Source organism: Anser brachyrhynchus (assembly GCF_964034855.1).
Source record: "Anser brachyrhynchus genome assembly, chromosome: 2".
Taxonomy (NCBI): Eukaryota; Metazoa; Chordata; class Aves; order Anseriformes; family Anatidae; genus Anser; species Anser brachyrhynchus.
The window spans coordinates 7,930,978-8,003,066 of NC_137695.1; the positions used below are offsets into that span (position 1 = coordinate 7,930,978).

Genomic DNA, 72,089 nt, shown 5'->3' on the forward strand with positions numbered 1-72,089 from the left:
CTCACCTCATTTTCTTGACTACTCCCATGCAAGAAGGACATGCCTGCTTTGCGTTCCCTGCCTTCACCTCTCCCAGCTATTTTGGGGTGGGACAGGATGGTGTAAAGGGGTAATAGATGCAACGAGACCGTTACCAGAGCACAGATGGACCAGTGGCACTCAGTGGCTTCAACCAGCAAGCCTTGGCCTGGCTTGTGGAAACCTGGTCTATACATCAGCATTTTATAATAAAGGTAAAAACAACTCCCACACCCGTTCCCCAGCTGTGATAAGCCCCCAGATACCCATAAAAAGCTATTTAATATAATTTTTGTAACACTTTTCTGATGAAAGCTTTCCCACTGGTAACTGGGTACCTCCTCTCTCCCACTCCTTTCGCTCCTTTACCTATTATCTCTTCTCCCACTATCCCACTGCTGTTGGGTCATGATCCCTAGGTAATCCTCTTTCAAATAGCCTAAATTTCCCACATCCTTCACTCCCTGATCTATTTTTGTTCTGCTTCTACCCTTTTCCTTCTTACAAGACAATCTATAGTGTGGAAGGGAGCTGCACTCTGGCACTCTTCTCATGTCTTTGTTGTTCCTCCTTTCCCTTTTCATTTTGTTCTGTTTATCCCCCCCCCCCCCCCCCCCCTTTTTTTCCCTTTATTTTTTTTCTGGAAAGGATGATGAGTTGCATAGAGCTAACGTGCTTTTGCACCTTTTAAATTTTTACCTTCATTTTAATACGCCCTGTTTTCCAGGATGGTGATTTCTGAGTGATTTATTGGCTATTACTGGGAAGTGGGGATAGTTTACTTCTCAAAAGAGTGTTATCACTCCACAGAAATGCCCCTGAAGGTTTACCGCTCATTGAGTTGGTCCTTCAAAGTGCCTAGGTTTGACCGTTCCCCCCGCTCTCTCCTTTTTGCCTCCTGCTCTGAAACCCCTTCCTATGGCTGGTTCGAGCTCCAGTCTGCCCCTGCAGCTCTGTCCTCCAGTTTCAGCAGGTTTCTGGTCAGTGCTTAGATCTCTGTGGGTCATCTGGAGTGACCTTTATATACTCATACCACAGCCATTGGAGCTTTGGTATCTGTTAATTCCACTTGCCTCATTATCTGGAAAAAGAAATCCTGCAATTGGAGACTGCTGCTGTAATGCCCCATATTGGGGATGCTACGAGAGGAGAAGTTCCAGATGTGAGGACCTAGTATAGGAGCCAAAACCTATTAAAAAATGTCCCTTTGTGTAATTTCTTTCTGTTATTGTAATCCATCTCAGAGGTGAGGATGTCTGGGCAATTACTGTTTCTACAATGTACGAATTCCAAACTCATTAATCAGGTTTCCTCGAGAAGGCCTGATTCCCATTTCGGCTCATTTCTTTGTTAAACATTGGGCTTTGTAATTGACCCCAGCAGCTCCATTCTTGTATACCTGAAGACCAGAGCTCACAGTGAGAAGTGGCCACGTGGATGTCTGTGCACCACAGGTGCTGTGTTGTAGATTTCATGTGACACCCCCCCCCCATGGCAGATCTTTTGCTGTGCACATGGAGACAGAGGCCAACGTCCTACAGACTAGCCCCTTGTGAGGAAAAGTCTCCAATAAAGACTTTGAGATTCTCTCTCCTGCAGTGTGATCCACTGGTCCTGGGGTTAGGGTGGTTTGTGAAGTCACAGAATCACAGCCTGGTGAGGCTGGCAGCACCTCTGGGTCCCTCCGGCCCAACCCCTGCCCCAGCAGGGCCACCCAGAGCAGGGTGCCCAGGCGGCTTTTGAAGCTTTCCAAGTAGGAAAACTTTACAGCTTCTCTGGGCAGATGCAAATTCCCCAGTGTCATCTCAGAAATGTCCATGAGGATTTCCCTGAGTTATTTTCTTACATGTGGCTTGCTCCAGAGGCAATGAGCAGAGTTGCTGCTCAGTCTCATGCTCACAAAGGAGTGAAACACGGCATGCCAGGTTCCTTCTCTGATTTTTCTTTTAAAAGTGAAAGTGCTTTTTAGTATTTGTGCTTTTTGGCATGACTGCACTCCTTTGTCTCTTTCATGTTCTTCCCTAAGAGTAAGCTCCTATCTCAATCCCCCTTGTTAACCACAGAAGTCCTTTCTTCCTTGTTGTCTTCACTCTGCCGTGCTATTAGAGATATGCATGAGAATAAAACAAAGAAAGCATAAGTTTGGAAAATACATATCTGTTCTGATTACCTGGTTGCTTTTGTGCATTCCTTGTAAATAGTTTTTCTGTGTAGGGGATACTTTTTTTTTTTTTTTTTAAATCAAAGGAGAACTTTCTGCTTTCACTGCTTATTGAGGTGTTTTGTGGTATACACAGGTACAAAAATATGACACCAGAGCTTCAGGTGTGCTCAGATTCCCATTTATTCTGAAGCTTTGCATGAAATCTAATTATTGTGAGGTCATCGAAAGAGTGTCTTTCTAAGGCTCCCAGAGCAGGCAGTCTGACCCCAATCCCTTCCCAGGGTGCAATGAAATGAGACCTTCAGCCCTATTGCAATATTTATCCCAAGACAAACAAGGGGAATGATGGGGCTTCATAATGTACTGTATTACAGTAGCATTTTTTATCATGTCCAACTTATTCCTCAGCTTTGCTTTAATTTAATTTACATACCTTTAAAATCAGTGTATTTATGCTTCAAATGTGTACTATAGCTATATCTGCCTGAAGAAAAACAGATAATGTGTGCTTACATCTTCTCGTAAATGTGTATAAAAACACATTATGAAGGTCAGAATTTCAGCAGATACTAACCCACCTTGATTCATTAATGTATTTGTAATATTGTCCAGCTTCCACTGCTTAGAGTTTTATATGGTCATTTCCCCATTTATGCAACGCATGGGTGTCGAAGCTACAGTTACCTAAAAAACAGCGAAGAACTGGAGTGTCTGCACCTATTGCAGAATGAAAACGGGACTTAAAAATGAGGGTTGCCCAAATCAACATATAAATTGTTGGGTGTTAAGTGTGTGGGCTTGGTAGCTTGGTGTTTGGGAGAAAGGATTTGGAATTTTGCTGCCTGTTTCTTTATGCACTTGTAAGTGAAGCAGGATGACATAGCGACAGCAGTACTGGGTGATTGACCTAAGGTTTTGTGTGATTCTGGGCATATCCTTAACCCAGACACAGCATCTGTTGTGCTAAATAAGGACACTGCTCCTCTCCTCTGCACTGTGTGCTGAGGACTGTAAAGTAATACAGCTTTTATTTTTTAACACAAAGTCCTTGTTGAGAAAGACAGGTTGTACCTGTACTGATACATTGCCTGTGAAGGTAAACACCACAGCTCTTGTGTTTTGAAGACAAATCGTAAGCACCCTGCCAATTTTTGGGTTCCCTGCAGGAATAGGAAGAAGCAAATCTCTCTGACTTCCATGAATACTAAGGTTTTGTGAAACCTGCTCTTCTTCCAGACCAGCGAACGGAGGCTCTGCCTTGCTGTCATGAAAGACAATTTTGCATGTAATGCACTTTCACCCCCCGCACTCCTCCTGGCAATTTTCTTCCAAAGCAATCTCAGAGAAGTCATTTGAGAAGCCATGCTTTAATTTTCCAACTCCTCCACTGACAGACCTCCTTCAGAGTCCAGGCCATTCCCTTAATGGTGATTCACCTTCTGCCACCCTGAACATTAGGTTTACTACCCATAAATTTAAAGGAGGCTCAAAATGACATCTGTTCTCTTCTGCTGGGAGAGCTGCAGACTGAAATGGGGTGGAAAAACCCAGCCCATCTCCTCTCATTTAGGAGTTCTGACATCCATTGGAAAAGGTGGAGGGGAGCTTCTTACTTTCTGGGATATCTTCTGCATTTTGGGTATCTATCATCCCTTCAACCACTGCTGCACTTTGTGCCCTGTTTTCTGTTAGGGTGGGCTGTGGTGGATTTACCCTGCTGGGCAGATGAACTCCACCACAGCTACTCTCTCACTCCCCCTCCTCAACGGAAAAGGGGGAGAAAATATGTTGAAAAGTGCTCAAGGGTCGAGATACAGATAGGAAGATCACTCACCATTTATTGTCATGGGCAAAACAGACTCAGCATAGGGAGATTACTATGCTTCTCCCTCCTCCCCGAGTGGCACAGGGGAACAGGGACTGGGGACTGTGGTCAGTCCCTGAGGCTTCCTCCCAGCTGCTCCTTCATGGTCCCTCTCTGCCCCTGCTCCACGCAGGGTCCCTCCCACGGGATGCGGGTCTGCCCACAGGCAGCAGCTCTTCAAGACCTGCTCTCACAGGGCTCCGTACCACGGGGTCCGTCCCCCAGGAGCAAACTGCTCCAGCACGGGTCCCCCACGGGCGGCAGCTCCCCCCAGACCCCTGCTCCTGCGGGGGCTCCTCTCCACGGGCTGCAGCTCCGGCCCGGGGCCTGCTCCTGCGGGGGCTCTCCGTGGGCCGCAGCCTCCTCCAGGCCACATCCACCTGCTCCACCGGGGGCTCCTCCACGGGCTGCAGCGTGGAGATCTGCTCCGTGTGGGACCCGTGGGCTGCAGGGGGACAGCCTGCTCCACCAGGGGCCTCTCCACAGGCCGCAGGGGAATTGTGCTGCGTGCCTGGAGCACCTCCTGCCCTCCTGCTGCACTCACCTTGGGGCTGCAGGGCTGGGTCTCACTCCTCTCTCTCCCAGCTGCTGTTATGCAGCAGGTTTTTCTTTTTCTCCCCTTTCCTAAATCTGCTCTCCCAGAGGCCCAACCAGCGTTGCTCATGGCTCAGCTCTGGCCGGCAGCAGGTCCCTTTGGAGCCGGCTGGAGCTGGCTCTGATCTGCCATGGGGCAGCTGCTGGGCTCTGCTCACAGAGGCCACCCCTGCAGCCCCCTGCTACCGAACCCTTGCCACGTAAACCCAGTACATGGGTACATGGGAGAAGAGTGCAGGGGCAGAAAACATGCTGTGAATGGGGTTGCACCACTGGGCTTTAGCTGGGAGCATTAACTACAAATTCTGGACAACAGTTCACAGGGATAGGGACTGTAAGCAGGGTGAGAAAAATAGCTTTCTTACTTGAATGGCAGACCTTAAAGAAACTATGAAAGCCACAGATGAGTTAGAGTGAAACAATTCATTCCATTTTTGGTATCTCTATAAACTGTGATTGACTTTGTCTTAGGATCTGTGGGAGATGGAAGGACCTGAGAACCAAGACTCCATTACTCAGGGTTTCCTGTGGCTGAAAGACAGCTTCATCCAAGAAGGCAAAGCCTGGGATATTCTTGAGTCTCTCTCTGAGTTTCAGCTTTTAGTTGATAGGACTTTGGGTGTCTTTACTCCAGCGGGGGACAGCTGAGTTCCCAGTGCCTACTCTGATCTTCTGTCCTGGTTCCTACTTGCAGGGGCCTTAATACAAAGGGGTCCCTAATTCAGTTTAGGGCCTGTCTGTGCTTTTCCAGTATTACTGGCAGTAATGATTGAACAAACATAAAGGCTAATCGGCAATAAATGAGGATTGCTAAAGAATAATTCACTAATTTCCCAGGTTCATATCTTGCTGAGACATTCCTCGTCCTCAGGGAAAATAAGTCTTAAGTTACTGATGCTAGAACCGGATACAGGGCACAGTCTCTAGACCGTCATCTTCCTGAGGGTTTTGTTCCAGGACCACTGGTAATTTCTCCAAGGCTGATGATGTTGAAAATTAATAATTCCCCACTTGAATTAATTAATGTATTTCAATTGTCTTAGTATTAGGAATGTAATGAAGAAAAAGTGGATGTGGGGGAGGTGAGCCCAATTAAAATGTAATTGTTTCATGCAATTCATTGTCTTACATTAGTGAATCTCTGAAATGGGATATTTGTAGTTAAAAACAAAAGTAGGGTTGATGTTGACAACAGCCACACTGGGAATCCACCTACATTAATATATATGTGCTGATCTTTAAAACTTGTTGTTTTAAATAAAAGAAATTAAGATATCTGTGTATGGAAAAAGCATCTGTTATATACCCCTCGTTTCTGACTTGTTAGGAGTTTGTTAATCATTAACATGTAAATAGAAAAAGCCAGTCAAAAGAGAAAAATATTTCATGTTAGGTAGATCTTTTACCACCATTTCTAGTGCTGGAAAGATAGAATGCATCGAGGTAGGGACCCTCCCTCAGCACAGTAATGTTTTATATGCTTTATAAAACAACTACCTGCTAACTAAATTCCATCTGTCCAAAAGTCTCCAGGAAGCACAGTATTGCCCTAGATTTTGGCAAACCGTTATACGAGGTTTAGCCCCATATTAGCATTTTAATTGCTGGCTGATTGCTTTTATGTTGCAAAACTCAGTTCACAACGGTATGTAAGTTGCAATTAGTTTTTACTGTGTGATTCATTAGTTCCTATAAAGCATGTTGTGCTGCAACATTTGGAAGGTAATACGCTGGAAACATTACAGCTCGCATTAAAAAGCGTTGAATGGCATTGAAAATGTACTAGTCCTGACAAACACAAAGACCACACGTGATGGCAGGACATATTCTCTCAGATGAGGTTTGGCTGACAGCTGCAGATAAAGTTGTTTCATATTGACAGGTTTTCCACATAAACAGAATCTCAAACACACAGTCTGTTCCATACAGGTTCACATCTGCGTGGGGTTTGGGGTTTTGTGGGGTTGGTGGAGTGGACACAGGTGTGGGAGTTTCCTTTATGAGGGTTTGACTGCAGAGCTCAGCCAGGTTTGTGATGTTCCTTCAGAGGATATCCGACGTCTTTTTCGTGCCTGGAGAATCACGTTTCTTTTGGAGATGCTGTCTTGTTCTCAGTGCTTGTGATGGTGAGGTGTGTGTGTAAGTAACATTAATCAATCCTGCCTTGAGGAAGGGGGATAAACTACTTGCATCTTTAAAGCTTTCCTACCCCTATTGTCCTGTATTCCTTAGGCAAAACAGCAGCAGCTTTGGCTGGATTAAAAACCAGCCAAGACTTATTGGCCCCATTCTGATAAGAACTGAGGTTCTTTTTGCTTTGCTCTGCCTCTTTTGGAAATTGTTGGCAGAAAATTTCAACAAATTGTGCATGAGGACATGATCGAGGAGTTTTCTACTGCTAAACCCGTGGCATGACAGACTTCTGAGTGTCCCTGTCAGTCACATGGGTATTTTGATCTTCCCTGACTGGGTGAAATGACCCTGGAAAGGTTGCTCTGCGTGTGGGTGCTGGCAGTCCCAATTGCCACTCCAAGCTGTGTACGGTGGTGCAGTGTCTGCTGTGCCATGCCATGCAGTGTACATCAGCACTTGCTGTTCATACCTCACTGGAGGGGTAAAGCTCAAAACTTAGCCTATGCTTTCATTAGAGTGTTTGAGTTTTTCGAGACTGATGAATAAAGAAAGGATGCAAAGAAGAACGGTTGAAAGTTTTCCCTACTGGGCAGTTTCCTGGGGGATTTTCTGTGTTTTCTTTCTTCTGTTTTCACAAAAACCCTGCAGATTTGAAGTCAAACTTTTGTTCATGTTGGTTGTCAGAAATCTTACACTGGAAGCAGTCATCCAGTGAAGGGAAATACTACTTATTCCTCCAGAAATATGCTTATGCCAACACAGACTGATACATTTATAATCTCACAACAAACGAGGTAAAATACAAACTTTCAGGACTTCAACACAGATTATATCAGGTCACTCAATTTTCTGACATAGACTTTACAGCTGTGGGGGTCAAAAGCACCTGCAGCTGGTCAGTCTGCCCCATTGATTTGGAATAAGTGTCAGCTGCCTCCTAACCCTTATTTTGACCTCTGTGGTTAAGTGTCTTGCTGCTTGCAGCAAGCTGTAATACAAAGTGTGGTCTGTGCCTGAATTTTAGATGCATACTCTTGTTAGGTAGTGACAACTCTGCTTTTGGAATAAAAGTGTCTTCATTTCTTTTAACTGAAGCTGTGCAGGCCAATCTACCTTGTGCGAAGAAAGAATGACTCCTGAAAGCGTGGACACAGCAGTCAGATATGCTGATGCAGCGGGTTGAGAGACAAGTGAGATGACTCCAAAGGTTCTGTGTTAGGTGAGGGAGTCAGAAACTCAGAATTTATGGCTGCTTTTGTGTTTCTGCTGCCTGGAAAATGAAAACCATACAAGCTGTGTTGACAGCAGCAGAGGTAACAATGAAGTGGGAAGGATGGCAATTTTTCACCTGATGCCTTTTCTTGTTTTCATAGTTTATGGCGCATGGAGTCTCTCCAGCCAGACCCTCCTCTGAGGTGTTGTTTGGTGGTTGCTGTCAATCTGCTGCACCAGCTGTGCTCATGAAGCATTTCTGTTTGAACTCTTGTGGGGTGAGAACAGGTGGAGTTTCCTGAACGTGGGTTTGCCTTGCATGGTTTAGAGGACCAAGCCCAGCTTGAGTGGTGTAAACCAGTCCCACTCATCGCAGTGAAATACCAGTGACTCTTTCCAAAAACAATGATGCTGTAAAGCAAATAGGTAAGGAAAACAAAACCAAAAAACATTCTTGCTTTAGAGTCAATCCAGTGGTATGCTCCAAGGTGCCCAGGTAGTACCTGGTGATGGCAGCTCAGCTCATGGTAAGACAAAATGAAAGTTGTCAGTGACTCTTAACCCAGCAAACTAGCTGATCTCAGTGCCATGACAGATCAATTTGTGACTAATTTATTTATCCATATATTTCTCTGGCATGCTCTGTCTCCATTTTGAGAAGAGCAAGACATTTGTGTTTGCAGCATGTAGGAGTTGATGTGTCAGTGGCACCACTCAGGGTGTTAGTTAAACACAAAATAACTTCGTGTTTTACTCAATGTAATTCATCAGAAGCTGTGCAGATTAACTGGGTAGAGCTACATTGAACACAATGGCATCTGCAGATAAAAAATGACAAACGATATTACTCCTGCTCTGTGATTCATTGGGAAGAACTCAGAAGCAAAGCATTTTTTTTTTCAAACAAATTATTCAGTGAAGTCCTAACAGCAACTATAAAACAACAAAACCACCACCAAAGGTTTTAAATATTGTTGTACATAAAATCTAATTTATATGGTATTAAAGGTTTTTTTTTTTTTGGACTACAAGTCATCTTTGGAAAATACTATTGTCTAAATGGTTCATCAGACACATCTCAAACACTTTTATGATTATTAGTAAATGGAATTAGAGCACCTTGTAGTAGTTTTATTATATTTTGCACAACCATAATGGATTACAGGGAGGCTTACATCCTATAGCTCAGACTGAATAGCAGCTTCTAACTCAACATGTGCTTTTCATAGGTTTTGTTTTTTTTTTTCAAATTATTATTTTTAAATTTTATTTTTATTTTTTATTTTGGATAGGGGAGAGTTGGAAGGGACAGGATGGGGATGATTCACTGCTCTTAAATGATTCATGCTTGATCTCAGTTGAAAGTAGGAGCAGTGGAACTTGGCTACCTAGGTTCACTAATAAATTCCATTAGGTGTGTAAATGCCTGGGCTTTACCACCTGTTTTTGTTCCTTGTTTTATCTGGTAATTAGAAGGGGATCTGCTGCACCCAACCAAGCCATCAACAAGTTATAAGATGGGGAGGCATTTGCCTTAAATAATATTGGGTATCTGCTGCGTAGGGTTCATGGGTGATCTTGCTCTGTAAGCTTCCATGATTCACGGTGGTGTTCAAGGAGTGATTTCAGCCCTGCTTCCTGCGGGGATGGCAGTGTGGTGCCAATTCCCTCTACTTAGGGAATTCTCTACCTCTCTATCTGCACCTAGGGCTAGTCAATGTAGACCATACTGGAGAGAAATAAATATGTTTAGGGCATGAGTTAGTTTAGATGTCTGCTTTGGGGCATATTAGACTACAGTGTGAGTGTCTTCATTAGGTGTATATAGACAGACAGGTAGCTTGGATAGACGTATCTGCCTTTGGTCCGGTGAAACCAATGTGTTTAATCTAAAGTAAATGTGTGGACTCTTCCAACAGCAACAACGAATGTCCTTTCTTGGACACCTTCAGGTGGGATGAATTGGTATCTGGTTCTCCACTGACTGCAGAGAAATCCTGGATGACTTGTTTAAGACAGGATAGCTAACCTATAGCCAGTTCAAGTCAAATGAGATGAATCCCAGCTGTACAGAGCTAAAGAAAGATCTGTGCTGCCTAAAATTTGAAGGTTTTCTTCAACAGCATATCACACAGTAGCAGCTATTTCATACTGAACTTGGCTTTTTTTTTTTGTCCTCAAATCGTCATAGCTACAGCATCGTGACTCAGTCACTTTAAAAACCGATCCCAACTTCTGATTTATGTAGATACTTTTGAAAATATAAGCAGTTACCCAAGTAGGATAGTATCTTCTCCTAGTCGGGGCTGGCCCAAGAGCATTGATAGGACAGGTTTTACAGCCCCCATGCTTTTCCCGATTCACAAGAGGAATTATGTGCATGCTTGCTGTGTGTTGAAGTTAAGCACATGCATAAGTGCTTTGCTGAACAGGGATTGATTAAAATACATGCTTTGGGGCCTTAGTTAATTATTTGTCATGGAATGCATAATTGCCTCTATACTGGAGATGACTAATAACTTTCTTCCGATAAGCCTGAACATACACAGTGGTCCTGACCTGTAATTTAGCATGATAACACCAGCTTCCTCAAAGCCCGTGGAAAAAGTGGAAAGACATTTGGATGTCTGGTTCCTTGCGAGCTTACAGAGTTTGTGACCACAGCCTCTGATCCGATAAAAAGCAGCTTCAGTGTATTTTTCCATTGAAATAGGTTCTTACTTGAGTGGATCCAAGGAGTCCCTGTACAGCTGGCAGATGCTGAGCTTCCCCAGGTAATAAAATAAAATCTCAGCCACTGGCCTGGCTCATGCTGACAAATTCACTGCATAGCTTGCACAGATTATAATGCCCTAAATAAATTTTAAATAGTTGTCTGGTACACGATGTGCAGGACACTCACTATTGCTTGGATATAGTAAAAGACATTAAACTACGTCTGAGCCCTCTGCTCTGTGTCTTCACACGCTGCTGTGCTAACAATATCTGTACAGCCTCACTAAATGGGCATATTTAGTAAACGTGTTTCTTTGGGACCAGTTTTCTGTCTTTTCCCTCTCTTGTAATATAGAGTAGAAAAAGACAAGCTCCTGTGCTATTGGAGTACAAACGTGCGCTGTGTCTACATTGAATGCAAGCCAAAAGAGGCAGGAGAGAGACCTTTGAGGAAGGTGGGGGCTGCATGGGTCAGCTCTCCAAATACAAGACCTGGATGCAACTGCTGATTTGTCATTCCTAGCCATGGACGGGGCTTACAACTTCTGTCCCCTGCTGCTGTCTGCCTTCTCTCAGTTGTTCTGTAGTGCAGAACAACTCAGAACTTTTTTTTTTTTCGTATTTTCTCTACACACAAGTGTGCTCCTTGCTGAAGAAAGCCCAAACAAAGATTTGTAAGACATGCTGGGAAGAAGTGTACTTTTCTCTGCAACTGGAAAGGCATTAATGAGTGTGTTTGAGTTTTCCTATGTGGTTCTGGAGCTCAGCTTGTGCTGTATGGTGTAGTATAGGTAAGGAAGCCTGTGCAACATTCACACTCCTGTGGCAAGTCCTGCAGGACGGTGGTTTTCAGCCAGGGAGGCCATGGTGGGTTCAAGATCTTCTATACTTCTAAGTCTGGTTTAAATTTACCAGCCAAGAAACTCTTGTGTAGGCTGCCATAAAGCCAAAGTCCTTGAATGTTCAAAAGTAGATCCCAAAGTTAGAAAGAAGGATGAAGAACTGTCCAGAGATATTTCTGTATGTGGACTCAGTTGTCCAGCACTAACTGATGTTAGAAAAGCAGCAGGAGGCCTTTGGGGGGGACAGGTAGCATGGCACAGCTCTGGTTTTGGCTTTGTGTGTTAACGGAGGAAGCTTGCTGTGTGAGACAAAACATTTGCCACATTCTCCTATGTTTCCAAGCATCTGAGATATTGAATTCATCATTCTCTTTTGTTTTTCTTTATTGTGGCTTCTTTTTAGATGAAATTAATTACTTTCTGTTAGTTTCTTTAGCACTATTCTTGCAGGGGATTTGTACGTTGGTAGGATCAGATTGCATAAAAGGAGGCTAAATAGCTTTTCTTTTGTTTATGAACCTACAGGTGACTTAAATATTTTAATATCATTAAATAGCTGCTGCTCTTCATGAAAGTAGTAAATATTGTGCAAAACTGAAATAAATGTTATATCAGGAAACTCTAGGGATCAGTAAGAAAAAACGGTCTTTAAAACAGCAGCAGAACAGTAATTTTATGTTTTTACTTAATTCTATTTCCCAAGAAATTATCCAGCTTTATAGTGTAAAAAGTAATCCTGCTGAAAGGGGAGATATATTTTACCAAATGTTATATAAACTTATTAAGTCAGGACTTACTGTCTCTTGAACAAGGTAGAACAGATGTTAGAAAAGTATAAAAGAAAACAAAGCATCCTTGACAGTCCCCTGAAGTTAAGCAAATGGGAAACAATTGCTAAATGGAAGATTGAAAAGGGCAATCCATTTACTAACAGGGTTTCTACAGGGTGTGTGTGAGAGAGAGAGATGGGAAGGGTGAAAGCTACAAGCCAAAGAGCTGTAGTTGCCTTAACGAAAGGCATTTGTTAAGTAAGACAAACAGTGAAACAGGCGCAGATGCAGGCTCTGAACTCATCTAGCCCTAGCTTGTCAGAGCTGTTGTCTTCACCTCTGACTTTAGGCAGCACACAGCCATTTCAGGTAGGGTTTCTTTGCATGAAACTGTGGAATCACCTTGTGATCCCTTTATAGTTGGTAGAAGTTCGGTTCTCAGTAGTAGAGAGTGGATCACCACCATGAAGTAAGTATCTTCATCAAGCTAGAGCAATTGTGCTCCCAAGGTGCTGCCATGGGAAGGAAAGATATTTTGGGCTGATGGCTCAGCTGCAGCAAGTTCCAGCTGGGCCAGCAGCTGCGGCATGGCAGAAAGCTTTAGGGCCATGGAGTTCACCATGTGCCACCTCCTATTCTTTGCTGCTGAGCCTGTGTCCAAGCACAAATATTCTGCTCAAGAGAGCGGAGACTGCATGAAGGGGTGTGGGCAGGACACAGGAACGTCCCCCTGCCCTCCGTACCCCTCCAAGGCCACCCAGACCCTTTGTTCGAAGAAGCTTTGCATCCATTGGTAGGGCTGCGCAAGATGAATGCCAAGCGTCTAAATTTAATAAGGGTGTACTGCAAGCAAAGTAGGAGGAATATTAATTTAATGATGGTTAAGGAGCTAATAGAGAATCCAAAAGCTGCTGGGAATAGGCAGTGATGAGAATTAGAGAGTTGTGAATTATTCACTTTCTGCTGTCAGATAACAGGAGAGGCGTAGTGCAACTGATCCTCTCCATTGCTTGTTCCCTGCTGTGTGCAACTTACAACCACATTAGGTTACAGAATCCGCCATAAAAATTAAATTACATTACTAAGAATATTTCAAAGGCAAAGACAAAACACTGAAGGATGCTTCCACCTCTGGGGATGGTGGTGCCTTGCCAAGGGTGAGAATTCACTGAGCAATTCAGATTTGGACTGCAGGGGTTTCTGCTGCAGGTTGGTGTCAAATCTCATCGTTCCTTCTGTCCCTGTGTCTCCTTTGCAGGGGTGTCCTTTCTGATTCTCTTCTGCAAAGACAAAGTGTAATTGAGAGCAACTCCATCAGAGATGTCCATGTGAGATGCTCCCAGCTCCTTGCCAAGCTTCTGGCTGTGTCTCCATTCATCTCCCATTGAAATTGTCCCTGCATCCCTCCTTCAGTACCTGGATGCTGCTCCCTCCTTGCCAGCCAGATGGGATGCTTTTGGCCAGCTTTGCCCTAAGGTGGGATGTAAGTACTGTCAAACAGACTCAACCCCTCTCTTAGCTGCGTGCATCTAGAGGGAGAGCACTGGGGCTCCTCTCCCCCTGGCATCCCGGTTACCTGTTGTGTTTATCAGAGGGAGAGTTGAAGTGACGAATAACACAAGACCCTTTTATTTTCAGCTGAATGGCTGCTGCCCAGCCTGGCTCTGAATTGCCCAGACGGTGCAAACCGCAGCCAGCTTAGCGAGGCCCCATTTTTAGCTCGCGTGACTCTGACTCTCCGTCGCCTTCTGTGCAGTATCTTCTCCTTCATGCCGCTGTTACCAAACAATGGAATTGGGGGGTTGCAATTGCAGCAGATCCCAGGCTGATAACGGCCAGTTGACAAACGGTGCTAGGTAATACAAAGCTTGTTTATGTTCCGCTTTGCACGGCTCCGCTATCAGCTACCAGTAGGTTCTGGTTTCGGTGTTATCAGGCTGCTACAGAGACCTTAGGACGAGGTACAATGTAAATTAAACACAGAGATATACCCAATAATTCATTGCCTTTCCCACTTCTAATTTGGTGATGGGAGAATATCGCTCCCTAATACAACATTTGGTTCCTGGCCAAATACTAAATTTAGGTGTTCATTGTCCCTTGTTTACCATTCGCACGCAGAGATAAATATTGCTTGTGTTGAGTCACTGTTATTACCTTGGAAATAGTTAAGCTGCCCTAAAAACTCACTCCTTAATTGAAACGGGCAAAAGGTGTGTCAGCTACAGGGGGCAGAACATCCAGCAGAGGTGATGCTATGTCCTTTCCTTGTGCATGGCGTGATTAATTCTTGCTGTTTACTGCTCGGAGGGAGCCATTGCACATCGCTTCGAGGTAACTACAGGGCATGGCTTCTTTTCTAAGATGGGAGACTATGACACTGCATTTGTTATCACGTTCTTTGCTAGCACAGTTTGTTTTTCCTGACAGGCACAAATCCCAGCGTAGTTTATCTCGCAAGGATATTGATAACAGGGGAGCAGTATCTCCAGAATAGGAACTTTTTGTGGGAAGATTAACAAAAGAGCTTCTCCTCACTGCTGTTTAATTCCCTTGCTGACTCGAATAAGCAAATAGCAGGGGTGGGCCACATCTTGTGCACGTGAGCTTGTCATCTGCAAAGCTGGGGGGAAGTGTGGGGGCAATGAGAGCCTTTGGCTAGGAGTGTAACATAACCAGTGTGCACAGGTTTTATAGAAAAGATGGGAGCTTTGTATGGCATACCAGCTGTCCTGTAGCTATGGCTGTGCCATAATTCATCTGAAGGGAGGACAGTCACCTACTCATGGGCTTTGGTGAATTCTCTCCCGTTTCCCGTGTGCGCGTTTTTTTTTTTTTTTCTCCTTGTCTTTTGCACAATTATGATCCTTGTCCTGTGCTTTTGCAGAGCATCCCACATGGATATTTCCCGGCCCTGGGTGCTCCTGCAGGTGGATGAGCAATGTGTGGTTCTCCCTGGTGCCGTTCAGTGTGTCGGAACCATACGCTGGTGCAAATGCCCAGCTCAGGCTGTGGCTGTACCCCTGATGTTTCTCTTCACAGCTGTTCATGGGCAGAAAAAAATGCCATGAAGATGATACAGCATGAAGGTGTGGGTTCGATTTTGCACTGGTTGGTGTTACTAAGGGCTGTTCAGAAACTGGAAATTGAATTTTGTTTGCAAAGCATGTCTGCCTCTCTTGCTTGTTCAGCTGTCAGGCACAGGGAAGACATAGCCCACATGCTTGCTTCCAAGCTCCTGTGTGGGAGCACGGTGGCATCTTTTCTGCCAACATTCAACATGAGTGAGTTAAATTTGACAATAATTGGCTGTCTCTCCATCAGGAAAAACAGCTCGGAGGAGCTGATGCTGAACCCCTCTACCGCTACGTACCACAAAGGATTTTCCTTCAGACCAGTTTAGTCCGGTGATCTGGAGTGTGCAATCACAACTTCCCTTTGGCTTGGGTTCCTGCACATGCATTTGGGACTAAGATTTGGAGTGCATTTAGTGCGCATGTCGAGAAGAGCTTCTGCTGTGGTTTCCTCCAAAGGAAATTTATTTTGCCTGCACCAACACTGCACTGCAGACCAAACCCGTGCATAGGAAGTCAGGACCATTTGGGCATTTTCTTCCAAACCTCTTTGCTGCTTTGAAACAATAACTGCCCTGATGCAGACACAACCAGTATGAACTAGATGTGATTGGAAGTTTTTTCCTACGTGACTTGTCCATACTAACTTGAACAAATCTGACTGCTCTCACCCTTTCCTTGTTGTGGCTTGTTGTGGGAATGGGACTGAGGGTGAGTTGTAAACCCTTTCTCTAACGCTGAGCTGAGTGGGCTGTGGACTGTGGCTGAGGCACAGTGAAGCTGCGTGGGATTCTTTGGCTGCGACCCATGACGGGATAGACAGCCTGGCTTCGGGTCTGCCCAAATATCTGGACAGAAGCAACAGTACTAAAACGCCCACTAGAAACCACTAATTGCACTAGAAGCTGTATTTTGGGGCAGATTTTGCCCTCTGTCCCTTCCACCCCCCCCCTCCCCCCCTTTTAATTCAAGTTGGTTTGAGCTTTTCATTTAAAGTTAGAAATCATGCTAAGAGAACACTTTGAGCACGATTTTCCAGTGTAAGGCTGTTATTAAACATCCTTGATCAGCCCTCTTGATTGTTGAATTTGTAAGGTTTTGTTTTGGCATGGTAATACAGGCTTTAAAAAGGAAACTTCTTATGAAAAGACTCAGTGGTTGGTTATATAAAAAAAAGACAAACAGATGTGGGTAGCAATAAAATCACACCATGATGTCTTTTAATTCCATATTAATATATAATTGAGTAATAAAGTAGTAGTCTAATGTTTTGCATGCTGCAGCTTTACATACCCATAATTTAGTCTGTAAAGTTACCTGGCTTCCTTAATCTCATCACGGTATAAAATTGGAATTTCATTATTTGAGTGAAATTCTATTTCTGCTACGCTTTGTCTGAGTCTGCCAGGCAGTACTGAAAACCTTCAGGACAGTTTCCTAGGAGCTAAAACTGCCATTTATTTTTCAGCATTAAAACCCATATAAGATGAAATGACATCTTCCAGCAATGTGGGTGATAATATACAAAAGCTGAGCTTTATAAAAATTATAGAAAAAAAGGGAAATGGCTTAGTTTTAATCGAGTCAAATAATCACTAAGGCTATAAAACCACTATCCAGAGATGATATTGAGATGTTGATGTCACAGATATTCTGATTTTTAGGAATCTGTAATCTTAAAAGAAAAAAAAAGAACACAAAACAAAATACAAAACAAAATATATAAAGACCTGGAAGCTCTAAGAGAATTACTTAACCAACCCATTCCAAATGCAACTGAAACACCTTTCATGACAGCGATCTTTTGGTGAAGCTTCTCTGCCCATGGATTTACTTCCCTCTGGCTCACCCTTATTTCTAAATATTTCTTATAGAGAAATCTGTCTGGATTTAACGGTACACAAAATAAATTATATAATTGTGCTTATTCCTGTAAGTCATGACCATTGCCACGGGACAGAAACAATACATGTGTGATTTGTTTGACAGTGGTGTTGGCACAGCAAATGCTGCTGCTTCAAGTGCTCTGCACATAAATTGCTTTTGGCTTTGGCAAGAAAATGAAATGAAATCCACAAAATAGAGTACATCAAATAATTTAGGGGCTCTTTCATTATCTGTAAGCTGGGCTTTTTACAGGTTCTTCAGCTGAATGCAGTGATTTCAAAATTGTGAAGATTTTGCCTGTTTTCAACTGTACATTAAGAAAAAAGTCATACAAATGTTACATGGATAGTTAATTTGTGAATCTGGCAAACGCCACATGTTGCATTTAAAAGCAGGAATAGGTTCAATTTTTAACAAGACTGGACATTATCTGAAAAACCCTGCTGAAAAATGAGGTTTATTTTTGAAAATGCATGTTCAGCAAAGCATCGTGTCCAAGGCAAAGCCTTTGGGAAGGGCCTTGGGCTCTTCATATGCTGCAGGAGGATGGAGTCTGGTCTGATTCGTGCTCTGAAATTCATGCCTGCAACCTTCTGGGACAAACTGGCTTTTTGCTACCAGATCACAGCCATTGGGAAGAGGTCAGAGCTGGGACAGAACCATGCAAAAATGAAGGTGGCGGCCTTATTTTGGACAATCTTCCAGAAAGCAGCATTTTGCTTGGTACTTTGCTTGTTTTTAATCTCATATGTATGTTTCTCCTGCCCTTAAATGTACTGTCACTCATTTGGAAGCCTTGAGTTTATTGGTTAAAATGATATATGTTAGCACTTTTCATATATTTTGTGTATTTTCAGTACATTCAGTACATCCATACCTGTTTCACTGTCAATTTTAATAGAAGTTCAGTCTTAGCAGAATCCATATTCAGCAAGCTGTCGAGTCTGTCCAAATCCATTTACAGAGAAAAATATTCTTTCTGTTGCTGTGTAAGATAGGAAAGGGTGTAATAAATTCCACATTTTAAAATAGTTGAGGAGAAGCTACATAGAAGATTCTGGAAGTCTGCATGCATTCATTGGACTGAATCACTGGATACACAATATGTTGAACAAAAAAAAGTTCAGATTCAGTCTCTTATGAAGACTTGACCCATCAGTACTTGGAAGTCTTAAAAGCCTTTTTTTTTTTTTTTTTTTCCTTCCCTTTGGGGAAAATGACTATTTCTAGGTAAGATGATCTTACTTGTTGTGAAGGTTAGGTATACAAGAGCCAATGTATATCACTGAGTGCAATTCTTTTCCATATTTTTTTTTTTTTTTCTGTGGAGACACTTTTATATAAGCTACACTTCTGACTAAAGACTTTCTTTTTGTTATAACTTGTTTTTCAGTGAATCCTTTGTGATAAACTTCAGTGCCTCCCAGAGCAGACTATTCTACTTCTAAGACAGCACCTTGAAATTTTTAATGTCATTTTAACACTTAATTAGTATTGAGTCACCATAAATGTCATTTCACTATCTTCCTCTTTGCCATTATGAAGAAAAGGTAACCCTCACATTGTCTCCAAAAAAATTGATAATTGTTGGAAAATGTTTAAGATCCTTTCAATAGGCATATAATTATCTGCATGGTTGTGCCTCAATATTTTGCTGTGCTGAAGGCTGACAAATGAATTTCCTATAATTTTGAAACTCCTTTGGCAGATGAAAAGTGACTAAAAACTCCCAGATCAAAGGACAACTTTCTGATCATGCTCTTTTCTGTTACACAGTATGAAAGTGAAGTACCTGGCTGGAAGCAAATATTTATTCTTGTTTTCCTTTGAATAGTAGACATTAAAATTAAAATTAGCGCTCCAAATGAGGTTGTGTTTTCAAAGTCCCAGCTTTTTACTTGATTGTATTCTTTTATTTTATTTTATTTATTTTTTTTAATCTGCAAGTATTCTAAATTCAGTTTCACTGCTGCCTGGCAGATAATCAGACAATGGATTATTTCCCTTTGAAGCACAAAGTAACAAACAGTTTTTGGAGATATTTTGGTATCATACTTTCAAGTATTAGAGAAAAAATAATAAGCTATTTTCAACCATTTCATGTATTGTTTCTGCATTTGGAAGAGAATGTGTGTATATATATATATATATAATGCATAAGGTATACAAAGGAAAAGCTGATATATTTTTGGCCATGCACAAAGCTACTGAGATGCATCATGTTATCTTGAAGTTTTATTTTCCATGATTGACCCTTAACTTTGCAGTTACTTTCAGGGTATCCATATGAGTGACTGTGGGTAATGCTACAGTGCACTTCTGCTCCTTTTGTAACCTTGTCACTTTCTTTCTCCTCTCCCTTGGCAAAGCTCTTCAGAAGTTTTGTTCTTAATAGCTATAGAAAACGATTATGATCTGCTCCGTTTGCATGTTGCCTTCTGATAGCCCACTACGAGCAACATAGAAACTGCCTGCATAAACTACAATGAGCCGTATGGCCATTATTGCTTTCTTCAGTGATCCATGGAAAATCGTGTCTCTACTCATTTAAGAAAATGCAAAGCTTTCCCTTCTTTCAGGGCCTATATCTTGCCTTGCTATTGGGATGCTAACATCACCGTCAATGTTGGTCATGAGCCTTCTAAGGCTGTAATGCATCTAACTGTAAATACATAAATAATCCACGGATTGGAATTTAGCTCAAGTTCACTTAGCCTGCTTGATCTCCTTCTGTGCTGGCTCATAGCTTCCCAGACACTGTGTCTGAGTATGATCAGTGCTTACCACAGGTGGTCAGTCCATGGCTGAAGTAATCTTTGGAAGGCAAAACTGCGTGAGCAGATGGCAGTCTTTACGTTGTGATCTTTATGCACTGACCTTTCTGGTCAGGCTGAGGAGATTCTAAGAAAAAATTTCACATTTTTTTTCAGCCCCCCCCTCCCTTTTTTTTTTTGCATGTCAGTAGTGGTGGTAGAAATTGTCAGTTTAAAGTTTTTAGTGAAGCTTCTGAGTCATTGTTCTTAAAGGAGTTTCATGATTGTACAGTTTTCTCTAAGATCAAGTGTATGATATGTGATATAAAGCAATAAAATGTTTTTGGGAAATACTTCAGCCTTCTCTAAAGTCCATCTTTTTATATATGCTAAATTTTCAAGATAAATGTCTTTTTCAAGATAGTCACCTAGACAAAAACTGTTTACTTTATTTTTACATCTGATTTTTAAAATTATTTACCAGGCAGGTATCAGTAAACATGTTGTGCTGACTAAAATGTAATTAGTAATTTTAGTTTACATACATGTGTTATCTCAAGAGGCAGGCTCTGAAGAAAGAACCAGAATTCTCCTTACAGGGCATATTTGCTAATGTCAAAATCATAGAATCAGAGTCATAGTGTGGTTTGGGTTGGAAGAGACCGTAAAGGTCATTTGATTCCAACTCCCCTGCCATGGGCAGGGACCCCTCCCAGCAGCCCAGGCTGCCCCCAGCCCCATCCAGCCTGGCCTTGGGCACTGCCAGGGATGGGGCAGCCACAGCTCCTCTGGGCAGCCTGGGCCAGGGCCTCACCGCCCTCTGAGTGAAGAATTTCTTCCTCATATCTAATGTAAATCTACCCTCTTTTGGTTTAAATCCATTTTCCCTTATCCTACCACCACACCCCCTGACCAAGAGTCCCTCCCCAGCTCTCCTGCAGCCCCCTCTAGGCCCTGGCAGGCCGCTGTGAGGTCTCCCCGGAGCCTTCTCCTCTCCAGGCTGAACAACCCCAACTCCCTCAGCATGTTTTCATAGGAGAGGTGTTCCAGTCCTCCAATCATCGTCGTGGTCCTTCTCTGTCCATATATTTCTCGTGGTAGGGACCTGCATAAGAAAGACCAACTACCAACTTCCAGATTAGCGTCAGCACTGGATGATAACTAATGGGATACTTTTCTGAGCTTCCCAGGTCATTTCCATCTGCAGATGCCATCAGAGCTTTGTTAAAGAGGTAATACCACAGATTTAAAATCCTAAGAATGGTTGAAGTGCTTTGCTGATGAAAACAATACTGAATGTAATCAAAGGACTTGGGCATTAGGATTCTAATAAGACGGAAACTTCAAGGAAATCACTGAGATGGGCTGCAAGTTTATCAACCACATATAGATGGAGTATATCTTCTCTCAGAAATAAAATACGTTCTTGAAAAGACAAAGCACTAATGAAGTGTTGGGTAAATGTAATACATTAGGTGATGATGGACAAGTGGAAAATAATTCAGCCAAGATTATAGGTGAAAAGATTGTTATTGTTGTCCATATAAACACTATAGAAGGTCCCTGTCCCAGTAGTTATTATAACTCTCCATAAAATCAAGAACAAAAATGAGGGTAATATACTGTTAAAATTAATAATATATAAGCAGCAATAGAAAATGTTTCATTCATTAGCCATAAAATTTTGTTAATGGCTTCCTAACTCCAGATCTCATGGAAGGATGAGTTGAAGCTTTACAGGTAAGAGACAATAACAAACTACAAAAGTTGGTCTTTTTCCTCTGAAACCTGTGTCTGTCAATCATACCTTTTCTTCTTGCAAAATTATTATGTGAGACAAACAAAAGTAGTTCATAACCCAAAATAGAGGTACTAAGTTATTTTGGTGATGCCTTATGTAACTGCAGATGGAAAAAAATCTACTGAAAGCACATTTTGCTACGATTTGCTCTGGTCTTTAAGATGGTCATTTTAAATACAATGGTACCATCATTCTCTTAGATTAATAAACTAATTGCACTGCTCTACATGACTTGTCCTTCAGAAATTAGGATTTGTTTCCAAACTAGATCTACATTTGCCACTTCAAACCGGAGCAATGTAGGTAGAGTGGAGTGTTGGGCAAGTGTAGGTGTCTACTTTCCACTGAGTTGTGTAACTCTCTAGATTGACTTTTTTTGACTTGATCACCATTGGCTATAATGGGAACAGACTCATGTAAACACATTCATTTATGTGTCTACTTCTTTAGCGTAATTGCACATGCGGAGATAGTAAGGGCTTGGTTCAGCTTCCCACTCACAGACACCTACAATTGTTTAAGATGTCCTCAGGTATATAGCTGAACTATCAGTACATTACATGATATATGTAGAGGGGGTATTTAATTCTCATTCATTAACCTGTTAGCTTAGATCTATTAGCCTAACTTCAGTCCCTGGAAAAGTTACGGAGAAGATTATCCTGGGTGCTACTGAAAGGCACTCAAAGAACAAAGCTATTATCAGTCATAGTCAACATGGGTTCTTCAAGGGAAAGTACTGCCTTAGCAATTTGATCTCCTTCTGTGATAAGGTCACCTGCTTGTTGGATGAAGTGTAGGTGGTGAATGTAATCTATCTGGATTTCAGGAAGGCCTTTGATACTGTCTCTCACAGCATCCTTTTGGAGAAATTGTCCAGCTGTGAGATAATCAGGTTCATGCTACTCTGGGTTATGAACTGACTCAACAGTAGAGCTTGAAGCATTGTAGTAAATGGAGCTACATCTGGCTGGTGGGCAGTCACCAGCGGTGTTCCCTAGGGCTCAATTCTAGGGCCAGTCCTGTTCAACATTTCTGTCAATGATCTTGATGCAGGACTGTAGTGCATCCTCAGAAAGTTTGCTGATGTCACTAAACTGCAAGGTTCTCGTGACTCCCTGGAGAGGTGAGAGGCCTTGCAGAGGGATTTAGATGGGAGCACTGGGTGATTAGGAGCGGCAGGAAGTTCAACAAAGAAAAATGCTGGGTGCTGCACCTGGGATGGAGTAATGCCAGATGAGTGGCTGGAGAGGAGCTGAGCAGAAAGGGAGCTGGGGGTGCTGGTGACAGCAGGCTCGACATGAGCCAGCAGTGTGCCCTCACAGCCAACAGGACAAACTGCATTTTGGGGTGCATTAAACACAGCACAGCCAGCTGGTCAAAAGAGGTGATTCTCCTGCTCTACTTAGCATTAGTGTGGCCTCACCTTGAATATTGGGTGCAGTTCTGGTCTCCACAATATAAAAGGGATGTTAAGGTTCTTTAAAGGTTCCAGAGCTGTCTGGTGAAAGGGCTGGAAGGCATGTTCAATGGAGAGGGGCTTAGGGCGCTTGGGTTGTCCTGTCTAGAGAAGAGAAGGCTGAGAGGTGACCTCATTGCTCTCTGCAACTTCCTGAGCAGGGAAAATGGAGAGGAGGTGCCAGTGTCTTCTCCCTGCTAACTCATGACAGGACACACACAGGAAGTACATGCAGCTGCACCAGGAAAGGTTCAGACTGGACATTAGGAAAAAATTCTTTACCATGAGGGTGGTCCAACACTGGAAAAAGCTTCCTAGCAAGGTGGTTGATGCCCCATGCCTGTCAGTGGAATTTGGATAATGGCCTCACTAATATGCTTCAACTTTTGTTTAGTCCTGAAGGGGGCAGGCAGTTGGAATAGATGATCTTTAAAGGTTTCTTCCAACTGAACTATTCTATGTTTCTAACCTGCAAGCCAGAAAATAGCTATTAGTGCTGGGAAGAGTAAGCAAACGAAAATCAACATCACCACACCGTATCTGCAAAACAACAATATTAGAGAAATGTTTTTGTGTTTCTACATTACAGGCATAGAAATAGATTGCAAAAACAATCAATCAATCAAACAAACAAACAAAAAAATACCAACAAAACCAAAAACCTGCGTGCTCACATATATCCCCAAACAATCCCTTTCCCTGGTCATGGGTCTGTGTCACTAATAGAGCGAGTCTGGTTGAAACTATAGCTGGTGTTAACAACATTTGCCAAATGGGGTACTTCCAATCATTAGAGCTTTGTGAAGATGCGGCAAGTAATAGAATTAATGTAGTATACAGCACTTACAAGGAGATATCGATTTAGAAAGTTGTGGAACGAAATGGAAGATTCAACATAAACATTTATTTCAAGAACACAGCAGCAGGTTACAAAATCCAGTGTATAGTTCCATCGGCAAGTCAAGTCCTACCACATTCTAATTAGAAAAATGGGTGAAAAAATGCTACAAAGATGTTGTATGCAAGCTGTTTATAGTACTCGTGAGCTGCTCTGATTCCAGTTAACTTACAGCACTGAAAGGAAGAAGGCCTTTACTTGTCTGAGAAGCCATGCTCCAGTGGTTTTCTGCATGCACTGTTTGCATCAAGTAATGGGTACAAAACAGTCTTAATCAGAACTGAAGAATCAGGCAATCTTGGGCTCTCTGCATCGTGCTCAGTAATGGCGTGCTCTGAGAGTTTTAAGAGACTTGGACATGGTTTATTTGCATTAATGATTTAGCATTCTCCCTTGAAGCTGCTGCCTGGAAAACACGGATTTTCCTTCTTGACTTTTCATGGGACATTGTTATAGATTTTTCTGATAAGAGAAGGCAGGAGAGCCTAAAACTCTTGCAAAGCCAGTTATCAGCTAATGCCATTGCCAGCTCCTCTGTGCCAAAAAGAACGAGCGTGACACTAATCACACCGTTCTTGCTTGTGTGATGTGCAGACTATTAATGAGCAATCAGGAGATGCTCCTGACAGCAGGAACATGACGTTAGGCACAACAGCTATGCCATTGATGCCAGTGGAGTTTATATAGGTAGGTCAAGTACCTGGACACAAAGCTGCTTGGGAGACTATGAAATGCAGCTGTTTCCATTTTTGACAAATTGGTGAATGCAGGTGCATTAGCAAGGTATTCAAGCATGCAGTGATACACAAGTGTTACCAATCAAAAAGCTGATGTTGAAGAGCAAAGAGAGTATTAGATCATTTCAGTAAAGATAAGGAGGAGGAAGAGAATTACCATAGTGTTTGAAGTATATGTCAAGCGTCTTACAAGTGCCTTACCGTGTGTCTGATGTTCTTTTATCAGAAGGAAATATTGAGTTATTTATGTTTCTTTTAGAGAGGCATATATAATATATTTTTAGTTCCTTGCATGTATTAAAAATCTCTTTTTGACACATAAGTAGCAAGCTTTAATTGAAAACTAAACTTCTTACAAGAGATTATCACTCTTCAGAATCCTGTACTGCTACTGAGCTATCTTTCAGGGAAGGACATCATACTTAAACCAAGTCTGTGGCCCTAGACATCCCCAGAGAGCATTCTCAGTGATTGCCCTAACTATTAAAGTGTTAGTAACAACTGTCTCTTCTGAAGTTTGTTCACTGACTGCCAAATATATATATTTTTTATTTATATTATTTATATATTTATTTATTTTACTGAACGCAAGAGTATTTGCTGGGAGTAAATGTTGAGAAGTCATAAACAGGAAGATTAAAGATTAAAGGTTGGACCTGGTGCTTAGAGGCATGGTTTAATGGGTGACATTGGTAGTAGGGTGATGGTTGGACCAGATGATCTTGAAGGTCTTTTCCAACCTTAATGGTTCTATGATTCTATAAGCCCTTATTTTTTCATTTAGGTTGAAAATTAAGTGGAATGACAGAACAGAACCAAAAAGAACATTTCCCTCTTCCCATCGCCTTTTTTTTTGGAACATAGGGTGTGTAACCCCCTTTCTACACCATAACCTCTGACATAACTGTACTCATTCTTAGCTTGGGCAGAAAACACTGAGTTATTGTGATGCATGTGGGATATGTGGGCAGCTCTCCCTTGGATCTGATGAGAAACGACATTGCTGTAAGTAAGTGAATAACATCTTAATGAGTTTATTGGACATATGTCAATTGTTTAGTGGCCTCAGGTCTAACCTGACTTCTGTTTTCAAAGGGTCACTGGGACCATTAATGAAAGAGAGATTGTAAATGTGTTTGAAATACCATGAAGGCCTTTATCTGATTTTATTTATTTATTTATTTCTAGCAATGCTGGAGTTAAGGGCAACCTCCCAGACTTTGAAAGTCTATTTCTGTCTCACTAAAGTTAGTGGGTGTTTTGTTATCTATTCCCACAGAAGGAAGGTTGAATCCTACAGCATGTAGCTTTGGTTCTGTGATGCTTTATTTTCACAGTACTGGCAGAAGGACAACATGGATGAGAACTGAGTGGGTGGTTTGAACACACCAATTAAGACATTTTTTTTTGGTTTTAGGTCAAAAAATGACAGTGCCTCAGGTGCCTAATGAGAAATCTTTTTATGAAATCAAGGACTCAGGGCAGAGTTTAACAGGCCATCTTCATTGCGGAAAATACACTGCAACTTGTAAAGTGTATTCCTTGCATAAATCCCATGGAATTCAATATGTTTAAAGCATATAATTGAAGTTTCTGCAGAGTGGCAGCTCTTTGTGGCATTTTTCACCCTGCCCAATATATTTGGTAGCTACTAAAGGATCATTTTTTAGCATGTGAGGTTAGCAAGTACTTTCATCTCCTCGCGCTTATTCTGACAGCAGCTTTTTTCCCCAACACACTTTAGGTGTGTGTGGGGAGTGCCTCTTTAATTTGGCAGGAGTAAATAGCTGCAGCTCTAATTTAATCATTTTGGGATGAGTTGTTATTAGGGCTTTCTTCCAGTCTCCTTGGCATTCTTGTTTGATTTTCATAACATTGGGAGGACATTGGTCCTTTGCCTTTGGATGGAGCACAGAAAGTTTAACTCAGAAGTTAAGGGTATTTTTTTTTAACCTTAAATGATATTGTAGATAATTTCCATGGCACTGATAATAACAATGAAAGACCAGCCATATGCCATAGAATACTATGATGTAATAGATAAAGAATTAAATGCAAACAGCATTTTCTTTTATTTTGATTCAAGTTTAAATCAAATGTGAAATTCAGATCAATGGGATAATTTTTATATTAAATATCACATTATCCGCTTATGGAGCAATAAATACTGACATAGGTCTTTCTTGATGGTAACACTCTTTGGAATACAGTCTGACTGTGGAATACATTAACTTCTAGTTTACAATAGCATTTAATATGTTTTTTGTTTGTTTGTTTACACAATATTTTAAGATGTCTGGCTCCACCCTTACGGTAAAGAAAATGAGAGATGTAGATTACTACATGAGTTTTGTTATCACTCCTACTTCACTTACGTTTTTGTGCAAAATAATACTGAAATCAGTATGCAGCTAGACTTTCTAAATGAACAGCAGAACAAGAGGTAATTTAAGTGAGTCACAATGATGAAAAATAGACAGCATAATTGGAGTATAAAACATGATATATTTACACAGGAGAACAATGCCCCAACATCTGCATACCTCCACCACTCAGTTCTCCTTATGCACAGAAGAACAGGAGGTATTTCTTTTAAAGTGGAAATACTAAATGTGCAAGATTCAAGTATATATTAGATGTCTTGTCTACGCTGGGGTTGACTATGGCCTTAGGAGAAACTGAAGAACAGAGGGAGCTCCTTTAACACTGTCCAGTTTGCTGGGAGATCCCATAGGAAAGGGAACAGCCAGTGACACAGAGCTCTCAAGGAAAGAAAATTTCTAAGGAAAGAGATGACTTTGAGATGACTGTATTCATCTGAAAAACATGGAATAACAAAAGAAGTTGCCCTGCTGAGGACATCTGTGATTTCCAAAGTCTTGAATTGGAGTAATTATATAATTGAATTATAAGAAGGAAGCCGAGGAGAGACAAATGTAGTACAGGTGGGGTAACAGCTGTGAGCTGAGGGACAGGGTGGGTAGAACAGATCTTGAGGAGGGCTTCTGATAAGATAAAGAAAATTCAACATGCCAAATAGTAATAATGGGTTATCTTTTAACTTGTCTCTCTTCCAACCTTACTGAGTCCGATTCTTCAGTGGTGCTAATTATCACATTCCTTTTTCCTTGGAGGAGTGGCTTTTGGAATGTGTCGTATATTTTGCTTCTAAATTCCAGATGACAGCAATCTGTCTTGGGGAGAGCACGGCATGTATCATTAGCCTAATAGACATGAAGTGCTATGGGAGAAGGATTGGCCGTATGGAGGTAAAGCCTTACCTAGGACTCAGTGGAACCAGATACTCTCTACTCAGGAGAAATCTCTCCTGTGAGTTACTTCTGAGTTTTTTTAATGCATAGACTTGTTGGGCACATTTAATTAGTCAAGTATATTCTTTTGAGGCAAACTGTGTGTTGAAGTACGACTGAGAAAGCCATACTTGCTTGTGTCTAATCCTATCAAAAACATTCTGAATGCTACAGTTCTCTGCTGCCTGCAAACTTCAAAGTCAGAGAGGATGTGAAGAAGCATCTGAGCAGGACCTGGGTTCACAAAGAAAATAAATGTGACTGGCTCGTGCCATGATGTCCTATCCCTGAGGTTCCTCCTACAGTTCTTCTAGGGATGACTGCTGCACAAAAATGTCTTCAAGTTGCAGATGCTAAACTATGAAGGCAAGATTAGTGTCAGAGGGCAGAAGACTCATCATACCACGTGCCGTCTGGGAAGTCCATTCATCATCATCAGAAATTCAGCTACCTTGGAAGGAACTGAAGCTGAGGTTACAGAGCACCCATCTTTTGACACCTTGTAAGACATGAGGCAGCAGATGCATTGTCTTAAAATCATTTCCCTCTACACAGCTGAGTATAGTGGAAGAGCATGTTTTAGAGAGTATTCATGACTGCTACAATGTTTTCAATAGTCAAATGCAGTAAATAATAAACAGCAATGGTGTCCCAAATCCATTGCACCTGCTGCTGTTAAGTGGTGTGTGCCAGTGTTTCACTTTCTGTAAAATTTTACATTTTAGAATTTTGATCACATTTTCTCCTTCCTAACTGCCCAGTTTGGTTTGCTGTTGAACACCCCTCAAAAGAAGGTCTACAAAGATGGTGAAGGGTCTGGAGGGCAAGATGTGTGAGGAGCGGCTGAGGTCCCTGGGTTTGCTCAGCCCAGAGCAGAGCAGGCCGAGGGGAGGCCTCATGGCGGCCTGCAGCTCCCTCACGAGGGGAGCGGAGGGGCAGGCGCTGAGCTCTGCTCTCTGGGGACAGCGACAGGACCCGAGGGAACGGCATGGAGCTGGGACAGGGGAGGGTCAGGCTGGGGGTTAGGGAAAGGTTCTGCACCCAGAGGTGGTCGGGCACTGGGACAGGCTGCCCAGGGCAGTGGTCATGGCACCGAGCTGCAGGAGTTCAAGGAGCGTTTGGACAGCGCTCTCAGACACAGGGTCTGGTTTTGGGGTGGTCCTTTGGGGACCCAGGATTTGGACTTGGTGGTCCTTGTGGGTCCCTTCCAGCTCAGGATATTCTATGAAGAGGAAAGCAAGGCATTTTCAGGTGGGATTGGATTCTCAGCTTACTTTAGATTTGATTAGGGGTTTTTGGATGCAACAACAACAGAAACAAAGGTTGGGCAATTCAAACCTGATTTTGAGGACCGTGCTATTCTGGGGGTAATGCTAGTGATAACCCAGTTGTCATTTTGTGATTGAGTAGGATGAAATTGGTCTCTTATCAATCCAGTTAAGCCCCTTAGGTATGAAGAACATTGTATCATGACAGCTTGTTTATTCAACTAAAAAAAGCATATGGAAAATCTTGTTGTCATAGGCATGCACAAGACTGCTCCCTTGTATGTATGTATCCTCTGCTATTGTCTGTTTCATCAAATTAAGCAAACGACCATTGTCATGTTTCCTGCCCAGACTTTATCGATTCAGTTAATGTTCTCAGACCTTTGCTTCCATTGCATATTAAATGTGACTAGCCTGATCTTAAGATCTTGTCACATTTTGATTAACGATTGTATTAAACTCTGATCTTGTGATGCTGCAAGAAGGAGCAATAGTATGAATGAGTGGTTTTCCTTCAAAGTCGTGTGGTTTAGCCCCAGCAGGTGGCTGAGCACCACACAGCTCACTCTCCCCATGTGGGATGGGGGAGAGAATTAGAAAGGTAAAAGTGTGAGAACTCATGGGTTGAGATAAGGACTAGGTAAAGCAAAAGCCACATGCACAAGCAAAGTAAAACAAGGAATGAATTCGCTACTTCCCATCGGCAGGCAGGCGTTCTGCCACTTCCAGGAAAGCAGGGCTCAGCACGTGTAATGGTTTCTTGGGAACACAAACACCATCACTCCAAACATTACCCCCCTTCCTTCTTCTTCACCCCAGCTGTTATTGCATGACTCCACATGGTATGGGACATCCCTTTGGTCAGTCTGGGTCAGCTGTCCTGGCTGTGTCCCCTTCCAGCTCCTGGTGTACCCCCATTGTCCTCACTGACAGGGCAGCATAAGGAGCTGAAAAGTCCTTGGCTCTGTGTGAGCACTGCTCTGCAACAACTAATATATCACCACTGTTATCACCACTATTTAGATCAAAAAACCAAACCAAACCAAAACAAAACACAGCATCATACAGGCCTCTCTATGAAAAGAAAAACATGACTCAATCTCAGCCAAATTAAAGACACAAAGTATGCAGAGCATAACTTAAGAAGTCTTACATCCGACTCTGAAGCCTTAAAGGTTTAAAGGAATATGTGAACATCTTTTTTTTATGGTCAGTGGGAAAAATCCCAATTCCAGTTACACGTGTGGATTCAAAATAACTGCTTTTAAAACAATAAATCAACGGGTTTGCTTTGCTGAAGTGATGCCAAGTTTACCAGTGTGTGATGTAAAGAACAGCATCTCACCTAATCAAGCTGTCTAAGGGACAGAAGTAAACTGTCACTGGGACTTCTCTTGAATAAATGAAAGAAGAGTTTGACTGGAAAGCTAACTACACAGCAGGATGTGTAGTTGTAGAAGATGAGTTATTGCTATTCGGGAAGGAGGGGAGATAATAATAATAATTATTATTATTAAGAAAATAGATATGTTCCTGCTGAAGATTTCTATTCCATGGAAGCTATTATTTTCCACTGGAATTAGCATTTTTACTGACTTTGATCATTCCCTTAGCTGGCAGTTTATACTGCAGCTCTGTGTATTTGCTTTCGGTGTGACTTTTGGCGTATAATGCTGTGGTCCTCTTTCCTTACTGACTACTTGCAAATGTGTCAACAGTGACTTTAATTTACTCTGCTAAATCAATGGCTACCTTAATTCCCTTTGTACTCAAGTTGAGGCTGATGTTTTCTGCAATGAAGAAGTCAGTAGACAGTTGAAGGCTTGGAGAAGATGAAAAATTAAATTTGAAACAGCAGAACAAGATACACATAAATAGGGCGGTGAAAATGGCCTTAGGCAAAAGAAACTTCACCTGGTTTACTACGTCTTTCCTAGAGAACTGGAGATTATTGCATGTTTGCAAGACCAAGTAGAATTTTCTGGTAGTTATGCACCGTTTCTTATAGGTAGTGTGATACTGCTTAGGTCACTGTCTTTGCCAGTCTGTTTTGCCTCCTTTTCTCAATTTGATTTGTTTTAGTAGTTCTTTGTCATTTGCCTGCTATTCAGAGAGACTGCATTGTTCTGAGCCTGCCAACATTTCCTCCTCCCTCACATGTTTCTCTTTTTATCTTTATCTTGCTTCTGGCATCCTTCTTCCTTTCATGCAGCACTCTACAGTTTTTGAATTGTTATCTTCTGTGCTAATTGTGATCCTTATCCTTCTTTAAATCTCATTTATTTTCTGGGGCTCTAATAAAAATCCCCTAGGCTCTAACAAAACCTTTTGAAACTGTTTTGTGCTTCTTGCATTGACATCAGCAGCCACTAAGAGTCTAAAGCTGCTTTTCCTTAATATCATAATTCATTAAACTGCAAGACCTTGCTGGTGAATAGCCTTCTTGTATTCTAGCCTGCAAGCTCTAAATATTAGTAATGCTGGCTAATGAGTGAGTAAGAGTTAACAGGCTAATGCTGAGACTAGGAGTGATGAGATGAGTTGCAGAAGTGAGATTCAGGCAGGTTTAAAAAATACAGCAATTTGCTGTGACCAAGGGAATTGAAATCTTGGTTTCCTGTGGCTTTATATTGTGTGGTTGTATTATCTTCCCTCAAATTAAGTACAGACTCTGACTGAAACTTTTCCTGATTTTGTAAGAGCGTTTGTAACAGTTTGCACTCAGGGGGATTCTCTCATGTCTAACTTCCTAATTAAACTCATGCTGAATTAATTTATTTTTCTCTCCCCTGCATTAGAACCTCTTTTCACAAAACTTTTAGGGATTAAGTGCATTTAAGACTTTGGTTTCTCTCCTCAACTTTCACCAAAACTGGCTAAGCAATTCAGATGTTAGGACACTCAAAGGTAGTAACTGCCTGTCTCCTTTTTGTCTCAAACCAACCTTAGAAAAATGTTTTCCACAGGACCAATTACCCAAATCTTTTGAAAAGTGATGGCAATTTTCCAACCTGGAATGGATGAAGGATTGTCTACAAAATTCCCTACTCATCTTTTAGTGTAAAGTGTCAGTAACACTCAATAGATGCTCTCTGAATTAGAAATATAGTCAGTATCCATCATCCATGTACGTGCACTTAAAACCATCTCACTGTGTCAGAAGATATAGAGAACAAGGTTTATTCTTGTTCTACATATCATCTTTATGACAGTTTCATTCTAAGCAAACAATGAGAAACAGAACTTTGTAGCAACATTAAAATATCTACCTTTTAAATAGAAACTTATCTTTGAAGTGTATTTCTGTAGAATTAAGAAGCATGGACATTTTAGTGTGTAAATTATACAGATAGTAAGAACATAACTTGCTTTTTGAAAATTATTAAAGAGAGAAGTCCAGACTTCTAAGGACCCAGAGGGTGTTTCTGTGTTTGCCTTTTGAAGGAGATTCTGCTTACATGGGTATTTACCCACCTGGATTTTATAGTTACTGGACAGAATTGAGGTGCATGCTCAGCTCAATTTGGGCACTTGTTCAGATGGTGAAGCCATGAAAGGGGTATGGCACAGTTTGGGTACTGGTAGAGAGTGGGAGTGAGTGGGTAGCTATTGTGCGTAGGAAGGAAAAGAAATACTGCTGTTTATCCATCTAAGAATGCTGTCCATCAAAACAGAAAGGACTGGTTCCTCTGTCCCCCAGGTTTTAAATTTCTGATGAACCTAGGTGATGGCACAGAGGTAAATTTGTCTCCATCCATCGTGCTGCCTTGCTATGTGTTGGACTTGAACATTTTTGAAGCAGGAATCAGCTTCATGCATTGAAATCCCAGCTGATGGCTAACGCCTGTCTGTCTTTGTAGAAATGCCAAGTGAAAAAACAAAGACATAGTTCTTGATGTGAGGAGTCACTTGGAAACTCATTTCTGTAGCAATTTCTCAACACAACATTATTTTCCTTTGCAGAAACAAAGGGAAAGGGAGTGCCTGTAAAAGTATATTGGGATTTAGTCAAACCTGTATTGAATTAAGTCTCCCTGAATAAATGTTATTGGATAAATTGAAACATGTAATTTAGAAAGTTGTTTAATTGCAAGGGATGGCCAGTGCCTTGTAGTCATTTGTATACATTGTGTAATGATTAATAATTCCTAGAAATTTGCTTTTATTTCTTGCTTGAATTTGTTTCACTTCAGATATTGGACTTTGTTATGCCTCTGTCTGCTAAACTAAAGATCCTGTTAAGTCAGAAAAATCTCATTCTTTGAGTAGTTATTTCTAAACTAATTAATCATTTAAGCAAAACTGTGCTTTTAAAAATCTATTGGTGCAGAGCTGATTTTCGAGATCTTGAATTATTTCTCTATATCCCTTGTGAACTTTTTCCTGACCTCTGCACTCTAAGAATGATGATGACAAAAATGTAATGGGCTGATCTGTCATCATGATGTCCCCACAGTCATGTGAACAGGCAATCCTATATTCTATTTATGGATTTAACAATTCCACAGTCATCCCAGATGGGATGAGTTACAGTGGGGAGATGTATATGTATTCTTTCTGGCATAATAGTTTAATACTTTGCTTCTTAATCTTCACTAGTACTTTCAGGTAAACTATAGATTTTTTTTTTTTATTTTTACCATTTCCTCTTCAACTAGCCTATTTATCTGAATATTTCACAGAATATACTTTATGAACTAAGAAGCATGTGCTTAGGGATACAAAATTCCTTTAAAAGTCTTGCTTTCCAGTCTTCATTGCATCCAAGCCAAATCCTAAGGCAGCAGAGCTAATGAAACAATGCAATCACAGGTTATTCAGAGAAATCTGAATCTGAAACTGGTCCATATTCCTCATGACTTCATTACATTCCTCATTCTGATATTAACACAGGCAGCAGACTTATTATATTTATTTTTATTTTTATTTTTTTCCAGTCACTAAATATATAATTAAGCCATGGAACTTGTTGCGACAGCAAAGTGTGAAAGCCAAGCAGGATGGGACACTTTCACAGAAATGTTCCACTTTGGGCTATTAAACAATGACCCAGCTGCAACGCTCAATTCAGAAAATTGCTAGTTATCTTTTTTTCTAGGAGTATATGTCATGTCTTCTGCTGAATGAGACTTCTGCAGAGCTTTCAAACCTTCCCAGTGAGCAGCAATATCTTGAAGATGAGTTTCTGTATCGGCAGGTAATTCCTGCTACTCTCAGCTTGTATCATCGCTGCTAATGAGAGACAGGTTTCCCTGCTGAAAGGTGGTGTGAGCCTCAGAGCTACAGGAGTGAAAGGGTTTAAAATGACATCCAGTGAGAATTTATTTATTTATTTAATGACATCAACACTGTGTATCTCACTGTTGCATGAGTATCATCAAGTCTTTGTGATCTCTGCTCGTGTAACTTACATCCTATGCTGGGGATACCATATCAATGATAAAACGGGCTTCTCCAGTGAGAAGTAACCTGGGGCTTATGTCTTCCCTTCTTTAGAAGCACTCCAGTACAGTGCACTCCAAGAAAGGATTTTGGTAACAGGTTCAGGGAGCTATCAAGTTTCTTCCTCTCTCTGGGCAATAAGCAGATGTACTTTCTCATTACAGAGCTTTGCTGTTACTACATTAATCTGAAACCAGGAAGAAAAGACCAACAAATACTTAGGGTGATATGGGATTTGCTGATGTTTCATGAAGGCAGCTAGATTGCTGTAATACAGCTGGGAAATAGGAATATTAAAGTCTGCTCTAAACTCTATTTTACTGCAATGATTCATAAAATATTGGTTCTTTGCTTTAAGAGACTGTGGCTGTATAGTGACTGTACATTTCTGGAGAAAGGAGCTCTAAATTGGGTACTAACTTATCAAATTGAGAGGAAATGAGAGAGATTATTTATTATTATTATTATTAGCCCAAATGTGATATTCTGGCCTCAGATTTTAGAGCAAAAATTGAAAATAAATCTTATAAATCTTAAGAAAAAAATAGACTGTAAATATAATAACTTGGTAGAGCACTTTAGGAACCCTCAGCACAAACATTTCTTGTGATAGCTTTGTGGACGGAATGTGGGTCATATTTCATGAGCTGATGCATACAACAGTAGCTGTGCTGTGTGAGAAACATCAGTTTTTTGAGAAAGCCTACATCCCATCAGCACAAAGACTTACCACCTAGAAATAAGATTGCACTTTGTTATCTTATTCACTATAAAACTGCAAGTGTGTTGTTGAGGAGAAACAAAGAGCACTGGCAGCAAAAAGACGGTATATAATCTCATTCATTTTGAGTTCTTTGTTGCGCTCATTGGACTCCAAGCTGAAGTGCCCTCCAGAAATGAAACCACGTCAAAGAAGCAGGTCTTTAATTCATGAAAGTAATGATGCTCTGCAGTGCAGCTCCACAGAACTCAGAAGAATTACTTCAGATAACCCCAGTGGAGGGTCTGTTCCATCTGTTCAGTGTCAGAACAACTTAATGCAGGGCTGATATAATTCTTCCTAAGTTCAGTTTAATGTACAGTTAAGGATGACCTCATCCTGTTCAGCTCTAGATGTCTCTAATCTAGTCATCTGCAGCTGAACCCAGCCAGCCTGTGCTCCTCTTAGTCAATAGGTCAGGTGAATTGGACCCTAAAAGTGTCTGTTCCAGGGAACTGGATGAAATGTGAAGTAGGGATCTAACCTTTGTGAAAGAAGGCAGAATACACATATGTTAAGTCTTTTGTAGACAGATACGAGCTTGTTTTTCTCTTCATCTGAATCTGAAAGCAATGTACCCATGTCTGTGCTGTTCAGAGTTCCAGCGCCTTCCTGCCTTTATTCAGGATATACTCCAGGTTCGAGCTGGATATTCTCCAGGGTTATACACCAGATACCCAAAGTTACTTGGCTTTGAGTTTGGAGCAAGAAGAGGGCAAGCATACCTCTGCCAGCACAGTGCCCGAGGCTGCATCCTAGCTATCACCACCCCTATCCTTTACAAGTGCCCAGCCTGATTTGCATGTGCTAATGCAGCAAGGTGGGTGAGCAGCAGAGTCCTGAGATGTGCAAATCCACAGCTACACAGTACGGGAAAAGCTGCTGCAGAGGTGCCTTCTGGCTATTTTTCCCCCGTGGACCTTTGTGTTTCATGAGCACATCCCAGTCATTTGAAGCCGGTGTCCTGACAGGGGGAGAAAGATGCTCAGTGCTGAGCCCATAGCCCGCAGGACTAACCTGCTGATCAGGAGACAGTACTTGGCTAGATATCATGCAAATATACTTTTACCCGGCACATTTTCCTTCCTCTTGTTTTGTTACCGTGAAAGTTCAGCTACCTGTGACTTCTTTTGCCATTGAGTCTGCACCAGCCAGACAAGGAAAACTGAGTGGGGTCAGAAGAGCAATTTTGGGCCTCCTGTGTTTGTTGCAGTGAAAGCTAAAGAAGCCTGAAATTTGTTGTAGATATGATGGGAATATGAAGGAGGCCTGCCAGCCAGCTTCTTACACTTCCTTGTCATTTGTGCTGTTTTATTTGGCTGCACCTCATAATCCAGCTCAAAGCAGCTGCCGGGGGAACAAGTTCAAATATAGCTTAAAGCTCTCAAGCAAGGGAACGAATACCAAGATATTACAGGAGACTTTAAAGGGAATGGTCAGGACGGCAAACACTCTGCTAGACAGTGATTGCTGCTCAATTCTCCCTTAATACCTTCTCTGCTTTTCCCAGCACAGGTCTGAAAAGGTGTTGTCGTGAATAGACTTCTACACAACTTAACAGCAATTTAAGATTTATTAATACTTTTACAGTAAATCATGAGATCAGATTGTGTCATTCTTAACAGCACTTAATCAACACTTAATCATCAGCCAATTTAACACAGTGATTCAACAGAATTTGCTGTAATAGAAACGGTGACTTAGTTAAATATTTGAGAAAGGCAAGGTTCACATGAGACTTGCTGAAGGGTACTGGGAGGTGGTTTCTAGACCCAGTTGCATGCTTACTATTTTTTTTGGCCCTTTCTGGTGAATTGCCCTTCTGCCTCATTGGAGTTTGTCCACAGATAGGCTTTGATCCTTGAGGAATCAGCCCTGGGAGATTTCCCACCTCAGCCTACCCTGAGAGGAGTCCTACCTCAGGGGGAGATCAAGGGTCAACCCCTGCAATCCTTGGAGAGCTCAAGGCATTCTCACTTAGGATTGCTATTTATAGGATCTGAAGATAATTGACTTTAGACAGTATTTTTCCATTCTGGCTCCAATTCAGGAGAGGTAATTCTGGAATTCCCACCAACTACACAATTCCAGTACTCCCCAGGCTGTACAGTTCTTGTACCTTCCAGATCATGTTAGGATCCAGGCTGCAGCAATTCCAGGTACGATCAAGGAGGGCCTGATCATCCCAACTCACATGGATGAAAGGAGAAGCAGCGGTTATCTCATGAGGACATGCGAGTCCCTGCCAGGACTGTGAGCTGAGACAGAGGTTCTGCTGCTGTGGGAACAAGGCAAGGACATGTTTGCAGGGACAGGTGTCAGCAAATTGCAGCTTGTCCTGCATGTGCACTGAGCCATGTCCAGTCCTGGAGTCGGAATTGCACTGCAGTGGTGCAGCTAACAGAGCCTGTCTCCTTCTCTTGGCTTAGAAAGTGTTTTTTTTTTTTTTTTTTTTTTTTTTTTTCTGGAGTTAGTTACTCAAAGGAAAAATAATATCTTTTAAAAAATCCTTAAATCTGTTTCCAGAAATATAAATTATATTAGTGCACAAATTAGTCTGCCTCAGGAACTGGGAAATAATCTAAATCAATCCAACACACAGCAGTAAAAAAATACAGTGAAAACAAAAAACGAACATTTTCTTTCTGAGCAAAGGCTCAAAGATGCTGATAACATTTAACCTTCTCTCCTCTTCTGTAAATATCTGTCCCCTGAGAACCCAGGCAATGTTTTAAATCCAGCTGTTCAGTCCAGCATAGCTCCAGAGACATCCAGCTGTTCTAAAATGGTGACTGTGAAACAGGATGGCAATATGCCTTCTTATAAAAATTCCCTGTGATACCATTTGGGAGACAATTTAGTATGCAAGAAGTGTCTTGGAGCAGGATAGAGGCTTTCCCATTTTTCATCCTCCTCTGTGATATTGTCTATGTGGGAGGCAGCCACTGGAAGGCTTGTGGGAACTTGAGAATTTGACTGAAAGCCATAAAGTTGCAAGAATATGTTCAAAAGCTTTGTAAAGTTTCCATTGGAATCTGAGCTGTGAGTTTATGATGAAACCAGCAAACTTTGCCTGCTTATTATCTTTTGATGTAAATGTTTTTGGAATATCTAATTTAAAATATGAAAATATGTCTGGAAAAGGTGTAAATACATTCCAGGAACTGACCCCCATGCAAGAAATTAATTACAGAAAATAATTCTTTGCAACAGCTATCAACACATCTGTTTGCATCTAGGGCTGCTGTTTGTTGCCATTCAGAGGTTCTTTCAAACTGTTTTATATTGTTGTGTTAATTAAGATGATGTTTTCATTAGTTTCAGTTCACATATTATTTTAATCTAGATTTTTGAAGAAAATGATTTTAGCAGATAATGGAACGTGGGCAGCACGGTGAAGGCTACAGGGAGCTCATTACCCTTTTCTCAATTCATTGTAGTTTCATCAGTCATTAATTCCACTTTAAGCTTCCCCGTTGCTGGAATGTACATTGTGAGTGACTTTATTTTTCATATTCAACAATGTGCCACTTTCCATTCCTAATATCAAGGTAGAATGCAATTATTAGCAGAATTAGAATACTTCAAAAAGTTTAAAGAAGTGGGAAATGGCTCCCTGAGGAGAGAGCATTTAAGAATGTTTGAAACAGCAACACAAATAACCTTGTAAGTGTGAAGAAAAAGGCAGAGGAGAAAAGGGATGATGTGGAACTTGCTCTCCCTTATATCATGAAGTCACAGAATGAGTTAGATTGGAAGGGCCTCTGGTCCAGGTCCTTGCTTAAAGGAGGGCTAACTTCAATGTTAGGTCAAGCTGCTCAGGTCCTTGTCCGACTGAGTTTTGAATATCTCCAAGAATGGAGATTCCCCAGCCTCCCAAAACACTGATCCCAGGCTTTGATAACCCTTGTGGTGATAAGTTTTTCATCATATCTATTAGAAAATTTTCTTGTGACAACGAGCATCTGTCACCCCTTGTTCTATCGCTGCGCACCTCTGAGAAAAGTTTGGTTCTGTCTTCTCTCTATACCTCCCCCCTACCCCTTAAGTAGTTTAAGGCAGTAATAAGATTCCCCCTTAGATCCTAGCTCTTTTGCAGGCTGAACCAACCCAGCTTTTTCAGCCTCTCATGGTACTTCTTGTGCTCCAGCCCCTGGAGCATTGTGGTGGCCATCTGCTGTACTAACTCCAGCACGTCTGTGCTGTGCCTGTATATGGGAGGACCGAGTGGGACACAGTACTCCATATGCTGTCTTACAAGTGCCAAACAGAGAGGAAAATAATCACTTCCTTTGGCTTGCTGTCTATGTTTTTGCCTGGTATTTGGTTGCTTTTATTTGCTGCAAGGACTCACTGCTCACTTGTGCTCAACGGGTTGTCCACCAGGTCCTTACCTGTAGAGCTGCCTTCCAGCTCGTTGGACTCTACCCTGTGTCCACTGTGCAGATTGTTCCTTCCTGTGTACAAGGCTTTGCATTTGCTGAACTCCAGGAAATTTCTGCTATCTCGTTTCTCCAGTCTCTTAAATCCCCCCAGACAGCAGCCCTGCCCTCCAGCGTATTGACTTTTCCCCCATTTGGTATCATCTGCAAAACTGCTGATGGGAGTCCTTGCTATCGACCAGGTTGATAATACAACCTTTAAACACTACTGACTCCAATACTAAACCCTGACTCATACCGTGAGTAACTGGCTTCCAGTTGTACTTGTAAACTACTACCACTGCTCCACGTGCATAGCTATTAAGATCCACTCACCGTTTAGACAACCCGTCAGGTCCATATCTCATCAATTTGGCTATAAGGATACTAGAGAACATATTGCCAAAGTCTGTGCTAAATCAAGGTGCATGACATCTACTGCTCTTTTCTCGTCCTCTCATCGTAAAAGGCAGCCAGGTATGTCAAGTATGATTTTTTTTTCTTTTTTCTGTCCTGGCTGTTCCCAATCACCCTCTTGTCCTACATGTGTCTGAATGTGTCTGAGCTGTCTTCAAGGAGGATTTGCTCCACAACCTCCCCAGGACTGGGGTGAGCCTGGCCTGTCATTTCCCAAGCTTCTGTTTCTTGCCATTCTTGAAAATGTGTGTAATGTATGCCTTTTTCAAGTCATCAGGAGCCTCCCTGACCTTTCAGAGATGATAGAGAACAGACTCACAACGATATCAGCCAGCACCTTCGGATGCATCTTGCCCAGTCCCATATGCTTGGCTATAGTAGACTCTAAATAGATCTGCTTCTGCCATGAGTAGTACTTCATTTCCCCAGACTCTGCTCTAAGCACAGGGACATGGGAGGACTGACAGAAGACCTTGCCAGTGAAGACTAAGGCAATGAAAGCACCGAATACCTCAGGAATTTCTACATGGAAAATCAATATTCACACCCACATTTGTTTACACATATATGCTTATGACCCCCTATCCACCCTCCTGATGCATACACAAGAACCAAAGGGCACATGCATACAAACCTTGTGCCCTGCCAACCTTCCACCTCCTTGTAACACTGCAAATGAACTACATATGTACTAAGGCCCTCACCTGGGACCTGGAGGCAAACTCCCCAAAACAGATTGAGTTGGTAACTGGTTTATGGCTGGGGTATGCTTTATTAATAGTTTTGCTATTTGCTGACAGCTTGGTCAGATCCAGAAGTGAAGAGTCCCCCTAGAAAAGAGAAGTGAAGACTGGTGCAGATGTGTGCAGAGACAGGTATGAAAGAGAACTACCAGCTATTAGAAAACCTGAAGTATAATCCTGGCACAGTCGTATAATTCACAGAGCATATTAGGCATTGAAATTCTTATTCCTCATTTTCTTGACAAATGATGCACCAAGAGCAGAAAATGGCTAATATGAATCTTGTCTCAAGACTACGATTGCAATGGTAATAAGAAATGATGTAAACTTAACTCACTCTTGTTATGGAGAACTAAAGAGGATGACTTGGGCTACAGGAGCAGTGCAGAAGTTTGCTCTGAAATAGCTCTTTAATCACAGGTATTCATAATTTTTTTGCACTCTGTTTAACTAGCATGGTTCTTGTGCAGTACTCAAAGTGGCAGAAAACAAATGCATCTTGGCTGTTCCTTTTGACCACTACAAACTATTTTATATAAATGAAGGAAAGTGTGTATGGAAATAAGGCTGTGAATCACTTGTTCACAAGCAATGTGTTCTGGCCAAGCTCAGGGCTGTTCTGCTTTACTTGAGCATGGACTTTTGCAGAAAACACAACATGGAGATGCAGAAATCATGTGAAAAGGAAGATTCTGTTCTTGGAGAACTCTCTTTACTCCTTATTTTCTCTGCCTTTTGATCCCATTCTATATTTTCTAGGTAAAATGTTACTAAACTACTAGGCTGCGGTGAATCCAATAACTGACAACCCTTCAGTTTTCTTTCATGCAGCTCTAATGTGTCTCAGTCTTTTAGGAGGGAGCAATGTCTTTCTAAATTCTGCAGTCCTCTGGGCTGACAGGCTGCTGAGCTGTCAAGGCAGGGATTGTCTCAGGTGTTATTTTTGACCCAGGTTCCTGTACTTTCACTTGCTTCTGCCAAATTCTGAGGACTCTCAAAAGCCTGATTCCCTTATAGGTTGTGTTTTCATCTCTGATTAATGACTGTGATTGAAAATGATTCTTTCTGGAAGATGATAGCTTGGTTTGGCACTGTCCATTTTGCTACATTCTTGCCTTTTTCTTTAAAACTGTGGAAACTTTTCTTCATTCTTTAGAAATGCTTTGTTTGCAATATCTCTGTTCTTTTGGTACGTTAGCATTTCTTCAGTGCCTCTATTCATCTGTAGCTAAATGAAAACTATTTTTGCTTTATGTGGATTTTCTGATTCTGGTATTCATTCTGGTATTTTCCTTCCCATCGCTGTAGGAGTTGGTTCGTTCATCTCTGAAAAACATCCCAGAAAACGGTGTTAGTATTTTGATAGATGGAATATGCACACAAACTGATTCTCTTCCATTTGCAATGTTTCTTCCTGAGTTATTTGTTTCTGGTTCATCTTGCAGACTTGCAGACTCAATGTGAAGCTTTTTATCATGTTTGCATGCATTTTTACTACTTGTTTCAGATCATTAGCTACTCTTGAAAGTGGTTGTGCCATTACTAATGGCACCCAAGCTGAACCTCTAGTGATGAAATGCTTCCACATTTGCAAAAGCTTCCTGGTGATATCTGTTAGAGTTTTATATATATATATATATATATATATATATGTATAATTTGGGGTGTGTGTGTGTGCAGCTAGTGCTTATTGATCAGTTTCTTTTTTGAAACTTTAACTGCAGAGGAAACTACAAAATGTTTAGACCCCTGCTTAGGTCAATATAGCAAATATATCATCTATTTCACTTTGTACACATCTTCAATTACCTCTCAAACCTGTGGGTGTATAGGATGCTGATAAACAACCTGCTCGGTGATTCTGCTGCAGTACAGCTCCCAGCCCTCCATGTTGCTTCTGTGAAGAGAGTTTGATATCTTTCAACAGGTCAAAAGTTGTCATTTGCTGTGATGCCAAAAGATTCTCTCTTCCTGTGTTGTAGCATTAACACCCTTTCACTATTCTGGCACAGGTTCTGTGAGCTTCGCAGAGAACTTACATTTGCCCCTCTGACTTTTTAAATATTTTATCTTTGGGTCTTGGCACATGCAATGTCACTTGAAAAAGAGATTCATATGAAAAGATTTTTTTCCCTGAGAATAATATGGCTCTGGCTTAAAACTAATGTTTGGTCTACTATGGTTTAAGACCCTTTGTTTCAGTCATTCCTAATGCTTGCTGTAGCTCTAATCCCTATGCCATCAGCATGCCCTTTTACATTTCTCAGATTCATAATGTCTGGCTTGTTGTCCTGTGAAATTCCTTTGGAGATAAACATATTCCTGTGGAATATATAAATCCTACTTTAAAGTGATGAGGTGAGCATGGATATAAAAGCTTCACCTCTGCCCTTAGACTTAGCATCCTGCTTTCCCAGTTTTCCATCCCTCATGGCACAGCAGCTGGAAAAGTGTCATTTTGAGTTCTTTGTTGCATGGCCTTAGCATGAGAAAAGAGAACACTCTGCTCCTTTCTCCATTAGTGTTGGCACTCCTCTGTCATTTGACCAGACTCATGCCAGAACTAAAAACCACGCGGAGAAGTTCTGAGACTGAAATGTGCTAGATGGCTACTTCCCTTCTGGCAGAGTTGTGCACGTGCACCTAAACTCTCCATATCTGACACTTGTTTAGCCTTTTTTTTTTTTTTTTTAAATAATAAAAATCCTACATCAGGACGATTCAGCAGTTTCTTTAGGTAGCATTAAAAAGATTTTGTTCATCTTGATATTGTATTGCCTTCATCCTTGCTTCATTAGTAGCCAAGGAGAAGTCAGATCTGTTGGTTTGCCTCTTTGAATGATGCCCTCTGCTGTCATTTTTAGGCTATTTCTTAAGGCTGCTCTGAACCTCTGTGTAGCAGGTGAAGCAGGCTCCACGTGTATTTTGACCTGCTGTTACTTTACTGATGAATTGTGTTTGGTTATATTTGTATTCTGGGCTCCATACAGAAAATATTGTTGGTGAAACTTAGAAGTTCCTGATTTGTTTAATTTGGTTGTTTTTTTTACATGCCTTCAAACCTTTTGGTTTTACCTTTTTTCCCTGCATATTTTAGTACTGTATGTGCTATCCCTGTACATTCAGTGAAGCCCTATTGGACACATTCTTTTAGAGGGTACTTGCACTGTAATCTTCCACTTTCTTTAGCTATATGTACTCATCCCTCCGCATCCAGCTGGAACATTTTTTTGTGTGATATTGGAATACTATTTAATTAATAAGATCTCTTAGGAACAGTGTTTAAAAAATCATTTCTGTGTTCAAAACACATCTCGCTGACTTTTCTGTAGACTGGAGCATAACAGTTGCCCAACAGCATAGCCTTTTTTTTCCATTGTCTGCACAGTCACCTGGATAGGGATATTTCCTGTCTTTCTGCTATGTTGCTGGCACTGCGTCCTGTTTTTCATCCTTTTCAGATTACATCAAATACATCTTTGTTGCATTTGCTTCCCAGTTTTGCTTGCAGATGCTTATAGTTATTATTTTCTTGGACTTTCTCTAGGGTTCTACATAACTGCTTCTTTTGCTGCTAAATATATGTGTATCTGTGTATATGTTCACTTCAATAGTGTCAAATCCATCGCAGTAGATGTCATAGACTCACTTTTTAATAGTTATAACCTGTCTAGATTTTAATAAGAAAGTCTTTTATGATCCCATCTTCAAGAGAAAGGGTCCTTAAATTTGTCTCTTCATTTTGTCTCCTCCTTATTGCAGTTTTTTAATAAGTAATGCACAGAGCACTAGACTTGCATTTCCATCTTTGCTGATTCTCAGTATAAATTTTCATGGAAAAATTCACATGATGAAGAAGTAGATGAGACTTTCTTCAAAAAACATGAGGCTTGTGAGGAAAACTTTTGCTAGGACATAGTAAAAACAGTGAGTGAAAATCTGCCTCTGTTGTCATTAAAGTCAGTGGAGACCTTGTGTGTTTGCCTTCAGTATTTCAGTGTGACAGGGAAATGTTTTTCACAACTGCAGATGAATTGTGAAGAAAATGAAGTCCAGGTCCTCAAAAATATTTAGGATCTAAGTATCTCCAAAAATCTTTCAAGTAATTGCATTCTGTCATTAAGGGAGCAGCTGTGAAGCAGGGAATCACCATGTAATCACAGAGAGCTTGGAGAGAACTCCAGAGTTGGATGGGGTTGGCCAGGGCCTTATCCAGGTCTCTTTGAAAATCTCCAAAGCTGGAGGTTCTCTGAGCACTACTCTCCTTGTGATTTTTTTCCATCTGCCTACCTCATATCCTTTCAAACTCTAGCTGCTGGGTCCTCCTGTCTCTCTTCAGCAGCCAAACGCTTTCACTGAACTGTTGAAGTCAGTTGATCTGCTGTGGTCAGCTATGTGCAGACACAACTTTTGATTTCAGCAACCCGTTCAGGTTTTCTCTTTCACAGGGCTTTTATTTTCTCCAGTGAACCTTTCAACACTGTGGGTCAAAGTGGTCACAAGGATGCCGAGGAGAAACAAGGGCATAGCTGGTGTTATTGTCAGCCCACTGTCTGGGGTCAATATTCAGGGAGTGTTAATTTGCATCCTGGAAGAAAACACGTGGCTCCATACTGGGAAGCCTTTGTTTCCCTAACTTGAGAATGATCTTCTACAAGTTTATGAGCAAAAATGGAGATTGGGGAAGATCTCTGATTTGGAATTAATCAGTCCTAGAAGTAGCATAAACAACGATGATCTAAGTGGACATAAAATACAAGCTGGGTTATTCTTCACAAAGTCATAGGACCAGATAGCTATCACTGTAATGCATGAAGGGTGAAGAACAAGCAAAAGGAGCTGAAAGTCTTACTGCAGGTTGTTAGTTACCACATATCTGTTGCAAAGAAAATATATGTCAGATATATTGTGCTTAGCAAGTTTTCTGAATGTGCTTCTGATTAAAGAAATACATCTGGTAAAGATGATTAAAATAAATAAAGTAAGATGAAATTTGATTAGATACTGACCAATAGGAAGAAATAGGTTGTTAGACAATGTCTTGACAAAGGGCAGTTTAGGTGAGAACGATCATGAAATGATACATCCATGATTCATAGGACTTGAAGGAATAAAGAGCAAAACAGTAACAATGGATGTCAGGTAGGAAGACTTTAGTAAATTGGTAGGTGTTGCCTGGGAGGCAAACCTGATGGAATAGGGAACTTTAGAAAACTGGCAGTTCCTTAAAGGAGAATTTTAATAAAGCTCTCTCGTTGTGGAGGAGAGATAAGAAGTCAATGAGAGATCAACTTGGCTAAATTACGAGCTTTTTATTGACTTCAAACACAAGAAGAAAATATAGAGAAAGTAGAAACTAGGTCAGAATACTAAGGAGAATAAAGGCATTGCAAGAGCTCTCAGTGACCAAATCAAAAAGGTCAAGACATAAAGTAAGAAGAAATAGCAAGGTGCATTAGTTATGAGCAGTCTAAACATTGATACTTAATAGGAAGAAGATTTGGAGAAGCCTAAAGTAATGAATGTGTTATTCTGTATTAGTCTTCACTTGCAATCAGGTGTATAGCTCTATTAATACCAATGCCCAAAGGAGTAAGATGTCAGCTTAGAGCAGGGGAGGAACACAGCAGAGGGAGTTTTCAAATGTTCTTGGATATGCAAAGATTTTAGACAATTTTTTTTTTTTGAGTGGTTGGTTGGAGACAAGATATCCAGTAGGTGTAGAGAGTGGATGAATGCTAATGAACAAGCAAATATAGACTGATCAGTACTCTGAGAACAATGTAGCGTACAAGAATTTTATGTTGAAATAAAGGATATTGTCAGTGAGATTCTTGAAGGGTCTGCTCTGAGTTTGGTTCTTCCCAGTGTTTTTGTTAGGGACGTGTACTATGGTGAGGAAATAGAGCTGAGAACTACTATCAGTACACTGCAATGCAGATGATAATTTAATCTTGACAGAATGGAAGAATGATCTAAACAAATGAGAATATTATTTGATAGGGAATGACTACATATTTATGTAGGAATTGTCAAGTATGTGAATATAGGATGAAAAAAATTATCTGGACATTCAGAGATGGGTGAAAAGATAACAGAGTATTGCAAACTGGACACAAGTGAATGATGCCAACTTTTTCAAACCTGTTAGTGTGACAGGGGGAGCGTGAACAGGAACACAGCCTACAACATGCAGCAATTAATCATCCCACTTAGCAATAGGATGACCTTAAATGGAGAACAGCGCCCAGCTTTGGATATTGTCCTTCAAGAAAGAGATGACCTATGCTGTAGCTGAAAACAGCTAAAAATATGACCTACAAAGAAAGATTGAAAGAGTTGGGCTTGCTGAAGCTAAAGAAAGAACACTGAAGAGGACATAGAGTCTTCCTTATTTAATTTCCTCTTTATTTTTTCATTATTTTTTCCCTATTTTCCTTATTTAAAGGAAAAAAGAAAGTATCTTCTCTAAATGAATTTTGAAAATGGAAAAAAGTAAGGACCTGACCTGAAGCAAAGAAGATTCAACCTGAGCTAAGGAGACTCCATCAGTCTCCATCAGCTGGTTTCAGAATAGGTTTGACAAATATTCATGTGGAATGCCAGTGGAGAATCCTGCTTTAGGCAAGGAGATGGATGGACCATTTAATGCCTTCTTGGATTTCTTCCAGCCCAATTTTCTATGGTGTGAGTGAATAAAATTTTTATTTTCATGACTATTTGGAGGCAGTCACTCTTCATCCTATAATGCCATACTGGGTTGTGAACAGGACAAAACAAGGATGAATAGGAATTTTGCTCACAATAATCATTTATTGTTGCCCCACCTTTAATTTCAGACACCCAGTCACAGAAAAGGGAGATAATATCACATGGCATAGCTGACTGCTTTTGTGGTACAGACAGCTAGTGAAATTCATAAATGAGCAACCCTTTGACTGAAAAGAGTTTAACTCTGGAGAATACTTATGGCTAAGAAAAACATTCTCAACAGTGGCCACTTCACAAATGACTAATAAGCAGAAAAATAAATGTATTTTTTGTGAATGCTTGTTCATAATACAGACAAATCTTCTCACAGTATGAAATGAAATCAGCTTTACGAACTTTTGAGAATTGTTTTCAGTGTTCTTTATGCTTCAGTATCGAATACATTTGAGAGAGCATATTAAGCGTGATAAAATTACAGAAGATGGAAGTTGGCCAGGGAGTTAGGACTAACTTGAGTATCATCTACTAATTGTAGAGGGGCATAAATGGCTGTTAGACTCTTAAAAAATTTATTTTAAAACAGAGTCTGGTGTGTTCAATGGCACTAAAACTGTCCACAAGGCAGTACGTTTCAGCCTTGTACACTCTCATTTCTCTAAAATATTTGTAGATAGAATTTCCCAGAAAAAAAAAATGCAGCTGTAGGTTACCTAATACAGGTGAACACAAAGCCTTCAAATGCTGTTTGGCAACTGAAAAACTTCCGGGGAAGCAAGGACAAGAGAGAGAATTTTGTTTCTAATAAATCATAAGGAATGAATACTTCTAACATGTGGGATGATATTCTCAGGAAAAAAGCATCAAGTTTCAGCATTTGATATTGTTACACTTGCAAGCCATTTGCTCCTAGACACAGAAGGTAGCTGTATGCTGTTGAGGATGCAGGTTTGAGTACAATCAGAATGTGTAATCAAATGTTTTTGTATTTTAATATTTGTTATTACTTGTGGGAAGTTATGCATAATGCAACATTTGAGAATACTTTTAACATTCCTGCTAAAGAAAAATTTAAAAAAAATCTCAGGTTTTAATGAATGCAGGAATGGGTTATTCCTTACAGTCATTACTTTGAAGATTATCCCAGGTTATTAGATTTGATTAAAGGATTTTACGCTTGGCTTGCCTGAGAGCTGAGGATTAAGCAATAAGGAGCTTTCTCCTATAACTTATCTTTGAGCTTATCATTTCAGTACTGCAGGGCTCTGATTACCTACCCGTTTTTGTAAAACATACAGATTTTGTTCATTTACAGCTTTTTAGATCAGTCGGAGCTATTAAGCCTGCTAGATGATAACCTGGCTGACAAGTCCTGTTACAGGCTAGATTTGTTCCTGTTGGCCTGACCCGTAAAATTCCTTGGTCAGTACAGAACACTCAACCTGTGTGGCCTCCACAAGGATTTCAGTGACAGTAAGGATTGAATTTTCCTCCCTATTGACCAGTACACAAAGTTCTGGGATTGGAAGCTTTTTTGTTTATCTTATAGGAAGGACTTGACATTCTCTAACTCCATCTAGAGTAACGGAGAGATACCAACATGGCTTGGGGTACGCCTAGCCGGGTTGTCCATCTATCATATTGTAGAACTATTTCTGATCTGTCTTTGCACCGGGCCAGGCTTCATTGCATGCTTTCTTCTAAAGACTTTTTGGAGAAGAAGGGGCAGAATACAGATGCTTGCTTCATCGTTGCTGTGTCTTTCAGTCAAAATAACAAATACTTTTCCACTATATGGAGACTGGGGACAGAGGGCATGAGTCTCTTTATGTCCCCTTTCTGAGGCAGTACACAGGTGGCCAGAAGAATGTGAACAGAGTCAGAATATCATCATGAATTAAATTTCTGAGAAGGAAAAAACACTTTGCACACAGTCCTGCTTCCCATGTACTGTCAGCTGTAGCTGTAAGAGGTCTTCTCCAGGCCAGTGGATATGTCTGGCTGTTGTGATACTTTTGATCTCCTGTACAGTGGTCTATATACCAGGGCTGTCCAGGTGGAAATTCTGTCATTCACTTCCCTCCTGACTAAAGCTGCAGCAGTTTCAGCAATGCTCTGTTGAAGATATCTCTGTCTTTCCAGATACTCTGTCAAATATTATGTCAAATTCAAGGATGTGTGTTTATGTTCTGTGTTGATTTTCAAAGTTGCTGGAAGCTTCTCAGGTAAATATGGGTTTTGTCCATGGTGCTTGAGAGCTGCTGCAAGATTAGAGCTTGTGGCTCCTGGACAATTCCTGTGATGGCCCTTCAGCTCATTTCCAGTGGTGGGGTGAATGAAGGGACCCTGGAGTTTAGAACAAAACCAAACGTCTCTTTCTTCAACATAACTGCCCACAGACAGCTTTCTGACAGGATTAGCCCAGAGGCTTGCCCAAGTTGCTTTTTGATATCTCAAGACCCTGCATACTTACACATTCCTTGGGATGTTCTTTTAAGTCCATGGGTGGGTGGTGACTTTAGTGTGAAACTTAAGTGTACAGAAACAGATAAATGGAGTTGCTTAGCTTTCATGATCATTAATGCATTTAATTGTTTCTGTCCCATTTGACTTGATGTTCCCACTTTTGTCTTTGTCTTTTTTTTTTTTTTCTAGCTTTGACCTCTTTTCTATATCAAAGAGGTAGAAAGCTGACACCATTCTTTTACTTTTTATTTCTTTAGGTCAGTACATAACATATTCAGCCTATTAATTGTGTGTTGCGTTCTGCTTGGCTTTTCTTTCTTCAAACAACCCTTTGCAGATGCTGTAGCTCAGTCTTGTTGCTAGTGTTCTGGTCCTAGTTCTCTTTTGTGAGGACTTAAACCCACCTTCAGCAGAGAACAGTGGCTCTATTGACAGCGTAGGGAAAGCTCTGGACCGCACAGCTAGAGTCCACTTATAATATGTGAGGTGATATGGGTGGTGAAGGGAGGAGTAGAAGGAGTGATTTATAGAAATACCAGTGGAGAGACCTACAAGTGACTTAAGACGTTTCTGATGTTGTTCATCATGGGTTATGTATCTTCCATTGCTTTTCTTACTTTCCCTTTCTTCCCAGGACTCTTGTTTACGTACTAGCCTTAGTAGTGGTATTTTGGATGTGTTAGATAGCAAATGGGTGCCACCTCACAAAGGGTGGTCATTTTCAACATGACCAACATGTGCTACTCAAATGTTATTTGTTTAGTTGTCCTTTTGTAAGCTTGGGAGGGGTAGACCTGAGTAACCTGAGGCAACAGTGAAGAAATTACAGTGGCTAATAACTCAGAAACTCTTCCTAGCTGAAACACATCTTATTATTATTTTTTCCTGGTATTGTTTTAATCAACCAATTAAATTTATTAAAACATGAGTCGTATTCAGAGATTAAACGTCTTTCACCTGAAATAACTTTAGACAGAACCATTTTATTAGTATTCTTAGACCTCCAATGAAGAGTAATGATGGTAAATCATTAATATATATTCTACCATTTTAAAAATTAAATCTGTGCCATGATGTGTTTTACTGTTTTATAGCTATTACATGAAGCCCCTTGGGATGTTCTCATAAAAGGTGCCCCATAAATTTTATATAGCCTTGTACTGCATTATATTTTATTGCAATATTCCAGCTTTCAAAAAGCCTCCAAGGCATCATTTTTTTTTTTTCTCAAAAGGCCTCCATGGGAGAAAGAAATCAAAATTTGTGTTGGCAATTTCTAGTGAAAACACCTACCGTTTGCAATTGTCATCTCTGTTCTTAGCGACATATTGCCTTCTGTCATTTTGAATGGATAAAGCTTCAGCAAAAAAGATACAGAGGGAGATAGTGCTGGAAGAATAAGGGGGATCTCTTTTTGTACGTATTTCTTCTGTCACTGATTACATATCAGTTGGTTTCTCTTTGCTTGTTTTGCCCTCCCACTGAGCCATTTAAGAAGACAGATGGATCTAAAATGTACAGGGGAGGACAGAAGCAGCCACTGAGTGTGATCTGAATGCCCCAGCCCCAGACGTTTGCCCTGGAGATAAGCAGGACAACCCAGGGATGGAATCCAAGTTTGGGGGACATCGTCCCATATTGCAACCTGGTATGAACAAGCAAAGAGATCCTGATTTTTGTCAAACCTCTAAGATTTTGAGAAGAGAGGAGGAATTCTCCTTCTCTCCTAAAGAAGAGAGGAAGAATTGTCTCCTGGTTGCTAGCCTGAAATTTACTATGTGGGCTTAATTCCCTTATCTGTTAAAAAAGACTCTCTATATTGATACTATATTGGAAGAAGGCAGGTTTTAGGTTGTTTTAGAGTGTTTTGGTTGCTTTCAGTTACTTTGGATTAAGGATGCAGATAGGACCTCTCTATGCTTTTAATGTGGGGATGCTGCAGTGTTCTTGAGTGCTTAATGATAAAAAATAGAGATGTGGCGAAGTCCCTGAAACAGATGTCTTCTTGCTCCTAGTGTGCAGCGCCTAAGGCAGCAAAGCCTGGAGGGAAGGGAGTCCTCCAGGAAAGCAGTTCTTCCAGTGCCTGTGATTCCTGGATTCCAGAAACAGCAGCTGCTCCTGCTGCAAACTCCGAAATGGAGGGATTGCAGAAACCTGGCAGGTCAAAATAGACTTTTGCAGACATTGAGGAATACTGAGGAAATTTTGCTACACTGTGAACACTGTTCTGAGTGTTCATTGAGAGATGTCATCGTGGGACCTCTCTCAATTATTTTTCAACGATCTTGGGAATCTGGAGAGGTCCCAGTAGACTGGGAGCTGGCAAATGTTGTCTCAATTTTCAAGAAGGGTAAGAAAGAAGAACCTAGCAATTACGGGCCTGTCAGTCTCACGTCAGTGCCTGGTAAAATTATGGAGAAGATGATTCTTGAAGTTATTGAGGTGCACCTGGGGGACAATGCAGTCATTGGTCCCAGCCAACATGGGTTCATGAGGGGTAGGTAGGTCCTGCCTAACAAATTTGATTTCCTTTTATGATAAGATCACCCATCTAGTTGACCAAGGGAAACCAGCTGATGTGATCTTTTTGGACTTCAGCAAGGCTTTTGACACAGTTTCCCATAGGATCCTATTGGACAAAATGTCCAGCATACAACTTAACAAAACCATCATATGATGGGTGAGCAATTGGCTGACAGGCAGGGCTCAAAGGGTTGTGGTAAATGGGGCCACATCTGGCTGGCAGATGGTCACTAGTGGGGTCCCTCAAGGCTCCATTTTAGGGCCAGTCCTCTTCAATGTCTTTATAAATGATTTGGATGTAGGACTAGAAGGTGTTTTGAGCAAATTTGCCGATGACACCAAACTTGGAGGAGTTGTGGACTCTGATGAGGGTGGAAAGGCCTTGCAGAGAGATCTGGAGAGACTGGAGAGCTGGGCTATCACCAACCACATGAAGTTTAACAAAGGCAAGTGCCGGGTCCTGCACCTGGGACAGGGCAACCCTGGCTATCCGTACAGACTGGGTGATGAGACGCTGGGGAGCAGCCCCGCAGAGAGGGATCTGGGGGTTGTGGTTGACAGCAAGTTGAATATGAGCCAGCAGTGTGCCCTGGCAGCCAGGAGGGCCAACCGTATCCTGGGATGCATCAGGCATGGCATCACTAGTCGGTCGAGGGAGGCGATTGTCCCGCTCTACTCTGCGCTGGTGCAGCCTCACCTCGAGTACTGTGTGCAGTTCTGGGCACCGCAGTGCAAGAAGGACCTGAAACTGTTAGAGAGTGTCCAGAGGAGGGCGACAAAGATGGTGAAGGGCCTAGAGGGGAAGACATATGAGGAGCGGCTGAGGTCACTGGGCCTGTTCAGCCTGGAGAAGAGGAGGCTGAGGGGGGAACTCATCGCGGTCTACAACTTCCTTGCAAAGGGGAGTGGAGAGGCGGGTGACCTATTTGCTGTAAACACCAGTGATAGGACCCGCAGGAATGGTGTTAAGCTGCGGCAGGGGAAGTTTAGGCTGGACATCAGGAAGAGGCTCTTCACCGAGAGGGTGGTCGCACACTGGAACAGGCTCCCCAGTGAAGTAGTCGCTGCACCAACCCTGTCTGAATTTAAAAAGCAATTGGACCGTGCACTTAGTCACATGGTCTAAACTTTTGGGCAGACCTGTGCGGTGCCAAGAGTTGGACTAGATGATCCTTATGGGTCCCTTCCAACTCGGGATATTCTATGATTCTATGATTCTGCATGATATCAGTTGTTTCTTAATGTGGAAACAAGTTTGTCGGTACCACTCTACTTAAGAACTGAAATTAGTCTTTGCTTGAATTACTTCGGGGCAGGCAGGAAGGAAATTCTTTCTAGGTCTTTCAATTTCTTCAAGAGGTAGTGCTGCTTTTCCTTAAAGCCTTACTTGCTGTGATTCTCAGTTAGCAATTGAAATGTCCCCACTAGTTTCCAAGATTTAAGATCATGGATTAAGAAAAGATTAAGAAAACTTTAAAAATCAGAATTGTTAAGGCAAAAGATACTTTCAAAAGGGTTTTATGAGTTTTCAAGCTCCTGATGTTTCTGAGCACTTGTGAGCTGCTTCAGTTATTTTTGGCACAACTAGAGATGTGCCAGCTAACCCTGCTCATTGACAGATCTGAGACCATACAGGACCTATCAGAATTGCTGCCTCTGAGCAAATTGCTTGAGAAGTAGTAATTCTAGGTTTTGCCTTTTGAATGATGCATGTGTCTACCCCTTTCCCCGTCTGCTAAAGCTATGATCTAATTCAAAAAGTGAACTGGGAAAGTAAAAATGGTTTTGAGACATGCTCGCTTCTTCTATTTTTGCCTCCCGAGTTTATCCCTCGAGATCTGGTTTTGCTGTTGCACTGGGTGTGTTGCCGATCCTAATGCCTCTGTAAGCCCATTTACAGCCACACTATTTGCTCTGCTCAGTTCTGTTCTTCATTGTTTTCCATCCTTGTCAGCAATTTTAATCAGAGTGATGACACCAGATTAAAACTATTTAAATATGCTAATATGGTGACAGGCAATTGAATGGCTTCTTATAAATGATTCAGAATCAAACATAGCTTCCTGTGCCTTGCACAGCTGCACCTTATTAGCTTTGATATTTCTGCTTGTCAAATGCATTATATTGCCACTTACTTTCTTTGCTGTCTGACTTACCTTTTCATTGCCCTAGGTTTATTTCGTAGTCTTCTCAAATTGCTTTCCTGTGTTTCTGCCATCACAAAGGTGGCTTTGTAAAGCAGCACCACAAATTGCACCTAATTGGATTTCTTATGCATCATAACCTACCAGAAAAGCGGGTGATTGTCCATGAACAGTTAAACAATAACTGAAAGACTTAAAAGGCTAAATCAGGAACCCTTTGGCATCCATTTTGAAACTAGAAAGACTGGAGATTTGAATTCAAACTTTAGAAACCACTGACTGGCAAGATGTAAGAATGCAATGTTAACAGAGAGTCACCAAATCTCCTGGTGAGGGGTTTCAGCACTCCAAGATAGTTACAAGGTTGATTTTATTGCCAAGCTTAATTTGGTCAGCTAGAAGTATGACTTCATTTCATGCTCCTGACTAACCTAATTATGGGAGCAAAACGTTATGCATTAGCAGTCTCCAGTGTAACCCTAAATGAAAAAGACAGCCTCAGTCCCAACAGAGAAACTGGCCTGTTTTATAATTCTCGCAGAGTCAGAGGGAGTGGAAACAGATAAACAGTGTGTCTGCTTTGTGCTTGCAGCAGAAGTGCTTGTCCTACATGGAACTATGTGGGGGATGAAGAGTTTGCTGAAGGACGGGGCTTCTAGACAGCTTTCCTCAAGGAGAAGAAACTCTTCTTTAATGTGTACAAACCAGCTAGTAAAGGAATTCTTTGGAAATTTATAACAAGAAAATTGAAAATATTGGATATTTGTTTTTGGTCAAAATTGCAGTGTTTAAAGAAAATTAATTTGGCAAAACCTAGAGGCAAAATTTTTCCAGCTTTTCAGAAAAAGTAGGAAATTCTAATTTTATGTATCATTGTCTTTTTGCAAAATCTTTGTGACTCTTGGCATACTGTCACATACTATTGCAAACCCATAGAGCTGGAAGGTGTATATACAAATGGTTATTTGCAAGAGACTTTAAGTAATTCCATGTACATTGTAGTCAGTGGAGGTTAGATCTCAGCTGTAGTATTACATATATGTTTTGCTAAGACGTTCAAAGAAAATGCTGAGCAATTTTAGAGACCCTGGAAGATGAACTCTAGAAAGAGAGGAAAACACAACTCAAGTCTTCTGAAAATAGGCAGTACAAATTTCACAGTGCTCTGGGAGCTGGGCAAGAAAGACTCAGCATAACCCACAAAAAGGGAGATTCAGGTCAGAAATACATTCAGGTTAAGAAAAAGTCTTGGAAGAGCTTTAGAGCTGTGTGAAAGATGAGCAATCTTTGTCACTGGAGGTCTTTGACAAGTGCTTATGTGAGCATTGCTTGGGATGGTTAAAGTACAGCAGATTCTCAGCTGGGACATAGCCTATAGGTCTGTCAGAGTCCATTTTTTCCTGATTATTGTGTTAAATAGGGTAATTATGAAATATAATATTCAAAAATCATAAAGATTTATCATTTCAAATAAGTCACTAATTAAAAAATAGTATCTGGAAGGCCAGAAACTCTTCTTCTGAAGACATTCTGGATTCCAAGCTCCGGATAAATGAAAGGTAGATTAAATCAACAGGAAATGTGGAGAATATTGGACAGAATAAATAACATGAATTTCATTATTTTCTGAACAGGTTACCATTTGTATGCTTCACATCAAAACATATATTAAACTGCAGTGGTTTGCATGTCCTGAAAAACACTAAGTCTCTCTTCACTCAAACAAAAAAGTCTTTTTCTGTTATGTACACCAAATGTATTCTTCTTGAAGGTGAGCTCAGAGACAGTGACCAGCTTTTGGCAGGTATGTGAGCATGTGTTGAGGAAATCTCAGGATGCTTTGTCTGGTTACAACACCATTGCATGCAACAAAAAGAGTTTTTAAAGAGGTAACAAAAATCCATCTCTTACAGATATTTACAGTCCCACATCATGAATCATGGCTGTTAAGCAGGCATGAGCATACTTTTGAGGGCATTGCTACTACTCATAAAATCAAGAACTTGCTTAATGTAGGACTGGACATCAAAGCTGGACAAATAATTTTAGCCATTTTCTAGCCCGGTATGTATATATATAGCAAATGAACATACAGAGCAAATTCAAGATTTTCCTCTGCAATTAAAAAGCTAACAGAAACAAATCAGTGTGTATAAAAACAAGAGAGAAATTAATGTCTCTTAGGGAGCTCTTCTCCAAATAAGAAACCTCTGACAAAAACTACACATACAAGTGACTGGGTAATGTGAAGTGTCACTGACAGCCTAAGCTAATGGAGCTCTCAGTACGTAAAATTGTGATCTCCTAGCCATACAGTTTACTGAAAATGATAAATAGTTCAAGGCACATGAACGTAAGCTGAGATGAACTTGCTGCTCAGCTTTGCCAAGCCTTCTGCAAAAGGGGGATTTAAATGGGAGATGGTAAGAAGCTTCTGGCCTGGGTCCTATCACCTTCCCCTACCCAGGGCAAAGCTCTTCTTTATAGTACATTTTCTAGTGTTTGTCCATATGTTATCCATGACTAAAAGGGACAAATCTGAAGATAATTGCATGCTGTTTTAAATGTAGCTTTGAATCAATACAAAATTAGTGTTGGGTCCTGAAGTGCTTTTATACCTTTGATGAATTATTATTGTCTTGCTGAGTTGGACCAGACGGGAGGTGTTTGTTCTTTTGGTTACATTGATTTATTCTGCAGTATTCTATGATATGAGCAGGAGAAAAGCCGTATTTCAAAACCTGCCAGAAATCTTATTGTAAACAGACTTATCATTCCTTCTGTCAGCTTTTCACTGAAAAAGCCCTGAAATTTCAGCTTTGGTTTTTGATTTCTTTCTACTTAATTTTCACCTATTTATATTCCAATTTGTAACAGTGACACAGAATAACGATATTTTTTATTTTCTGTTTTATCCCTCTTGTATGTCCCAAACCTCCAACTCAAGGGCTCAGCAATGAAATGTAGCACTGGTTTAAATTCAGGTCCCTTACAGGTGTCATCTAGTTATGGGTCTGTAAATGATCTGCCTTCCTGAGATTCAATTTCATAGACTGTATTTTTGGATGAAAGTTCCATCTCTATGAATGAGCAGCATTTGACACAACAGAATCTCAGACTTGACTTGGGTCTTTAGGACTTCTTTTAGTGAAAGTAAACAATTAAAAAGTGGTAAGAAAAATGTAGTTGCAGAGCCATTACTCAGCAATCAAGCAGTTTCCCTGGCACCTTTGCTAATAGTCTTCAGCTAATCCTTTGGAAGTGTTTTCACTGCTTATACTCAATTCAATTTATTTTTCATTTTCACTTCTATTTATCTGTTTTTATAATAATAAAAGCCTGGTCCACCATTCAACATTCCTGGTCTTAGTATGATCCATTTTTGAACATTTTAATCTGTTTATACTGGCAGTGCAACTCAGGGAATTAGCACAGGGAAGTGTGAGCAGATGGATTTTGTCTGACTTTTTTGAGGGTTGAAGATTTCTTTCTTTTTTTTTTTTTTCATGAGGGATTTCTGTTTTTGCTAAGAAAACAAATGAAATGACGATGTTGAAGAGGAATGCAGGAGAAAGGAAGATTAAACATAAGGTTAAAATGGGTTAATAACAACTAGGCAGAATGGCTGTGTGGGAGCTTATCAGCATTGACTCCCTCCTTGGAAGCTGGAAAGAGCCTGGATGCTCTAACTGTTCATGTGGAGATTACTCCCCAGTACTTTGGTGATTCACTTTTACTGGTTTTTAATTAAACCATAGAACTGTGAGAAAATTTAGAAAGGAAGATAAAGGTAATGCCATCAAAATTGAGAAACGTCAGAGGAGACAAGCCCAGTTTTTGATGTCACAAAGACAATCTGAAGCTGAGGTCTCATTGACTTTCAGGGACAGTAAGGCCTGAAGAGTGGTGGTTGTTGGCCAAGGCGCTTGTAGTGATGTCTATTTGGCAGAGTGCAGACAACTTACATAGATCAGGACAGAATTGTGCTACCATGATTTATTCTGTTCCCTAGAGCTGCATAGTGGCAAAATTACATCTGCAACACAACCGCGCTGTGAAACTTTTGTCAGTACAACACTGGTCACAGCTTGCCCAACAGTTGGTGGAAATAAGTATTATAGCAACAGTGGGTTACAAATATCACTGATACAGGCCTCGTCCCTCCAAAAAAAACCTCCTACTTTTGCAATTCTGGCAGTATGAGCAATACAACTCTTGCTTAGGTTATACCAGTACAGATGCTATTCAAAATTAATTAATTATAGAGATATTTCACTATAAAACTGCTCCACTAGATTATACTGGGAGCTGGTTTAAAAAGCTTGTGCAAAGATGAACTTGAGGCAGTTCTACCTCTGGATATAGTCAAGTCAGTTCCCAGCAAAACTTTTTAAATCTCACCAAAACTTTCTTTGCTCTTCAATCTTAACAGTGAAGTGTTATGGAGGCATCAAGCTACATATGTTTATGAGAACAATATTACAAAATAGAAGAACAATACAGGTTATTCATTACCCGGATAATACTAACAAGGTAAGTATAATCAGTAGTTACACGTGGAAATTAAAATAAAGACCATTTCCTTGTAAAGAGTCCTGTAACTTGTTGCTGCACGGCCTTATCCTGGTCATCCCAAATTGCCCCTTTTCTGTGTCACAGTACATTTTCTTCAAGGCAGTACATTTTCTTCATTATGGTATTGGGGGTTCAAATTCACTTATGATTTTTAACAATCATTACCCACAAGTCTGCCCTAAAACTCTTGCCCTGTAACACAGGGATTTGGAAAACATACAGATTAACTGAGGGGTGACAGTGACAACATCTCAAAGTCAGCTAACATGTTCCTAGCCTGGTTCAAATGTGAGGTAGAGTGTTTTAGCTTCACTTCTCCCTCCATAAATCAGATTAACTTGAATTACACTGTGTTTGTTGCAGGCTGTGTGTTGCCTCTGCAGGGATGGAAGGGCAGTAACACGTACATGTGTTCAAATCCTCCTGTCAAAACGACAACCAAAATCATTTCAGATGTGGAAAAGGCAGAGATCTTGGTAAACTCCATGTGAAGAAGGAAAAGGAGAGGAAAAAAAAGAAAGTGGGACTATGTTCACAGGCATATCTCTAGGGGCAAGAAACTGCTCTGAATACAAAGGCAGGGGATCAGCTTGAATGGGGTCAGTACAGTTATGCTGCAGGTATTAGAAGGATAGAAGTTGGGTGGAGTGTAGAGGCATGAGAGAAGCAGCAGGAAGAGATCATGTTGTAAGCAGTTTTACCAGGACCTTTAAAGAGAAAAGTGGGAGATCTGGACTTGATCCAGTAGAAAAGAATACCTGAATTGAACTGGAGAGAGAGTAAAAAGGGGATTTATGGACCTCTATGGGCAATGTTCAATACCGGGGCTTGTTGTACGTTACTCCAGCCCATCCTCTTTCCCCTGCTTGTCAAGTTCTGAAATATGGACCTGCTAAGAATGTAATGGAGAGAGGCCAGAGAACAGAGGAGGTGCAGGGCAGCTGGGGTAATGCTGATGTAAGTGAGGGCAATGAAAAAGGCAGTAAGAGAGCTGTTAAGATCCCTGAGCTAACTAATTACCATCTATTTTGTAAAATCAAATGCTCCGAAAGACCAGTCTCCATTTGATGGGCAAGAGGAAAGAATACTGCAAACTGATTACCTTTCTAAAAGAGGAATAAAAATTCATGCAAAGGCAGAATTATTCACAGTTGTTCTGCCACAAGCCATTGAACTTACACTGAAATATGAAAGTGCCATTTTTGGCCAGATTGGATTAGTGAACCAACCACAGCTATTAGTGAAACTGAAAGCACTGTGAGATACAGTTATCCTATGGAAAATAATGTGCTGCAATATAAAAGGTAGGTGCATTTGGCACTTTTGATAGCTAATGGCTAATGGCTTTGTATCCGCTTTTCTAAAAGCAGATGGGGGCTTATGAATAGGAACAAAAATTCGTATATGTATTTATTAACTGTGAAATGGCTAAGGGATCATAAAGAAAACAGTTCTTCCTGTCCTTTCTTGTTGGATTCTTCCCCCATTGCTGAGCTGTCATAACTAGGATGGAAAACACATGAAATGAACAGACTATTTGCATTCCAGCTCTGTCATGTTTAATTTTGCAGTGACAATAACCTGTCTGGGACATGACAGAGGACACAGGCACCTTAACTCAAATTTTCAGAGTTGTTTTGTTCAAATGGATTTTTTTTTCTTTTTCTAAAGTAATATTATAATCTTGCATTGTTTCCATAAAGAGGGAGCAATGCCTTTTCATCCATATATTAGAGATTAGTGCCTAGCTCTGCCTCCAAATTTGCTACATCAGGTGGCTTGTTGCGGTAAGGCAGGAAGAGGTGCCTTGGACGGGCAGAGAGGCTGGATCTCTGTGGAAAGCTATGCGGGGAGTCACAGTAATCACATTTATGGAAATGTTGTGGTTCCCAGGTCTGGCTCTGGGACTCTCCAGAAGTTCCTGGAATTTCTGTGCTTGTTAGCTTTGAAGACCTGACCTACTGACTCCTTAAATTATTAAAGTAGTGAGTATTTATCCTGCATTTATGCTTCACAGATATACCATTGTTCTCCATAGGCACATTTTTCACAACATGGACAATGTAAAGAGCTCGATTAGCTTTCCTCATGTTTCTGCTTTGTTTTGGTATCAGATTCTTGGCTCTAATGTGTGGTTGGGAGCACTGTAGTGGGATATTTGTTGAATGCAAAGACTCTTTCTACTCAGTCAGAAAAAGTAATAGAAACATTAGCCTCATGTCCTGCCTAAAAATATAAGTCCATGTAAATGTTGAATTTTAATGGATAGATTCTATTATGTTTGGGGAGAAGGTCTTGATAAATCTCACAACACATGTAAACTCCGTTGCATTTGTCCATCCATCTTACAATACAGTAATATGATTGCAATGCAAAAACAGGTTATCTAACCAGCAGGAAGGAAGCAAGGAAGTATCCAATCTTGTAAGTGAAGAGAAATCTCCATAGCTCAGCTTAAATGAGTCAGAGATGACAGGTATCTTCTGGACTCTGAGTATGAGGAAATATTAGCAGTCACCTGTGCTTAGTGGTTTTGCAGCATCTCAGTCTGTGTCAGTGTATCACAATGAATCCTGAGATCAATACTGAATTGTTCTGCATACTTGCAAAGCTGAATGATTAATTTAGCAAACTAATATAATGACAATTTTCTTCTGGAGACCTTTATAGGAGCAGCATGATTTCCTTTTTGGTAGAGTTGGAGGCCGGCATATTTTGGTATGCCTGGTTTCCAAATTGTGCCCATTTGATCTGTTTAATGGAAGGTGATGCATGGAGAATTCACAGGGCTGAAGGGCTGAGGGCCTGCATGACCTCTGCCTTCTGATATTTCCACTGGATGTGGGAAGTGGGACTGGGGTTACAGTCTCAGGATACTGTCTGCTGCATCCTCCTCTGGAGCAAATGTTCTTGCTCTGAAATTCCTGTACCGCCCTTCATGCTTTGAGCTGAATTTCTTTCCTTTTTGGTAGCTTTCAGCATTTACTCAGCCTTTGTTCAGCTCTCTCTTGAGGTGCAAAGCCCAGCATTTTGCTACTTTTATGATTATTTTATAATCCCCACTCAAATTATGCACCTTATTTATAGTCTGAAATTACACTACTGCATTCTGCCTTGTATGTTTCCTTCTACTTTCAGAAATTCTTTCTCTCTGTGGGACACAAGGCCACCATGGCCACTCTCTATGAACTAAACCAAAGCCACAGCAGAATCTCTGAACTGAGAAATTTCAGCCACGCCAACTGAAATCCTCACAACCAGCCTTGTGTCCACTGTTGAGCTCACGTACACAAGACATCTTTGAATGCTTGGATCACCTTTATTCTTCAGAGTTGGTCACCTTGACTTTCCTGTAGCTTTCAGTATGTGGCAAAGTTGGGTTTTCCCCCGGAAGCCCATTTAGACCCCATTTTACTTCCCAGGCTTTGAGATGGGCCTCTGTTTTCCTGTAACTTCATGGAGGTGCTCTCCACGCCAGGCTGTCAGGTCTGCTATCACTCCCCCTACACCACCACTTCCCTACTTCTCAGCAGCTCTGCTGTCAGTCCTGGATGCCCCGGACTCTGTTACGGACTTGGAAGTACAGCCTAATGCTATCACACAGTAGCTGTTTGACACTGATGTATATAATGAAATGATGATGGAGAAACTGCATTTGCCATTGCTTTCAACCCCTGCTCAGCATGACTGCAACCTTTAGAAAATTTTCTTCTCGGTATAGAAATTGTAAGCACTTACGTGGCACTTGGTTTCTGAGAGCAGAAGTGAAAGTGGTCATGTTTCAGCCGCTTGTTATGGCAAATTCTGCACTCTGCATAGAAATGGGGACACAGCAATGTGCATGTGTATGCATTACCTCTTGAGTAGAGGTGGAGGATGTCAGCTTGCACTATGGCAGAAACAGCTTCAAATCCCAGCCTTGCTTGGCTGTTAACAGCACTTTTCTGTCCTTGTCATCCTGAATTCTGCACAACAAGGGCAGAATTTATCTCTTCAGGCATCTAGCTTCACAAATGCAACTGTGTTTTCCACCCACAGCCTCTGATGTGAGTTGCAGGAAACTGCAGAACCTTTGCCATTTTTTTTTCTGATCTGTCCCGTACAGAGGAGATGTTATAAACAGTTAATTTCCCAGACATGTAGAGAGGTGGAAGTAGTACTTTCTAATTAGCGATGGAATTGCCACTTAGGTAGCCAGACAGACATTAAGCCACCTTCTGAGCTGAAGGAAATGGCTCCGTGTCAGAAAACAGGCGTAAATCAGCTGGAGATAGAAACTTGGAGACGTGGTTTGGTGGGCTGTTAGTATAAAGAACAGCTCTTAGAGCTTTTCGAAATAGGCTGTATTTACTTAAGAAATAACGTGAAATACTGAAGGGATATGCTTTAGACAAACACTAATTATTCATTTTGATGCATGACCGTCTTCAATAACAGCAAGAAATTCTGTGGCTGGGTGATATAAGAGATAAGAGCTGATGTTGTAATCGGTCTCTTCTGATGTTACAATCCACAAGTACTGCAGGGAGAGTGAGGAGGATCTGATATGAAATTTGCTTTGGGAGACAGCTGAACCTGTATAAGTCCAAATTTAAGGAAAACGATCAAGAGTTTAATTAAAAATGGGGAAAAAAATGTATTTAAAATGTAGGGCTTTTTCATCCTCCTCCCTCTCCAGTTAGCTGACATAATATTACTGAAAGATTTAGAATACAAAGAGGCACTTACTGTAGGTCACATATCTAGCACTTTGCTAATAAAAGGTTATTTCTTTCAGAAATGCCACTATTGTGAGCCACTGCCTCAATGCTCTGCCCTGTGGAGAGGTCCCAGTGAAATGAGAATATATCAGTGGAAGGAGGTAAGAACAGGAGTATTTATGTAATTGGTCCCAGAAATCAGAAGATTCAAGTAGACTTCTAATCAGAGGGATTATGTCACTCATGACCTTAATTCCCTCACCATTATCCACAGTGGGAAGTGCCTCCTCCTTGTGTCTTCCCAATAAAATCAAAGGTGCAATGGGGAGGATAATGGTGCCTAAGATGTTGAAACAGCTCATGGACTCTCCTATAGGTAGGCTGAGAGAGACAAGAGTTGTTCTGTGTTTTTTCTCTGCTCACTGGCAGAAAATACTTTCTTGGAAATTGTCTAGATCCATTAGCATTTCAATTGTATTAGTATGCTTCCTTCATGCATGTAATCACAGCCGTTGCCACTCTTAGTGAGAGGAAATAATTATCAAAGGGGAAAAGGAGACCTCAAGGTCAGGTTTCTATCTGAGTGCTTTGTATTTCAGACACCAGCAGCGACACAAGCCCTGGGACCTCCTCTGTGAGCCTCCCCTGCCTAAAAATAGGTGCCTTGTTGGTGGAAAGCAGCACGTCCATACGTGTCCTCCATTTAAGTAAAGGAAATTTAGACATTTGCCTTGATCTTGTCACTTCCAGATGGGTCCTTTGAGGGGGAAAAATACCTTCCTGTACTGATTTAAAGGAATTTTCTCTGGTCTCCAAAAAAATGTGGCTTTCACAATATTGTAGAGTTTGATGCCAATGGGACTTCTCTATGCGTGACAAAAGTCAATCAGACCTGAACTTGCTATTTTATATAATAGACTGATATATTAAAAGAAATTTACAGCTAATTAAAGTATTTAGGAAAACAGTAAGACACAGAGCTCCTTTTTTCCTGTTTGGGGGCTTTGCACATTTTCTTAAATCTGTAGATAATGGTAGCAAAATTTGTTATTCAGAAACGCTTTCATGTTTCAATGTGTAGAAAAATGACATAAAGAGCAGGGGAAAATTCAGTGCCTTGAAAGTGTTGTATGGACATGAAACTGTCGCAGTTGCTTAAACGACTACAGCTCATTAGCTGTGATGCACAAAAGGGCGTGATGGCCTGTTTTTTTTTTTTTTTTTTTTTTCTGATGCAGTTCAAACCTCCTCCTTTTCCTACAATACTTCAAGCTGTGCCTTCCAGGGTGTTTGCTTGTCAACCATTGTGTGCATTGGCCTAAAGTAGATATTTTTCTGTTTGTACATCAATGAGAGGGGAGGAAGCTTTCAGGAGAAGCAAATACCAGGTGGAACTTTCTGTAGGTTTTCATGGGCTTTTCCACTCTCTGTCTTTCTCTCTTCCTTTTGTCTGAGGAGCAGTGATCATTGCCTTGAAGATCTAGTGTTGTTTATACTTATCCATGTGGAATAGCGGGGCTCAAAACTTCACTGATTTTACTGCTGAGCTCTGAGAGATGCACTAAGAGCACAGGGACTTGACATAACATTTCTTCTCCTGTCATCTCTGATGATGCAGATGCACAAACGAGGTTCTAGCTGTTTACTTGCATGTTAATTTTAAGCTTAATTAGTAACACAAGGGGTGCAGGGAATTAGCGTTTGACAAATGGTAAAAGACACATTTGGTAGGAAAATGAAGCAACATTTATTTTTAAGCTCCTAAGAGGCTGTTGCGAACTATGAAGAGGAAAAGAAAACAAAGTTGAACTACAGGAAAAGTACTTGAGAGTGTGTCCTTTCAAGTACTCCCTCTTCTAATTTAAAAGGCTAATGACTGCAAATATAAAGAATGCAGAAAATTTGTCCTGCATTTCGTTTGCTAGAGGAACAAGAGCCAGTCTGAACCTGGATGTTCGTCCCCAGGGAAGACATGTGACTGAACTGCAGAGGAGGAAACATTATCTGCAACCTCCGTGCTGGTTACATCTCCCTCCTGAAAGCAGACAAAGTACCTATCTGGTGAAGTTGTTCAACTGACAGACAGATTTACATTTAAAAAGGTTTAAAGACATTTATACTCTTCCTAGAAGCTTTCTCACCTTTATTTGCAGGATCTTACCTCATCCACTAGCCGTATGGAGTCACTTTGGAGCAACTGATGTATTTTCTCTTAGGGATTACACATCTGGGTGCTTTCTTGCTTGTGATTGTGTCTTTGTCCCAAGGCTTTCTCATCTTCTTTTGGTGCTGTCCAGGCATACAGGACTATGGCAAGTTATATAGATTTTGTAAAATAAAGTTAATGCTTAAGAAGTTAACTTGTACTTAAAAAATCTGTAGCTCCACCAGGCTGAATCTACCTGTCCTGTTTTGTGTTTTGCTTTCTTTTGCATTGACCTAATTGTTCCTTTTTGTTAGTGAGGTGCATCCCAAAGCCAAACTTTGGCAAGAAATGTATATTTCTGTTGAGGGATGTACTTGGTCTCCCTGTGGCCAGTGGAGGAAGGAAGCCATGAGCTACAGGTAGGGATTGGCTGAGGATCTGACCTTCCCCTTCACAAGGCTCACCCCACTGGCTTGTATGTAGAGAGGGTGCAGAAATGGGCTGGGATTTAAGTCAGGAGGTAACTGAAAAGGGCATCCCACATCATTTTATCCACCACCCCCTCCATGATTACTGTTAACAGCATTAATAGGTTTCTTCCAGCCCTGTGTTGGTTAAACGGTCAAGAACAGAGATTGCTTTCATACCCCTATCTAGCAGCTGCTGGGATGCAGGAAGATTGGATTTAAGTACCCCTGACAATCTGTTTCACCCCTAATCTTCCCCCTTTCTGATTTAAGAGCAGCCTTTGTGAAGAATCTCACCTGCTGTTATTCCTAAACTTGGACAGCAAAATGGAGCCAAGGACGTGTAGAAACTGATGGAGAGGCAAAACCTGGTGTGAGGGGTAAGACTTGCGTGCAAGCACTAAGCAACTGCATCACAGGACAATATTTAACAGTGGCTCATGTCATATTGCTGCTCCCCTTGTGTGCAGAGGCAATATTTCACCCCTTCCTGCTGTATGTGACACCTGCTCACCTGGAAACACGGAGCAGCGACATCAAAGCGTGTGAAGCAGCTGCCTTGCACTTGTAAAGTACTTTAAAGTTTTGTGCCTCTGTTCCTGGGAAGATGGCAAGCTGTCAGTTGTACAACCTCAGCAAAACACGATGGCTTTGCTCTGCAGCCTGCTTTTGATTTCTGAGAGACTCTGGAGGGCGAGCACTTGATTTAGATTTGGAGGAAAAGACTGCAAAAGTTCAGTGGGAGCAAGTGAAGGGTGGGCATTACTGTACAGCTCAAGTGCAAAAGCTAAGAGGTCATGGTTCCTGAAGAATTTAAGCTTTGAATGATTATCTCTTCAGCACAGTACTTTGCACATGAAGCTTCTCTGGGGTTGTCTTGGCAGCTGGATATCCTTGTTGTTTTTGCTTTGTTTAAAATAACATTCAGCAACTCTGGTAAGCAAGAGCATGTGGAGAGAGCACACTCAGTGACCTGTGCTGAAGGTCATGAAAAACAGCTCAACACCTCTCATCACCAGAAAGGGCTCCTTCAGCCGTTGTCTTCCAACATGATTTGCTTCTTAGGGCCTTTGTGCTGTTGTGGGAGCACCATGCAGAAGTGCTCCAAGAGGCTGATGTGCTTTGTGTTGCCTGGATTATTCCTGGGTGTTCCCCTCACCTGAGCTGGCTCTGCATGGAGTGAGCAGTAAACCAGAACCTTCTGGTTCTGCTGCTCCCTGAGACCTCTCGGAGGTGGCATTAGGGACCTCTTCCAGTCCCCCCACACTACAGCTCAGTCATGAAAACTACAATGGCCAAATATTGTTAGCATTTTGTACAAGCATCAATGTTCTCTATGTTTCTTGTTGCATGTACAAAGAGCTGAAGAATAATGAGTGTTCATCTGCCAGGTATCTATTTTTGTATCATTTGGCAGTCCAGGTTTGAAGTCCATCTGGGTTGTAAATTCTGCTGATGTGTTTTTTTTTTTCTTTTTCTTCTTTCCCGTAGAAAAATATCACTCTGTTACTGAAGAGATCATGGAGCTCTCTTCTGTTCCCTGCCACACTGGTAAGCACTTAGAGAAATTTCGGTGTCCCTGGTAGTGAAATGAATTTAGTCTGGATTTTCTGAGAGGAGTCATTGGCCCTGCATAGATCTACCTACATTGCCCTGGACGGACTGGGTTATACAATTTTCATTTTGCTGCTTTACCCTTTCCCGAGAACCCATTTGTTTTTCCCTGAAACAAAGGGGAGGCTCCACAGCACTGCAATGGAAATTGGATTGGTTCTCAAGTGCCATTAGTCTTTTCCCTGTTTATTGGGAAGGACTTTCAAAACCATTGACTAAACTAGAAACAGATTTAATACACATTATGTACTTACAAGCAATCTACCTTTTGGGTTTTTACTGTGCTGGCTATCTTTATTTCTCTTTTTTAAAACCTGTTACATCTTTTCTTAGAGCTTCAAGCTGTTAGTGCATTCTGTAGCTACTTACTGATAAATATAGTATATGGCATGTAGGGGGAAAAAGTAGCCTTCACCTACCCTTGCCTGTGTTGCTTAAAAGGAAAAAGCCCATTCCATGTTTTAAATTTACCAGCTTCCATAAAATTAAAAGGCATAGAGAGATTTCTCCTTCAGACCGAGCTGAAACCAAATATTTTGTCTTCCACCAGGGACTGAGTGCAAGGATGCTCAGAGCTTCCTCATCAAGGTTTCCTAAAATCACAGGGGAGGTTCTCCTTATCATGAATTCAAAAGGCAGATCCTGACTATCAAACAGTCACTAGTACTTTTCTTCCTTTATCAAGTCAGTGTTCCCTAGATCAAAGAGGCAGTTTTCTAGATCTAAGAGGCATGTAAACATGCATGTTCTGGTTATATTTTCTGTACATGATGTTACAAAAAGCTTCTGGACTACTGCTGCAATATTTTTGTTGTAATCTTTTTTCCTCATTTCCATTTCTTAGCATTTAGTCTAGATCTTGTAGTAACTGACCTGGTTAATTCAATGAAATGTCAAGATGAAAATTATAACCCTGTTTTTTTCCGCAAAGAGAATGGCAGTTTTATTTTTTTAATTTTTACTTTTTAATGTCAAGATATAACTTCTTGTCTGCTGGCAAATCCACAAGTCAAAATCATCTTTTGAATCTATGGCTGTCATCATTGACTTGAACCTGGTAACTTGTTACCAGTCTTCTGCAGCTGGATAACAATTCTTTTGAGGTTTACATAACTACTCAAAATCACTTTTACTGCTTTTGCTAGTCACTCATGCTTACGTAAACCTTAATAAGGCATAATGCTACAGATCTGTGCTGACTTTGACCCTGTTCTGTTTTAAGGATAACCTCTTTATCTGTGATACCAGCTTGCTGTTCTTTGTGCTCCCGCTGGTGAATATGCAATGTTTTTATTTCTTGTGTTATTTATTTTGTTACTGCACTCTCTATATGCATGTGTTTTTTTATTATTATTTTTTGTATAATTATCCTATTTATTTTTTTTGTATAATTGATATTATTATTACAAAGTTGCTCTGCTCAAATCTCTGCATTTTTCTGAAAGTTCATATTATTCATCTCAGACAGAAACACATCCCCCATTTGAAAAATGACTTTCCCATACACTATTTTTTTCCTTGAGGGAAGGAATTTGTATCCTTTCTTAAGCTATACATTAGGATTTTTGCTCTGTCCCATCCATTTTAATTTGGAGAATGAGAAAGGATGACTCAACTTGACCTAAAAGTAAAAAGAGAAAGTTTTTCAAAGCCAGAAAACATTTCTGTACAATTTGTTGCTGAAACCCATTCCATATGCTACTATCTGGTACAACACAGGAACAAGGTTATCCCCCCCCCCCTTATACTGTAAGTAGAAACAGCTATTAGTTTCCCTGTTGATGAATGCAGTGGTATTTCAATGTTGTGCATCCACGTGTTTTCTTCAGCATGTTTCTAAGGTGTTTACAGAATAGGATCTCTACCTACTTTCAGGAAAAGGAAAGTGATATTTTCTTCTTTCTTTTGCAGACTGTTTCCTCCCTTGATGAAAGCTTATCTGTCTTGACTACTTTATATGCAGGAACTTGTCTCCTTACTCTGGCTGTTATTTTAAGGGAGATTTTCTGGTTCTGTGCTATCTAACCCTAAAAGTTCTGTTGCCTCTAGTTAGGCAGGCTAGCTGCATTCCCATCTCCTCCAAACACACATACCTGATGTTAGAGTGCTGCTAATCAAAATGATAGATAAATATCTCAGTTCTGTGGGATGTGAACAAAAAAGAATAATACATGGAAGGGAAGATTAATGAATTAATTTCAATTGTGGAAATAACTTCTAGAATAATGATGATTCTTGTCTTGCATTCTGTGTGATATTCACCTAATAGAGAAAACATTATCCTCAGGTACTGTCCTATCATTCCCACATATGCTTCCTTTCCTACTTCCCGCTGAGGTACTGCATGTGTTATTCTTCTGAAGCTCCAGAGAGGAAATCCACGTGGACCAGGAGCAAGAGCAGCAGAGGATTCAGACTACATGAGGGTCTGCCTGTTAGAAGGTTGTGAGGCTCCCTGTGGTGAGTGGGTTGAGTTTCTCTGACTCTCTGGAGAGCCTGTGTGTGTATATACGTGTGTAGGTGTGTGGGAGAGAGGGTTGTCAATAGATCAGGGTAGCAAAGCCTTCTGTTGATGTATGCTCTTTTGGGAGGGAACGACTAAAATAGCAGAGGAATGGAGCTGAAATTTTAATTTTGGCAGAGTAGGAAATGGTTGGAAAGAACCATCTGTTAATGCCAAACACTCCATAGAACAATGTTAGAGCAGGCTGGTCTTTCTAATTATATCTTCCCATGAGCCATTTCAACAGCCCCACTGTCTTCTGATAGTACCTCTGGACTTACAGATTTCATAGATAATGGTCCTTCACATGAGCTCAGCAAGGCTGCATTATCTGTTGGTGTCTAGCCTTGCCTGTGGCAAGGTTAATTTGCATTCACTTTTGCACTTTTTGTATTGCTGTCTTTTCTTATTCCTGGTACTTTTCCAGTGTCTCTTATCTAGGTGTACTGAGAAGACCTAAACAATGCCTTTTCTTCCTAAATCTTCTTCTGTCACAGGTAGTACTCCAGAGGTAGCCATAAATCAGGCCTAATGACTTTCCTCTCTCTGCTGTAATACACCTGGCTCCATTAACTTCCGTACATGAGGCCCCATCTTTCAAAAAGCATCGCTATTCTGACATGTCTGGGGCCTTATGTGAAGAGCCTGGTGGTGAGGGAGAAGGAGAGGCACATCCTGCCCAACCTTCCTCTCTACTCTGAAAATACTTGTGTTTGCTGATGTCGGTCACAAGCACAGGGCACCTCCAAATAAGCTCAGCATGTGCTGTCAAAGAGCAATTTTAAATAAGAGACAATTGCTAGCTATCAAGCACCAGCTGTAAACAGATAAATCAGAGAGGCACCGCTCCCTTTCCATGACATTAGCATCAAAGGCAGCAACCGTGCAGCAAGTGCCACAACACAAACAAAGGGGTCAAATTGTCTCTTCCATGGTTTCTGCTCCTACCTTTCTTAAGTC

General features: G+C 41.0%; 1 long non-coding RNA gene across 5 annotated transcripts; it reads left to right on the forward strand.

Moving 5' to 3' along the window:
* Positions 1-7,726: 7,726 nt before the first annotated feature.
* On the forward strand, positions 7,727-19,356 carry LOC308191195. Of its 5 annotated transcripts, none has more exons than XR_013947790.1 (5): positions 7,727-7,963; positions 8,147-8,411; positions 10,699-10,759; positions 13,571-13,795; positions 15,637-19,356. It is a non-coding gene; the product is annotated as an uncharacterized lncRNA (long non-coding RNA). The 5 variants fall into 5 exon arrangements; XR_013947791.1 differs by lacking the exon at positions 10,699-10,759 and adding an exon at positions 13,951-14,168; XR_013947789.1 differs by lacking the exon at positions 10,699-10,759 and having other exon boundaries at positions 7,727-7,992.
* Positions 19,357-72,089: the final 52,733 nt, after the last annotated feature.